The sequence below is a fragment of the Panicum virgatum genome, chromosome 7N (assembly GCF_016808335.1).
Source record: "Panicum virgatum strain AP13 chromosome 7N, P.virgatum_v5, whole genome shotgun sequence".
Taxonomy (NCBI): Eukaryota; Viridiplantae; Streptophyta; class Magnoliopsida; order Poales; family Poaceae; genus Panicum; species Panicum virgatum.
Window position 1 is genome coordinate 9,243,246 of NC_053151.1, and position 72,089 is coordinate 9,315,334.

Here is a 72,089-nt window from a genome sequence, read left to right on the forward strand (position 1 = left end):
GTCGTCGCTGGAGGAGGAGTCGATCTCTTCGGAGGAGTCGGCTCCTTCCCAAGAGAAGACGTCGTCTTCGCTGCTCTCCAGTTCCTCTTGGAACAGGAACTGGAGGTCTTCTTCTCCTTCAGTTTCGGGCTCATCCTCCTCAGAGACGACCCCAAAGTCGAACTCCTCTGCATCCTAGTGCAGAGGAGCCAGAGCTTCATACGCTGCGGTTGGGTCCCACTCCGGCGTCGGCTCCCGACTCTCCGGGATGGAGTCGATGGAGGAGGCGGAAAGGGAAGAAGAAGATGAGGGAGAAGAGGAGGAAGAGGAATCTCCGAAAGAGTTGGAGCCAGAGGAAGAAGAGACATCATGGCTGGCAGAGGAGTGGGGTTTTCTGCGCTATTTGGCTCGGGGAGGAAGAAGGAGTTTGCTGTGAAGAAGAGCCGATTCGGGGTGAGATTAAATAGTGAAAAGATGGAAGACGGATCGGCAGTTTCACGTTCTACGAGGAGACAGTTGCAGAGACGTTGCATCTTCTTTGGTGGTTGCAGTATGTTTAATGAGCATTAACGGGAAGATGAAGCGACGGAGTGGTTTTGGAACTATCATTGCCAAAACCAGGGGGGCATGTGTTATCGCTATAAATTAACAGGATTAATTTATGGGCCGAAAGCAAGATGGACTTGAAGCAGGAGAATAAGAAGGCTTGTAAATCGGCTCCTGCGTGAGCATTTGGGCCACATGGGCCATGTATCTTAGATTTAGTTTAAGATTAGAGTCCGATTGGGACAAGATTAGTTTAGATTGTTTGCCAAGTCTCCGGACTATAAATATGTACCCTATGTTATTCATGAAAGAGAAGAACGTCATCATGTCTCGCAAACAACAATCTCGGCGCATCGCCACCCCTAACCTTAGGGTTTCATCCAAGTAAGCGCCATGCTGCCCTGATCGCTTCTTGCGATCAGGGCAGCGTTGTTCTTGCTTTTACCTTGGTATTACTCGTACTGAAGAGTTTTTGATGGCGAGTAGTACTAGTTATCCTGATATTCGTAGCATGGCTTTTAGTAGATCTGTCGTGCTTTGTTGCTTATTGTCTACGAATATCATGTTGTCTTTACGCGATCATGTTATCATCTTATACTAGCTCTTGTTGCATAGAGTTAGCTGCGTAAAGGCAACATCCTGCTTCTCTTATGTTTAGTAGATCTGATCTGTTACGGTTTGTTCTTATTCTTGAGAGTTGGCGTAATATCTGCTAGGTTAGGCCTTACAAACGGGTTGGACGATCCGGTGGCATGTTAGATGCTCTGCTTTAGTCTTAATAGGGAATTGATCCGGGAATCGGCTCTTGCTAGTTCTTAGGCCTCTATTTTGGTTATGGTTTAGTTATCTGTTACGTTTATTAGGCCCAATCACGTGTAGGATTTTCTGATCTAGCCGTGAAGCCTTTACCGTCGTGGATTAGATCAATTAGATTTAATTGAAGCAGCTTTACAGTTATTCGCTTTAATAATCAATATCCAGATGCAAACAGATCCCATCTGACACCGGGACTCGATCGGCTCTTTAAAGCCGATGCAAGAGTCGTTCCGGGGAGCCGACCACGGCTCGGACTTATGTTTCCACGTGTTTGTGTATGCAGACAAATCATTGCAAGCACGTTCGCACCTTCCGGATCGGGTATAGGTCAGGTGGCACGCCCTGCGTCTTCACAAGCCGCGGCGTGTGCTTGAATTGCGGGCCGTCGACGAGGGAGCAGTGCTTGCCAGCGCCCCGGCAACCTCCCGGCTCTTCGTGTTGCCTGTCGCTGCTCGCCAGTGGGTTTCGACCGACAACACTTCCCTACTGTAGATAAAGCTTTTGTGGAGCTCAAGGTAGGGTAAGAACAGGTCATACTTGCATTCCATATATTGTAAAGTCAAAGAGAGGATTCATGGAGAAACAAGTCATGCAATCTCGATCAAAAGGTGCACATGTGTGGATGGATGGATGAATGGTGGTATGGCTTACTCCTTAAAGCATTGGTTCTCTCTCTTGTATCATCCCTTTTTTCAGATATGACTACCCCTCTCTTTCTTTTCTCTCTCTTTGTTTTTTTTTGGGTCATGCTTCTCTGGCATGCCATGTTTTCTCTTTTTGGGGCAACCATAGTCTAATATCATATCTTATTTTAGGGATGTTCTACGAGAGAGTCTACCAAAATATGGAGCATTTATTGATGGATGACGGTGATGCTAATTCCCGATGTAGGAATGTCGCAAGTGGATGGGGACATGTACGTGCTTATGATCGAGAAATCATGAAAAGATTCTCACTAGGGTCACAAAATTTGACAAAACTCAATAGAATGTCAAGCAGCATATGTATAAGGTTTTCTCTCGGTGTATGACATATGGCTTTGGTAGCACTTGCTTATCACTGAGGAACTTGCCTTTTTGATCTTTTTGAAAACAAAAACTCCAGAATTCAAGCATTACTAGAACAAGGTCGTACGACTTTATTTACCATATCTATACTCGCAACAACCTAGACTTAGATCAAGCATATGCAATCCACAAAACTTTTAGGTTTATGGCAAAGTGTTTACATAGCCAACAGACTTAAACTTAGGAGAACTCTTATAGTCAAAATCTAGACACAACAGACAAGGTAGAACAAAGCAAAACTCATCCTTTCAACTTTCATAAGAAGTTAAAACATTCTTACCGTGCATGATAAATGGAAATAAAGCAGTAAATATTTATTTTGTTTCAAAACTTTATCTAATTTATTCAAAAGCAAATTAAGGGATACAGTTGACTTAGGGGAGGAGGCCGCCCCCAAGTTAACTCTTTGTTTAGGGTCCGAAAAGCAGGACCTTTCTACATACCTGATCAGGTTGAGGTCGTTTCGTTCGTACCTGAACAAGTAGTAGCGGGCGATGACGTCTTCTTCTTCTTGCACCACATCTTCTTGGTCTTCTTTGTTGTCATAGATGGCGCAGGAGTAGGATCCTCGGTCTTCGCAACCTTTGAATTACTCTTCTTCATATATTTTTTTGATCTTGTCTGATCATCCTTTATGAACATCTTCATGAAAGAGATAAGGCTGTCTTTCTGAGAAGGTGTGACTTCGACTTTTTTGATCTTCTGAGGATTTGGCCCAAATTTGATCCGAATCATTAAGCATTGCTCCTTTTTAGGCCGGAAGTCAAATTTCTCCTCTTTACCATTGATATGGAGTCGGATTTCTCCGGACCCAACATCGATGTGTGCATCAGCTGTATTGAGGAATGGCCGTCCTAGAATGAGGGTGGTTTTCCTTCTGATTATCCATATTAAGTACCACAAAGTCAACTGGGACAAAACAGTCCCGCACCCTCACTGGAACATCCTCAGCGATTCCCTCTAGGTGTCTTCAACCAATTGCAACTGCATAGGTGTTGAGTCAACACTGAGTAGTTGAGCTGGTCAAAGACTACCTTAGTCATCACACTGACACTGGCACCCAGATCACATAGGGATTTGTCGAAGCTCTATGCCCCTATTGAACATTTGATAGTGGGGCACCCTAAATCCTTTTTCTTCTTGGGCAATTGTTGAAGTATAGCTGCACTGCATGCCTCAATAAGCTCGATTACTTCAGTAACACAACCATTTGTCCTATTGATTGTGTTGTCATATGATCATCAAAATCACTCGAAATGGAATAAATAGTGCCATGTTTGTTACAGTGGCTTCATCTGAACTAGCCATCTCCTATTTAATTTAGTGGATGGGTGATATTTGTCAAATAAAGCGACACCAATTAACTCACTGAAAGGGAAAATGTTTGAATTGGCATCATCGAGTGTTTGTCATGTCAAATAAAGCGACACCAATTAACTCACTGAAAGGGAAAATGTTTGAATTGGCATCATCGAGTGTCTGTCATAGAGACCTGGTCAACTTGTTAGATTCATCAAGTTTTTGTATCATCACCATTAACATATATATATTATAAAATAACTATTTTCTTGAAGGAGGGAGCTCTTTTTTAACTAATTACTAAAAGAGCTCGTATTGGTATATAAAAAGATACCGTCCCCATCCACTCTGCTCGCGCCTCCAACCAGGCCATCAGTCTGTCGACACTTTGTGCATATCAGTTGAGTACACAGTGCATCCAACAGTAGATAGGTCACAAGGCTGGATGAAATCGATCCTGGACGCTGGGACTGATGGTTCCAGAATTGAATGAGGGAGCAAGGGGAAAGGAAAACCACAGTGACCAGATTTTCTGGATCAAGGGTTTCTACCATTGGAACCGTGCACATTAAATTCTGGCATACTGAAAATAAGCAGTATGCCACAAGTAACTCAAGTAGCAGAGTATATGGAATATATAGATATTTAGCTTCACCAATAGAGCATTACAAATGAGCCAATGACAGCGGGAAAGTGTGGATGCAAAACTATTTATTCTAACAAATATGACTGCTCTGATCGAGGAGCCAATATGGTTTTGTTCATATATATGTCGTCAGACACAAGGAGCTATTGCTTTCATATAGTAAGTTCATGTTGAAGTAGAGCTTCCCAGTATAGTCTCAAGTAGCCTTGGCACTGGGGGCATGCCAAGGTCTACTAGACCCTCAAGAACCTGAACCACATTACCCATTGTTGGACGATCAAATTCATTGTCTTGAATGCACCAACATGCAACTTTGCAAGCTCTTTCAACCTCCTCTGTGTTTATCTCACCAAGTAATTGGTGATCGATTAAGCTACCAAAGTCCTCCTCATGAACCTTCCGTGCAGCTTTTAGAGGAAAATAAACAGCATGATCACCACTAGTTTCACATTCTTCGGATTTGTTCCTCCTTCCTGATACAATTTCTAATAGTAACATTCCATAGCTATAAACGTCAACCTTTTGTGTGATAGGGACCCCACTAATCCATTCTGGTGCGAGATACCCGATAGTTCCTCTCATCGTAGTAAGAACGCGACTGAAGTCTCTCCCTAAAAGTTTTGCCATCCCAAAGTCTGCAATCTTAGGAACAAATGATGTATCAAGAAGTATATTTTCTGGCTTAACATCACAATGTATGATGCATTCACGACAACTCTCGTGTAAGTAGGACAACCCTTTTGCAATCCCTATGGCAATTTGGTACCTTGTGCCCCAATTTAGTATAGTACCGTTGCTTCGAAACAAATGAACATCAAGAGAGCGATTCTGCATATACTCATAAACAATAATCCTTCTATCACCTTCCGAACAGAAACCAATCAATTTTACTAAATTAACATGTTGAATCATTCCAATTGTACTGACCTCAGCTCTGAATTGCTTTTCTCCTTGGCATGCACTAGTAAGAGTTTTTACCGCTATGCCAGTTGAGTCACTTAGAATCCCCTTGAACACATTACCAAAACCACCTCCACCAAGCTTCTCCGAGAAACTTTTGGTTGCACGCTGCAAATCAACATATGTAAAAGCTAAAACACCACCACTACCTTTGATGCCGTTTGAATCATTGCACGACTTGCGCTTCTTCCTCTGAATAACTAGTAACAGCACAACAACAAACAAAACCAGAGCAGAAACACTTGCACCAATGAGAATACCAATGACCATTCGCCTTCTCCCACTATTTCCCCAACTTTGCACCTCTTCAGCAGCAAGGCGTAGGTAAAGGATCTCTCCGTTAGTATCTGTTGTACCATTATGCTGCTTTACATTAAGAAGTTCACCTTTCCATATCGAGCAGCCGCCTGTACTGTATGAATATGCTGTGCAAGAACAATTACTTAGACAAACATTCATACATTCCTGTGCACTTGCAACAGCTTCCATGGCATGAGCATTGTCAGGCAATCTGTTGACACTAGGTATGGTAAAGAATTGGTCAGTCAACTCTTTTGTGGTTTTGTTCCTACTGCATTCTAGTTGAGTATTTCTCATGCAGCCACCCCTCTTGTAATCTAGGTTCCAGTCCTTGGGCGACTTCACAGAGAACCCTGCCATGCAGGTGCACAATAGTGGAAGTGTGTTATCATTGCAGATTGTGAAAGGTCCACATACAGCAAAAACATCACATGAACCCTTGGGTTGGGTGTAGAGTGTTTCCAAATCTTGCAAGGCATTGACCCAAATAAGCATCTTGGTCAGGCCATTGGAGTCAAGTAGGATGAATGCGGTCACTGCCTCATCGAACGTGTTGACAGTCCAATATTCTTCTTCACGGGTGTCGATGAATTTGACAAAGGCAAAAAAATTGGCAGACATTTCAGGGACCGAGGAGAAATACTTTCCATTCCATTCGCCCGTGGAGAAATACACTGTAGATGTGTTGCAAAGCTTATCAACTATTTGCTTGGAACCACCCGGGTCATGCTCCATGCAGTATGAGCCCGAGGCTGGGTCTACTAGGTTCTTCTTTGACACAACCCTATACTTCATACCAGTGACCTTGTTGTGGCCAATCTTCCCGCCTGGGAGGACAACATCTGTTGGGTGGTCAAAGCTCTGCCATAAAACTCTGGTGGCTTCCGAGGCATCTTGTATGACAAGGTTTCCGTTATCGGAGAGCACAGCAGTGATGTTGCTACTGGATTTTGTTCTACTAAAAATCTTGGTGGACCAGATTTCCGACTTTGTTACATGGTTCACGATGACTAGATTGCCATCTGCTGTGAATGTGAGCTTTGACATGTTGAGGGAGGGCTCTGGTATTGGCATATCTCTATTGGCAACCCACACATCTATGAACTTGGGGATCTTGTTGAACCATATGCCTAGGTACCAGTTGGGCAAAGTGGTGTTCCCAGATGACTTACTGGAGCCTGTTTGGAAGAAGCCGAGCGCGAACTTGCCGTTGGTGGAGACCAGCCGCTCGCTACTGTTGAGCGCTCTGCCTGATGCCAGAGTGCTGCCAGTTGCAGCAGCACAAGAATGGTAGCTAATAAGTCCTAGGCACAAGAGCAGCCAAAACAGTATGAGGCAAGGACGAAACATGGCGACTTGTGGGATGGGATCAGAGAGGAGAGTTGCAGACGAGGAATCAACTATGGAAGGATGTATTCTTTGGTGCATCTGTCTAGCACAACAACCTGAACTTGGGGGTACGAGTCCATGGGTAGTGTGTGGCCGTGTGAGTGACGCTAGCTGGACACATGATGCACGGCAGGGTGGATGGGGGTAGCAAGTGAGAACATATGACCACCTTTTTACTAAAGGCAAACAGCAGCGCGGAAATTTTGTGCACTGCAGTTTGACTATTTCGACTTACAGGATACACACGGCCAGTGTAGTCTTGTTGTGCTTTATTAGGTCCATCTGGGCATGCACGATAGGTCTCATTGGAATTCGACCTGCTGGTGGGTGTGAGGCGTGTCAACTTCCACGTTCACGAGCATACGACCGAGTCGAATACTCTAATGACTTTTCTTAATTAGATTAAGTGTGATCTGACTTGCTGACTACTCTTAATGACCCACCGGCTTATGCCTCTGGTTGTAACCCTGCCTATCTGATGTTCAGAAGAGAAAGTGGAAGTTTAGCACTTCAGAGACTTCAAGATGACTGTGGAGGAAGCCGCTGCTGCGGTACTCATCTAGGATATTGGTGAAATAACTAAAGATCTTTTTTTATTTGTCGGAGTGTAATAAAGTTATTTTCTCTATTTTGCTTACGTTTTGGATACTGTCTCTTGATATATTTACTTATAATGTCAATCATATATGTGTATACTTGATTCTAGCGCATATATGAGATTTATCTCATTTCTTAATTAAATGGGGTGTGACACTTGGCATGCACCATAGGTCTCATTGGAATTGGACCTGCTGGTGGGTGGGAGGCGTGTCAACTTCCACGTTCACGAGCATAGACCGAGTCAGAATGACTTTTCTTAATTAGATCAAGTGTGATCTGACTTGCTGACTTCTCTTAATGACCCACCTGCTTATCCCTCTGGTTGTCACCCAGCCGTTACAGATAGATGTATTTCTAGCAGGTTCAGAAACAAATGTCTACATACTCATTACGTATAGGGTACGAGTATTTTGAATATATACATATAGTTATCGTGTTCTTAAATATTTATCATATTTCTGGTGAAATTTGCTATTTTAATGTGGCGACTCAACAACCAGAATGGTGGTTTTAGCCTAAAGTATGACTTGACGACAAACATGAAAACGAAACAAAGAATACAAAAAAAGAGCCTTGTGCTAGCTGTACTAGATTTGTGGGGAAATTGATGGGTTTATAGCTAACTGGAAAGCAACGGAACAGAGGAATGTTGTTGAAACAGGGGAGTGCTACCCCAAAGTTTCTTACTGCTGTGGCATTCGGCAGACGATAGTAAGATAAAAAAAAGAGTTATACAAGTGCACGTAGTTGGTAATATACACTTAAAATATTTAGCTTCTTGCAGCTTTGCATGGCTTGCTGCTCCAAAAATAACTACGCCAACACTAAAGAAGGAATAAATAACTAGCCAAACAAAAATGAACAATTTCGTTGCATGCCTGTAACTTGTGATGATATATGGATAGAAATGAATTAACTCTATGATGGACAAGTTTCAGACACAGAAGATAGAACAAGATTTAATAAACTAAGGCACGACAATAATTAACCCTGACCCCTCTGTTGTGCACGTGCAGCATTATAAGCATTGAGATGAAGGTATTTCTATATGTTAAAGAGGCACGCTTGGCTCACATTCACCTCACCCGTGCGCCACTGTAGCAGTAAATATTTTCACTTCACTTCACTTCTAGAGCTTTCCGGTCGTCCTCCGTGCACCCGCAACCCTCCTCACAGAGGGCACTGAAGGCGGCGGCGGCCATTGCGGCAGCAGCGTGTCGAGGAGACCGGCGCGGCGGCGGTGACGACACGCCGGTGATGGCGGACGTGTGGTTCCTGGGGCTCGCGGCGGCGGCCTTTGCCGCATCCTAGCCTCGCCGCCTCCCGCCGTGCAGCCTGCGCAGGGGCGCGGCCGCGGCTTCTGCTCTCCGCGGCGGCCGGACAACTGGATCCGCGCCCCAGTCTCCTCCTCACATGCCTCCTCTCCGTCTCCGTCCCTGTCCCTGTGCGCCCGTGGCCGCATGCCAGCCCACCTCCTCCTCCACGCGCCTCCGCGACGTCTTGCCATCCCCATCCCCGGCGCGCCCTCTGCTCCGCGCTGCCCAGACAGCCGGATCCACACCCCAGTCTCCTCCTCTAAGCGCCTCCTCGCCGTCCCTGTCCCCGTCGTCCCCCGTGCGCCTGCGGCACATGGCCAGCTACTACAGCTGCCGTCCCGGTGTACAGGCCAACTCCAACCACCACGGCTGCTCCCACATCACCCGCTGCAGTGGCGCTGCTGCTAGGCCGGCCGCCCTCTCCATTCGAGCTTGCTCGTCAGGTGCCCCCACTACCATGCCACCTCCTTCTGTCAACGCCGGCGCTGGACGCCGTCGAGATTCGTCGTCTCCGGTGAGTCTCCTTTTCGATTCATTGCCAACACCTTCCCCTCTTCCTCCTCGGCAGCGCCTTGATCTAGTCAGGGGCCGCCTGACCCCCTAGGCCTGACCTCGACGCCTCTTCCTCCGCCGCCGCCTCCACAACGCGCCCAACGACGCCTAAGCACCGCCTCCAGATAATCAATCGCTGGGCTGCCGCGGCCATGCTCGTCACAACATCCGCCGCACCTGGAGTCACCCCCACAACCTTATCCTTTCTTTCTTTGCTTCTCTTCCTCCCTCCGTGAGAGGCAATGGAGGCCAGCTCACTTGATTTGATCTGAGGATTGCCCAAGCTCAAGTTGGATAAGGACCTTGTCTGTCACCCATGTCGTCACGGGAAGATGGTTTCCCTTCCGCACCCACCTATGAATCAGGTGATGACATCGCACCCAGGCGAGCTTCTTCACATGGACACCGTTGGTCCTGCTCGTGTGCGCTCTGTCGGTGGGAAGTGGTACATTCTTGTGATCGTTGACGACTTCTCTCGGTACTCTTGGGTTTTCTTCTTGGAGACTAAGGATGAGGCCTTTCAGTACTTTCGAGACCTTGCCTTGAGGTTACAGAACGAGCTTCCACATGCCATGAGGGCTATCCGCAGTGATAATGGCTATGAATTTAAGAATGCTCGTTTTGATGACTTCTGTCGTGGCTTTGGTCTTGATCACCAGTACTCCTCTCCTTATGTTCCTCCACAGAATGGCATGGTTGAACGCAAAAATCGGACCCTAGTGGAGATGGCCAGGACGATGCTCGATGAGCATAGGACTCCTAGGCATTTTTGGGCCGAGGCGATCAACACCGCATGCTATGTTACCAACCGCATCTTCCTTCGCTCATTCATGAAGAAGACTTTGTATGAGTTGCGGTTTGGTCGACAGCCCAGAGTGTCCCACCTGCGTGCTTTAGGTTGCAGATGCTTTGTTCTGAAGGAGGGAAATCTTGATAAGTTCGAGTCTAGGAGCTCTGATGGCATTCTTCTTGGCTATGCTATTCAATCTAGAGGCTATCGTGTTCTTATTCTTGAGACTAACCGGATCGTCGAAACTTGTAATGTAACCTTCGACGAGTCCACTCCTTCTTTGTCTGCTTCTATGGAGTGTGCAGGTGACGATGAGGTTGGCCAGGACATCTTCGAGGATGAGGATGAGCCTGAAGCCTTTGAGGGTGATGGTGGTGTCCCTGCGCCGGCTGCAGGCCCACTTCGTGGGGAATCGAGTTCTGACGACGATGGCGGCCCGCTCCCCACTGTTTCGACTACAGCCGATCCACGTCCAACTCAAGGTTCTTCCTCCAGGACCCATGCTGAGGGTGGTGGCGAGGTGACTTCACCTCAGCGAGTACATCACCGAGCCCTGCGGGATCATCCTCCAGAGAGGATACTTGGGGACCTTCACCATGGAGTTCAGACGCGGTCGAAGGTTACCTCTATCGCTTTCTGTGCTCACTCTGCTTTCGTAGCCACTTTTGAGCCCAAAGATGTTGGACACGCTTTATCTGATTCTAACTAGGTCAATGCCATGCATGAGGAGCTAGAAAACTTTGAGCGAAACCAAGTCTGGGTCCTTGTAGAGCCTCCACCAGATTGCCACCCTATAGGTACCAAATGGATTTTCAAGAACAAACAGGGTGAGGATGGGATGCTTGTGAGGAACAAGGCTAGGTTAGTAGCTCAGGGTTACAGCCAGCAGTAGGGGATAGATTACGAGGAGCCCTTTGCTCCTGTAGCTCGTTTAGAGGCCATCCGGATCTTTTTAGCCTATGTAGCTTCGAAAGGGTTCAAGCTGTATCAGATGGATGTGAAGAGTACCTTCTTGAATGGGTTCATAGAGGAGGAGGTCTATGTGAAGCAACCTCCTAGGTTTGAGAGTCCCAAGTTTCCAGACTGAGTCTTCAAGCTTCAGAAGGCTTTGTATGGTCCGAAACAAGCCCCTAGAGCCTGGTATGCAAGGTTGAGAGCCTTTTTGCTTAAGCAGGGGTTTGTCATGGGATCGGTAGATAAGACTTTGTTTCTCCTCAGGCGTGGTGCTGATTTTCTATTGGTACAGATTTACGTGGATGATATTATCTTTGGTGGCTCCTCTCACTCTCTTGTTTCTAGCTTTTCTGATGACATGAGCAGGGAGTTTGAGATGTCTATGATGGGTGAACTTCAGTTCTTCCTCGGGTTGCACATCAAGCAAACTCGGGATGGCACCTTCGTCCACCAGGCCAAGTACACCAAAGACATGCTCAAGAAGTTCGACTTCGGGGACCTCAGTCCCATGCCAACTCCTATGAGCACTTCTATGGCGCTGGATGAGGACACTGAAGGTGTTGCTGTGGACCAGAAGGAGTACAGGAGCATGATCGGCTCGCTCCTGTATTTGATGACCACCAGACCCGACATCCAGTTCGCGGTCTGTCTCTGCGCGAGGTTCCAGGCTTCTCCGCGCACTTCTCACAGGAACGCTGTGAAGAGGATTTTCAGGTACCTTCGATACACTCCTGAGTTTGGCTTATGGTACTCTTCTTCCTCTTCTCTTGCATTGGTTGGCTTTTCTGATGCTGATCATGGTGGGTGTCGGATTGATCGCAAGTCGACTTCAGCCACCTGTCAGTTTCTTGGAACTTCTCTTGTGTCTTGGTCTGCCCGCAAGCAAACTAGTGTAGCTCTTTCCACCACAGAAGCCGAATACATTGCTGCTGCTAGTTGCTGCTCCCAGATCCTTTGGATGAGACACACTCTCAGTGATTATGGCCTAACCTATGGCAGAGTTCCTATTTTCATTGACAGCACATCAGCCATAAGCTTAGCCAAGAACCCCGTCCTACACTCTCGCTCCAAACATATAGACGTGAGGTTCCACTTCCTGAGAGATCATTATGAGAAGAGTGATGTCGAGCTGACCCATGTTTCCACTGATAATCAAGTAGCCGACATCCTGACCAAGCCCCTAGAACAAGCCACCTATGCTCGCTTGTGGGGAGAGCTTGGCGTGTGCTACCCATTTTGAGTTGGGTAGTTGTTTTTGTAGTTTAGGATTGATTTTCCTTTCTTCTTGCCTTTTCTTGCATTTTTGTGTACATACCATTTTGCATAGCATTTGCTCATATGCATTACACTTGCACTAAACTTCTCATGTATGATATCTGCATTTGCTTGTGCCTTGTGCTATGCTGTGAGTTGTATATATGCTTTGACCATGTGTAGCTAGCTTCTTTGAATATGTTGTATGTTGGCTCTGAGCTTAGCTATTTTATTCTTTGAAAATCATAAAACATGGTCACCTTCAGGATCTGCTACTAGCATGTGTAGGCTTGTATGCTTATGCTATCTTGTTTCATGCTTAGTGGCCAGGTCCTTTGCTATCATATGCAACAAGATGCCCTCTTTTGCCTCCTGTTGGTGTGTTTTAATTGGTACTCAATTTCAAAAATCCAACATTTGGTATATCATGCTTTGATCTGAGTGAAAAGATCTAGGTGGGATTGCTTGCACCACTGATCTTGTACCGAGACTGCTCCTCTGGAGAACTTGGACAAGGCTGTGGATGACTGAGAGTGTTGTCTTAAGCTTCTGATGGTCCTTGACCTAGGCTTGGCACATTCGTTAAGTTAAGCACTTGCAAGTTTTCAACCCCTGGCACCACTTCTTGTTGAGAAATTAAGAGTTTTCGGTTGGTTGAGTGGCAGTTGCTGTGATATGCTTTTGGTTAGCTCACCTGTATGTTCTTGCTAGCACTAGCATGCTTACCTTCTAGTATGCTAGGTCCTTTATGGTGATGCTTTTTCTTTTACAAATGACAAATGCTTGCTCATGATCTGTATAGATATATTCTTATGAGCTTCTCCATACATTGTCTTTGTATATGCACCCTCATATGTTATGCTGTTTCGACTCTTGCAAATGCTCTTGTTCTGTACCTGGAAGCTTTTTAGGCATGCATGCATTGCACTTCATGGCATATTTCCAGGGGAGCATCTAGACAGGGGGAGGTACCTTGGTGTGTGCCTTGTCAACAAGGGGGAGCGATTGGTGTTTGGTCTAAGGGTGAGAGTTTGTTGTCTCTGTTACCTTAGGCGGAGAGATTGTGGAGAGTTCCAGTCTTTGAGTGTGCACACATCGGGGGAGAGTTGCATAGTGAGGGGAAGCTGCATTTCAGGGGGAGTATTTGAGCTTTTTCATGCTCTTTGCTGGTTGTGTTGAGCCTTGCCTCTTTCTGGAGGGACCAGCTTTGCACATTCTTGGCTGTGTTGAGCCTTGCCTCTTTCTTGAGGGGACAAGCATGTTTTGGAGTCAGTGCGTCGAGCCGTTGCCTGTCTTGGGGGCTGACTCTTTTGGCTTTGCTATCTTCAAGTGATCTTTTCTGGCTTTCATTCGCTTTTGATCACTTGAGTTAGCTCTCTTTGTTTTCTATTTCTTTTTCGGTTATCCTTTTCTTTCACCAGTGCCCGTGTGGGGTGGGGTGTTGACAATGCACTCATCAAGGGAGAGATTGAGAGGCAGTGGAGGCCTGCTCCTTGGTGTGATGAGTGATTGCCAACACGTGGAGTGGACTAACTGTGTGTAGTCGCGACTCTGTGGAGATTGCGCCAGTTCTTGGTCTGTGGTGTGCAGGTAGACGGATGGCGAGGTGGCAGCGAGATGGTTTGGACAAGAGCGAGGCGCATGCCGATGCACCATGCTGCGGCATTGCGGTGGCAGGGAGCTCGATGACCATGCGGAGGCGGGAGACCTTGCGGTGGCGTTGGAGGCCCGACTGGACGACCGTGCGGTGGAGAAGGGCGGCCCAGATGCTTGGGCCACTGCTGGGCCGCGTTGCGATCCATTCCTGGTGCTAAGGCGGGACGGCGTGGAATTTGTTGGTAGCTCGGGAAAAACCAATGGCTGGGATGCGTCGACGTCGGCCAAGTCGGAGAGGGTCCGGCGGGAGGTCGGACACGTGGCGACATCGGGCTTGGCGGGTGTGCCGGAAACATCGCGCGGGAAGGTTTCGCGGTTCCTCCAAAACCGCCCCCGAACTCGGTTTCGGCAGTTTTCCCAAAACTGCCCCCGTGAAGATTCCAGAAGGACGCGTGGCGACATAAGAGGGATTGCGTCGGGTCGAAGCAAACTACTCCAAGTCATCGCAGCCGTCGGATGGTCTTCAATGTATCTTTTCCGGTTTTGCCCCTAAGGGCCTTCTAGTTTAATTCTAGCACTTAGGGGTAATTTAGTCTTTAGAGAAAGGCTTGGAGGAGAAGCAAAGGGGGAGAGGGAGTGGGTGCGCTGGGCCCGGAGGTCAAAAGGAGGCGCCCTCCTCCCTGGAGCGTGTGCCTGGCATTTGGCGCTGGTGACACAACAGAAACAGAACAGAGCCAGGCGCCCTCCTCCTCTGCTCTCCCTCTCCATGTTCTTCCTCCCTCCCCATGTTCTTCCTCCCTCCTCTCTTCTAGGTAGGATTTTAGCCATGGATTTGTGAAGACCTTGTACTGAATTTTCATGGGAAAGGAGGCCCTTCCCTCCTTGTGCCCTCTGGGAATTTGAGTAAGTTTTCAATCTCATACGCTTCATGCTTTGGTTGTGACGATTTGTGATTTTGTTTGTTTGATCATGAAGTGCGAGTTTGGTGTAGTTCCTTGAGCTCTTTGACGTGATTCTAACCCTTCTTGCCTAGTGCAAAACCTCTGGAAATCACGAGCTCGTTAGGATCATAGTTCTTGAGCTTTTTGCGTTTCTAGAGAAAACCCTGCTTTTGCTCACTAAACCTGCGATTCCTCCCAAACCATGGAGTGATTCGTCAATTCCTTTCATGGACGTGTTCGCAAGCCCTTTGTGATCATGCCTACAAAATTTGGTAAGGTTTGGACTTGATTTGTCCCTTGAACTTTGAGTTTTGGATCAAGCGAGAGGAAAACAGAGTTTCTGGGCTTGAGCTGAATTTCTACCTAACACCGGTTAAACTGACGCTCGAGTTCGAGGTCGTCGGTTCAACCGGTGAGTAGGTTTCTCGCTCGGTAGGGTTTTCTGCGTGTTGTTGGATTGCACCGGTGCTTTCTTTCTATAGAGCATCGGTTCATCCGGTGAGTTCTGTCTTCTTGCTGTTTTGGCTCGTTTAACCGGCGTATTGACTTTTCTTAGCGCCGGTTGAACCGGTGCTCTGTACTCGGCTTTGACAGTTGTTGCACGTCGATTAAACCGACGAAGTGCCCTCAGTGCACGTCGGTTTAACCAGTGTTCACTGCGTGTTTTTGGTGCGTTTTGTTGCCTCTCTGGACAACTGCACCGATGTCAGACTCTAATTTTGTCGGTTAATCCGGCGTCGCTCACCGGTTGAACCGACGCTATTCAAACCAGGGCGTCGGATCAACCGGTGCTTGCTATCTGCTGTTGCCGGCTCTGTATCACCGGATAGACTGACGTATTCAAGCTATATACGTCGGTTCAACCGGTGTTAGTATACCGTGCTGGTCTTGTGCTGCTTCTTCACGTTTTGCTTCCGCGCTTGCTCATGCTTGTTCCTAGGGTTGCTTTGTGTTAGGGTAGCTCTTCTATAGCTGCTCTGCACTTCACCTAGGACTCTAGGGTTGGGTGCTCACTTGGAATCTTAAGCCGAATTTTCGATCGCGATAATTTTTCATCGGCTCCCATTGACCCCCTCTTGTCGCATTTCTCGGTCCTACACTCCGTTCTCTCCCTCTCACTTCCTTTGCTGCTCCTCGCGTCTCTGCCCGGTGAGCTCCTTGCGTCCCTACGACTTGCTTCCACTTCGTCGCACGCTACTTCACGCCCTCCAGCCCGGCGAGCTCCTCCCATCCCTACGGCTTCCCTTGCACGCACGTTGGTCCCCTTCTTCCCTCCGTACAGTACGTTTGCTTCCTTCCCCTTCCCCTTCCCCTTCCCTTCGTATCTATTTGTGCTTCTTCTCTCACAGGCGCTATGAAATTTGCCTGAAATCTTGTTCTGTTTATTGAGTTTTAGGTCTTCCAATGTGGCTTCGGTGATGGCCATCCGTGCCTCCTGCTCCTTCATGTGTTCTGCTCCTCTTTGGGTATGTCTCCTATGCTCAACCGTAGCCACATTATTATTGTTTATTTACAGTAACCTTTGCTGATGCTTCCTACACAAAAGTTCTGTGTTACGCTTTGTCTCATCTTCTTAATCATGTAGATTCCACATCTACTATCTGTATTGCTCACTTAATTATGTTTCACGAATTGCTATCTTGGAGTTTAGGTTAATTTATTTTTAACTAATGAGCAATTAGTTTGACGCTTCAGCCTTCCACGGCTGAAAACTTTCTTGCTTGGATTTTGCAGGCTGCAATTGCTAATTTCAAGGTCACTTCTAGGTGCAAGGTAAAGGATCCGTTGGTTCTGTGTGCTGCTAAGTAGGATCTGAAGTTGTTGCAGCATCATGTTGCAAGTGTATGTTTGGTTCCTCTGCTTCAGAATTTGTGTTTTTTTTCCCGTGTTTTACTTTAATGCATGGTATTTGAGTATTGACTAGAGAACTATTGATAGCAGGTAGCTTCTTTCATTTTCTCATTCTAGCTAGTTGTCCTTTCTTCCAATACATGTTCTAGCTAGCTGCAGGTCTGTGTGTGAATGTGAAATTGCAGGTAACCCACTCCGTATGTATGACTTATGTTAAGAAGACCTGTTAGTTTAGAGATTAGTTTGCTATTTACTCTCAAGGGTTGGAGTCCTGTGTTTGATTGATTCTACTTCACATAAACATGTCACATTATCTTCAGTTAATGACTTCTTTGGTACTATGAAACAGATATAGCTTGCCACTATAAATGCTGCTTGTGCTTCATTCTTCTATAGCTGATGCTGATATAAATGCTCTCCTAGCTTGTGCTTGTGATGTTATCTTTCAGAGTTGATTCTGAAAGCTTCGATTTTTAACAATTATATTGAGAGAACAGGATAAACTTTGAAGCTTTGGAGAAGGGGTCGATTAGTTCTCAACCATATTCCCTGAATTGTTTTATTGGTTTGAATATCTGAATGATTGAATGATAATTTTCATCGACTGAACCACTCTCCAGAACTTAGAATCATGATATGCACCATTATAACTTAATGGCTGATAGTTGCATGTAGAATTATTTATACTAGAAATCTAGGTTAATGTGGCTGGCACCATCTGTATTTTGGATTCTGTCAAATAATCTGTTAAATATATTTAATTCTTTAAATTGTTCATATACTGTCAATTTTCTAACGAAATTTATTTTCAATGCAGCCTGGTCACTTTCAGGGCAATTCTTATGACATAGTAATTGCTTTCCAAGTATATTTACTACCTTTTACCTATTTAGCGACTTAAATTCTTATATATATGTACTTAATCTAACTTTTAATTTAATTTTTATGCATTGCTACGGACAATATGTCAGTGGATCAATCAGTGATGAGCAAAGAAAGAACGTGCTCCGCAATTCATTTCCAGGTGCAGGTGCAGGTGCATGTGGTATGTACACAGCTAACATGATGTCATCGGTTATCAAGGCCATTGGCATGAGCCTTCCATACAGGTGCAATTAATGTCTTAATCTTTAACCTGTTTGTTGTGAAGCAATGAAAAATATTTTATTACGTTAGTCTGCGTCATTTACATAGATTAACTATTCTTAATCAATATTTCTTTGTGCTTTATGTACCAAAGTTCTTCAACTCCTGCTAAAGACCCACTAAAACTTGAGGAATGCCGCCTTTCTGGGAAGTATCTTTTAGAATTGCTAAAGATAGACTTCAAGCCTAGGAACATTATCACCAATAAGTCATTGCGGAATGCAATGGTTATTGTCATGGCTCTTGGTGGGTCAACTAATGAGTTGGTTGTTGCCTAATTGTATCACATCTACTTATTTTATTAGTACACCAAAGCTTATTTGTTACTCATTATGATCTTAAAATTACATTTCAATTGTTTAGATGCATTTGTGCAAATGAAAAAGGCTGATTAACTTGCCACTGATGCTGCAAGGGAAAAAAATAATTTGATTCCATCTACAACATCTCCATCATGGTAAGGTCCTTTTGCTCCTTGCGTTCCCTTGACTATGTTGCACACTAGAGTATTATATGTTCCTGATTGTTTTTTATTTTAGGAAATTTCTATATAGTTCATCCTGCTGTGTGTCAATTCATTTATCTTATCTTCTATTCTGAACATACAATGTCAGGGATTAGTTTTACTCAAATTTAAGCAATACTTATACTGAGGAGTTATATTATTATCTAATTAAATACTTAAAAGTTCTAAAAAAGTCCTATCCTATAGTAATAATGTGGAACAAGAATGAACTTTTTTTTGGCGATCAAGAACAAGAGTGAACTTAATGCCAATCAAAAAAGCATCTCAATTTTGGTTCAGGTTATAAATCTATATAAACATTCCCTCTTCAGCGATTGTAGTATCCTATAAATAAATATTATAATGTCGTGTGAAGTTGCAAGCTTTGGTTGCTTTAATAGGTTAATTTTTTTTGGCACAGAAAACAGAACCGGAGGACTACTTCCTGTGCGAACAAGCAAACTCCATACTTAATCTTGCCTTATTTTTTTGGAATTAACGTCATATTCCTCTATGTATCCATCTTCCAATAAGAAAAGGAAACTTTATGCTCCGTACTTAACAATACAATTACTTCACTATTGGGATAAATTTTATTTCGCTAGCGCTGGGCGCGCAAGGGCGCGCGCAAATCACTCGTTCTGTCATAATCCACAAGATCATAGTCAACTCACCACCATTGCTGAGCTTCTTGGCATGGGACTCCCTGCTGCATCTATTGGCCCCATACACAAGAAAATCCATCCACACATCAAGGAGTAGTTGCAACATGGCCGTCCTTCCTTTCTTCTCCATCCTGTCAAGTAGCTTTTTAGCAACACTATAGGAAAATACAGGCGCTGCACATCAAGGGTGGGTTTTGGTTTCTCCGTGAATAGGAACTTTGCAAGGTTTTCTACGTGCTGCGATCCAGCAGAATTAGGGTCGTCATGCAGGCTGAAGAAAGCCTTGAGTTTTGCGAATACGGCCCCCTTTTGATGTTCCCGACTGTGATCCCACATTTCGGTAAGATTATCGCGGGTTATTTGCCGGTATAACATGCTGTGAGCCTGGTAGCATGTAGGTGCGGTCCACCAGCAGGAAAATGATGTAGTTGGATATTGTCCGGATGTCCTTCACCAGGTCTCCTGCATCCTCGGCGTCGTCATATCCTCTGCTTTTGGCGATGAAAACTTCTGTAATTCTGTTGCGATGTGCCAAATGATGATGCCCTCTTGGAATTCGACTCCAATGTCGTTTTCTTGTTCGATAGATTTGTACAGGCCCATCTCTTGATGAACATAAAAAGCACATTGACCCCGGTCCATTGTGATCACACCCTGCATGTTCAATCCCCTCCTCGCTAGGCACTTTGTGTACTCTAACAGCTGGTACTTCAGGTCTTCTGAAAGTTGGACGCTCCCCGAATAATAGTGCCTGAGTCACCATTCCTGATATCCTAGCATCCTGGCAATTCTGCCCACCAGTGGGTCGTAGGCTCTGTTGCAGTGGCTGGAAACATGAAGCATGTTGTATTGCCCAATCTTGCTGGACCACCTTCGCTCCGATCTGCTGCGGCATACTGGAGCCAATTCCATCGGGTGTTGCACAAGAAGGCATATGTCCAGCTTGACTCTACCACCCTCAATAGCGACCCTGTCTCAAAGAGTAAGGCCCCGGCCAGTAAGGTATACGAAATGGCAACATCAACCGGACTATGACCATCTTTACTACTAAACCAGAAGAGCAGGATTGAGGCTGCGGCGGTGAGGGAGGAGGCGACATGGATGCCATAGCCGGACCAAGTGTGGATCACACCTGCCTTGGTGTACAGGAGGTCGTACGTAAGAGAGAGCTCCATCTCCATCAATGTCCACATGCCCTCGTGGTCTTCCTCTGCTTCTTTTTTAATATCCATATCCACCACCACGTTCTGGTTCCGTAGATCCTTTTTCTCCTCCCAAGAGCTCTGGTTCTCTGCTGGATCCTTGTCGACACTGACCACCAAGAGTCCACAATTGCACACTTGCATATATGGAACATGGAGTGTGCACGGAGGACATAGGATTCATCGTCTTCAACGGCGTTCACCATCGATCCAAAATCCGAAGGATGGAAATGATGGAACAGGCCGACGTGTTCCTTCTTGAGAGAGCTCCGGATGCTATTCAAGTTGCTGCGCTTGAGCGCCCATGTCCTCTCAGCATACTTGACAACGCCGACACTGAACATTAGGATGGCAGCCAGGAAGATGAAAGAGTCGCCGCCATCGACATATTTATAGAGGACATACGCTGCACCTAGGACCTACAGGCAGTGGCGGAGGACGAAAAAAGATTAAGGTATGGCGAAGTCGAATCGTTGAAAAGTGAAGATTTCTAATTAAAAGTAGTACTACGGAGTATAAAGCAACGTCATCTTTCATCAATTCAACAAAGCAAATAAGAAAATAAATGAAAAGTAATTAATCGAATTGCAATGGTGCGAAATTCATTATGTACCTCTAATCTTATCCCCTTAGCCTCGCACCTGCCCCATCCGATGAGTGCCAGTTTTGCTGCCACAATCGCTGGTCGTCCATGCACCGGCGTCCAACCCCCTGCCGTGCTGCTGCCTGCGTCTGCTCGGCACGGCAAACCGTCGCCAGAAGCCCGGACGCTGATACGCTGGTGACTGTCTCATCGAACACCAAGCGCAGTTGTGGTATGGTTCGTCCTTTCCTTTCATCTCCGTCTCTCCAAATGATGGATGGATGGATCCTGTGCGTTCGTATTGGTCACGGAGAGAGGGACAGACTACAGATGCAAACAAGGCAGAGTTGGCCCGTTAAACAACAACAAAGGAGCTAGGCCCACAAGTTGGCCCAATTCGGAAAAAAAAGTTCGGCCTCAGTAATCTAGCCCGATGCGGCTTCTTCCTCCGTGCGTCTATTTTCCTGGCGCTCAGGTCAGGATCGGATCTCTAATGGCGGCTGACAGAAAGTACAGTTCAAGATATAGGGTTCTCGCAGAAAAATCAAGGTATGGCGACCGCCATATCTCGCCATACCGGGTCCTCCGCCCCTGCCTACAGGATTAGGTTCTGCAGATGGCGTAGCCAGAGCTTGCTGTCCTCGAGAGCGTAGGCGGTGATGTTGTCCGAGCCCCCAAGGTGGAGCAGGAGGAATGGTGCCCAAAACGCCACCAGCTAGTGCTTGACCAGAACATTGCTGAGGGATAGGTGTCCAACAGTGTATATGGAGGTGGAGTCAGACAGCTGGTACGCAAGCCATAGGATGAACTTCGGTGTAGGGGAGGCTTCACGGCAGCAAATCCCGGCAAGGAGCAGGGGGACGACCTGCAGCGTGAGACTCAGCAATACAAGGAACTTGGTTGCCCACTCATTCCAAAGGTCCAGTGGCCCTCTATGCTGACACAGAATCACACCAAACACACTCGAAACCGCTAGTATGCGCGAACGATCGTCAAAATGATCAACACCCACAAAATCCTTGGCAGCCCGGTCTGACCAGTGCCGTCGACCGGTCTAACCGGTGCAGGCATGGCCTCGCTGAAGAACTAGAACGGCGAGCTCGGGAGGTACCTCGTTGGAGCTCGTCACGCTAGGGTTGCTCTGAGATCGGCAGGCACTCAGAACATCTTCAAACGCCGTCGAGACGAGAGAAGAAAGCAATTAGGACTTGGAAAAGGCTAGAGTTTGAGAGACAAAAAAGTAATGCGATATTTTGATTGATTTGATTCGGAATAACCTCAATCGGCCTTAGTCTTTATATTTATAGGCCGGGGAAGACGTACCCCTTCACGAGCAAGATTACAAAAGGACTCTTTCCATAAACCTAATTCTACTCGGACAGTACAGACCAGACCAGTCTAACCGATCGGCCCCTGTAAGTGCTAATTTTGGCTGTCAACATATGCCCCCTACTTTTTAGTGAGTTTACAAGCTAAAAAGCAAAGAACATAATTTATGCTATACAATACTGGGGCCTAAAAAATACTACTAAGGGCGATCCTCATAAATCAGCCATCTTATCCTTCATGTGTCTTGCCACATGCTGGGATAATATTTCTTCAAATATCTCCCATTGATAGCTCTTGGTAGACGATCTCCTTGCAGCGTCTCCATCATATAAGAATTTCCGAAAATAACTTTAATAATCTTATATGGACCCTCCCAACTTGGCGACCACTTACCAAATTTATTGCTTTTCATCCCAAGAGGCAATATTGTCTTCCAAACTAGATCTCCAACTTGAAAAGATTTACCTTTTACCTTCTTATTGTAAGCTCTAGCAACCCGAAGCTTGTCTCTCTCAATCTCTTTTAAAGTCTTTATTCGCTTGTCGGTCACCTCATCAATATTATCCATCATTGAATTATAATAATCAACAGCAGAAAGGTCATTTTGTTTGGCTAATCTATAAGCGTCCAGATTCACCTCAACGGGTAAAATGGCCTCTTGACCATACACAAGCTCAAAAGGAATAACTTTAGTAGCACCATGACGAGATATATGATGAGCCCACAATGCTTCGGATAATACCTCATGCCACCTCTTAGGATTTTCTTCTATTTTCTTCTTGATAAGCTTGATCAAAATCTTATTGCTTGACTCGGCCTGTCCATTGGCCTGAGCATAATATGGAGATGAATTGAGCAACTTAATCTTGTAAGATTCGATGAACATATGCACCTCTTTTGATATAAATGAAGAACCTTGATCCATAGTCAAAGTTTGAGGAATATCGAATCTATGAATAATATGCTCAGTTATAAACTCAATTACCTCTCTATGTGTCATGTTCTTCAAAGGAACCGCTTCGGTCCATTTAGTGAAATAATCCGTAGCAACCAACATGAAACGATGCCCCTTTGAAGATGGAGGATTAATTTGACCAATGAAATCCAACCGCCAACCTCGGAATGGCCATAGTTTAATGAAGGATGCATTAACGTAGCTGGTACCAACTGTAAATTTCCAAACCATTGCCATTATTAACATCCTTTACAATATCTAAAGCAATCTGAAATCATTGAAGGCCAATAAAAATCGGCTCTCCTAAGTAGCCACTTCATTTTAGGAGCTGATTGATGAGTATCAGAAATGCCTTCATGAACTTCACCCATAGCAACTTTGTCCTGATCCGAGTCTAAACACTTGAGTAATAAATCTTCGGCAGTTCGACAATAAAGCTCATCATTAACTAAAACATATTTGAATTCTGTATGCCAAATATTCCTCTCTGCACCCCGACTAGGATGTCTAAGATAGGAGATTATAGGAGCTCTCCAATCCCGATCTTCGGCCTTCTTCGTAGCCGAATCAGTGCTCTCTGCCGTCTGAGCGGTTAGACCGGTCTCTGGACCAGTCAGACCGGTCTGGGCGGTCAGACCGGTCGATGCAACCGGTCGGACCGGTTCGTCCAGAACCTGCAGCTCGGCTTCAACTCGTATCGGTTTTCTAATGCTGAAATTTTTCTTTACAGCACTATAACCGGAGAGCATTAGCCTGTCCATTTTCTTCTCTTGGCAAATGTTTTAAAACAAATTCATCAAATGAAGAAATAATGTCGAGGCATTTATCAAGATACGCATTTAATGAACTGTTATAGCATTGGCATACCTTAGATACTTGCTGCGTAACGAGAAGCGAATCACCAAAAGCTTCAATATGCTTCACGTCCATGGATTTCAAAATCTCCAAGCCAAATAGAAGCGCCTCATATTTAACTTGGTTATATGTACAATGTTCCTCCAATCAGTTTGAAAACTCAAAAGTTGCACCACTTGGAGACACAAGAATAGCACCAATTCCTCTCCCATTATCACAAACCCATCCGTCAAAGTATAGCTTTCATGGTGTGCATATAATATAGCCGACTTTCAAATCATGCTCATCATTAATCAGATGTTCAACAATAAAATCCACAACAATTTGGCCTTTCATAGGTTTCAAAGGTTCAGAAACCAAATCGTATTCTACCAAAGCATATGCCCACTTGCTGATTCTACCACTCGAAATCGGCTTTTGTAACATATGTCTTATCACATCGGTTTGACATGCTACTATGCAAGAACTAGACAGTAGATAATGTCGCAATTTGGTACAAGCATGATATAGAGATAAAAGTATACCTTGTTTCCGCATCAATAAGTCGTCGGTTTATATAAGTAAGAATATACTCCTTGCCTTCGGTTTCTTGAGTCAAAACAACTCCAATGACTTTATCTTCGGCCGCTATATAAAGTTCAAAAGGAACACCCCTCCTAGGTGCCTTAAGGACCAGCGGCAAAGACAAGTAATATTAATTTTCTCAAACGCTTCTTGCTGTTTTGCCCCCCAAGTAAATTTAGTTTCGTTCTTTAACTGAAGAATAGGAGTAAAAGCATCAATATTTCCAGACAAGTTAGAAATAAATCTTCTTAAATAATTTACCTTGCCTAGAAACTTTTGCAAATCCTTCTTGCAAGTAGGAGCCTCAACCTTCTTCATGGCTTCAATTCTTTTAGGATCAATCTCTATGCCCTTCTCATGAATAATGAAACCAAGAAACTTTCCAGCCGATACTCCAAAAGCACATTTGAGTGGATTCATCTTCAAACCATACAGACGCATCATTTCAAGAGCAAGTCTCAAATCGGCTAAATGATTATCTAAACAGGCCGATTTAATAACAAAAGTAATGTCCATCACCAGTCCCTAAACTTGTGTCGCTGTGTCATCGGTCCCTAAACTCACAAATCGACCGTTCAGGTCCTCAAACTTGTCCATCTGTGGCATCTCGGTCCATAAACTTGTTCCACTATGTCATCCCAGTCCCTAAACTAGAAAATCAAATATTTACATCCTCAAATTTGTTCCATCATGTCATTCTGGTCCGTAAACTTGATTTTGAGTCTCATATGGGTCAAACAAGACAATCTAAAATCTATATATCAAAAAGTACTTCATAACTTTTTCACATGAACTTGAATGAAGATAGACTATATATCAAAATGGTAGCCCTCGGCTTAATCTACAATTTTGTAGTTGAAATATTTTTGAATTAAAACTGTTTAGGGTCTTAAAATATTGTTGTAAGTTTATAGATTTTAAAATTTAAAAGTTAAAATTAAATTTTGGGACTCTAAACAATTTTAATTCAAAAAAATTTCAACTGCAAAGTTATAGATCGCGTCGAGAGATACAATTTTAATACAAAGTTTGTCTTCATTCGAGTTCATATGAAAAAGTTATAAATTATTTTTTATATAGAGGTTTTAGATCACCCGGTTTGGACTTAGATGAGACTCAAAACCAAATTTAGGGACTGGGATGACATGACTGGACAAGTTTGAGGATCTAAACAGATGGTTTATAAGTCTAGGGCCTAGAATGACACAATCAAACAAGTACGAGTTTAGGGACCGGGATGACACAGTCGAACAAGTTTAGGGACCGGTGACGCACTTTACTCTAATAACAATATCATCAATATATACTTCCAATATGACACCAAGTAAATCATGGAAGATCAAATTCATAGCTCTTTGATAAGTTGCACCAGCATTTTTCAAACCAAAAGTCATAACTAGCCACTCAAACAAACCAACAAATCCCAGACATACATAAGCCGTTTTAGACGTATCTTCTTCGGCCATAAATATTTAATTGTAACCCGCGTTACCATCAAGAAAACTAATAACACGATGTCCGGAAGCTTCATTAATCAACATATCGGCTATAGGTTTAGGATATTCATCCTTGGGAGTAGATTTGTTGAGATCTCTAAAATCAATGCAAACACGAATCTTGCCCGAATCTTTCTTTACAATGGGCACAATATTAGAGATCCAATCCGCATAATGACAAGACCAAATAAAACCAGCATCTTGCAATCGCTTAATCTCTTCTTTAATTCGGTCATAAATACTAGGGTTGAAACGCCTAGCTGGTTGTTTATAAGGTCTAAAACCGGCTTTGATTGGTAAACGATATTCAACAAGATCACGACTTAACTCCGACATTTCAGAATACTCTCCCAAGCAAAACAATCGATGTATTCTTTTAATAACTTTATTAAATCGGCTTTATATTCAGCCGATAAATTTTTGTTTACAAACGTCGGCCTAGGAATAGTACCATCACCTAGATCTACCTTTTCTAAAGGATCAGCCGATGTAAAACCTTGGCCTAGCTTGTCCATGTCTTCTGACTCTTTAATAGTCTCACACATATCGTTCGTGCACGCCCGATAGTGTTCAATGCGCTGCTGGAGCCATTCCACATTAGACCGGTCTGACCCACCGGTCTGACCGGTCGGCTCTGTTGATCGATCTGAAGAGGACTGGTTTGACCAGTCGTGAGACCCGGTTTGACCGGTTGCACCTGAGTCGCCTGTTTGACTCATTTTTATAGCATCAAATGATTCAGCCGATTTTCCATCGGCTTTAAAGTAGCAGGAACGAAACCTTCCTTGGTGCAACTGATAAGCTCATAATCGGACAGATCCAAGCTCGATAAGCACTTGATGTTGTCATTGGCACCAATGGAGTTGGAATCGGTGGTAGCAATGAAAGAAGAAGTGCCACCATGCACTATCTCAACTTCATCACCGATCCACTGAATGAGAAACTGATGCAAGGTAGATTGAACACATTGATTGGCATGAATCCAATCACGCCCAAGTATTTTACTAAAATTACCTTGCACCTCCGAGACGAAGAAGGCTGTGGAGAGCGTCTTGCTTCCAACGGTCAACTCCATAGATCCAACCCCTTCGGCACCAATGGGATCACCTCCACCCAAGCCGCTGACCGTCATGTTTGTCTTGATCAGCTCCTCATCCTCCCCGCCAAACTTCTTGTACAAAGAGTAAGGCATAATGTTTACAATGGCCCCACCATCCACAAGCATACGAGAAATCAGTTTTCCATTAACATGCCCCCTCATGTAGAGAGCTTTCAAATGATTATCCGATTCTTTTGGCTTCTGCAGCACAGCATCGCGAGGCCCAAATTAAAGATGAGACACCTCCTCAGGAACTATGAAGTAATCCGAAGACATGCACACCATTGATTTCCAAATTGCTGCGCTCTGGAGATGCTTCATAATCCACCAACTCTTCATCTTCCTTTGCTGGAGGAGCTGGTTGTACTGCATTAACACGAGAAGCCGAAACGGATGCTGTTGCTTCGGCTATGTTCTCTGCACTGGGCTCGACCGGTCTGACCGGTTGCTCAGAGCGGTCGGACTGGTCGGGCGTACGGGTCTGACCAGTCGTTTGGGTCGGCTCGACCGGTCGCGCTGTTGGCTGGTCAACTGACTTGACCTGCCATGTTTTGCCTTGAGGGATCATAGGTCTGCATTTGTTGAAGTATTCGTCCCTCATCTTCTCTGCTTCCTGCTCCCTCGTCTCCTTATTGCGAAGGCGCTGCAACTTTCTCTTTTGAGTGTGTGTCAACCCCTCTGGACACCAACGGGGTTGATGGTACTTGTCTGCCACCTTGCTACTGCCAATCACATGGTCATTGGCTGTGAAAGGCTTCTAAGTAGGAGAAGTAGCCGATTTGCCAAACACCATCGGCTCTTTACCTTTGTCTTGTACAACCACCTTGATTTCGTCGATCTGAACAATAGCATCGACTTTAGCCTTTTCTGAAGTAGCATTTGGTTGCACCTCTTGTTTCTTCTCCTTCACACGGTATTCCATCCGCGGAGGAGCAAACTGTGCCAGACTCTGCTGAGACTAGTCATAGGGACCAGTATGATAGGTGGGACCTGCTGTGCTGGACCAGATTGGTGAGGCACCAATCGGTCATGTACAGGCGTCCTGGATCTTTGCTCCGTTTGATATGGTGGTGGATATGGCATTGGAAAGCACTGGAGCCAAATTCCCTCATGCTCCCACACCGGATTAACAGCATTTGACGCTGGTGGAGCCCATGGCATAGTATATACCTGTTGTGGAGGGAACTATGGAAAATCACCCCGGAGCCTATTGAATTCCCTCCTTGGAGGTGAAGCATTGCCTTGACGCGGTGGTGAACGTGGTCTCTTTTTTAATGGCCGATCTTGTTGAACGGCCTTTGTGTACTTGTTTAGTAGCTGCCCAAAGGTAGGTCCCTGATTTGTACACCTTCCCTGCAGCTTTGGTACATTCGTCTTCCAAGTACCCTCTTCCAGACGCTTCAGTTTGAAAGTCCGGGGTTGAACTCTGGACCGGTCTTACCGGTTGATGGATCCGGTCTGACCGGTTGATGGATCCGGTCTGACCGGTCGGTGACCCCGGTCCGATCGGTCGCACCTGGACAGCAGGCTGACTGGCAGAATCTCCTTGCCCCCCGGGCTTAGGGGCGTTAACAATGATCCTCAAAGTCGGCTTCCCATCAGGAGTCTTCTCAGCTACGACTTCCCTGGCTAGAACCTTGTCATTTGCATTCATCGGCCTTGGGTCACCAATAATCACAACATTCTTCCCTTTAGCCCCTTTGGCTTGATCCAACCAAAGGAGGACTTTTGGATTGTTCAGTTCCAAGGTATGAACAGGGAAAGGAGTCTTGTCCACTTTCATCTCAGAAAGTACCAATCGTCTGTCATCTATAGCCAATTGATCTGTTGACGGAAAACATTACAATCATTAGTTGCATGCGAAAAAGAATTATGCCACTTACAATATGCATGCCTTTTTAATTCCTTCGGCGATGGTATAGCATGAGATAAACGAATGTTTCCATGCTTAAGTAAGTCATCAAAAATCCTATTGCATTTAGAAACATCGAAAGTAAATTTCATCTCAATTTGCCGATTCTTTTGAATCGGCTTAAGCGAAGGACATGTGGAGAGTTTGTCCTTTGATGGCCAAACAAACTCAGTGGCATATACTCCCTTTTCCTCATCATTCGAACAATCCGAATCATTTTCAACATGTGTTTTCGACCGATGAGGCTTGAAAGAATCTTTTGAATTCTTATATTTAAATTCGACACCAATGGCTCGCATTTGCAAATAATTAACTGTAATAAAATCAAAGCCCTAAAGTTTTTCTTTTAAGTAAGTACGCAAACCATTGTATGCCAAATCTGCCAAGTCTTTTTCAGAAAGAGATAAATTAAAGCATCAGTTTTTCAAAGCTTTAAATCTATGGAAATAATCTAAAACCAATTCATCTCGATTCTACCTAACCGATGTCAAGGCCAACAATCTAACTTCGGTTTCCCCGCTAAACAAGTGATCATGAAATTTATGCTCCAATTGATTCCAATTTAGAATTGAGCCCGGAGCAAGCAAAGAAAACCAAGAGAAAGCGGTCCCAGTCAACGATAAAGAGAACAAGCGAACGCGTAAAGCAACATTAAGACCCGCTTCTCCCAATTGCAAGATATATTGGCTAACATGTTCCCAAGTTGTACGAGAATCATCACCATTAAATTTAACGAACTCAGGAATACGCCAACCTGCAGGATATGAAACAAAATCAAACCCAGGAGGATATGGCTTTTGGTATAAACGCGAACTACCCATATCAATCCCAAGTTTTGTTTTAAGTACCCCAGCCAGATCTTCCTTGAATCTGGAGAAATCGGCTTGGTAATTACCACTGGTCGAAGCATGTCAAGAAGGTGGAACGCGTTGCATACTAGGACCAGTGTAAGCCATGATAGAATTAGGAATCGGTCCCCAGTGGGGTCCAGATCCATGCTATGATGCGGCATTGGGCCCTGTATATAGCACCATATCACCAGTTCTGCTAGGGGCGGCCGAACTAGGGATAGAAGCATACGGTGTAGGGGATGATGAGTTCTGCCCCGCCACACCGGTCTGACCGATCGTGTGGCCAGTCTGACCGCCTGCACCGGTCTAACCACTCCCCTGGATGGGTCTGGCCGATGGCGCATGGATCGATGGTGGCAGCGGTGACTGCCCTGGAAACGAGTTCGGCTGCATCCCATAGAATTGTTCTGGAATAGCAGATGTACCTGCCGAATTCAGCTCTGAAAAATAAGTGTTATCCTCAACACTCTTACCCATTTTTAAAGCCGCAATCTCATCATTAAGCCGCGCAAGAGTCTCTCCCACAGCTACTTGCGCATCGGATATTTTTTTATCGACCATGAGAGACATTTGCTTAACTAATTCAGAGGGATCGTTAGGAAGTACCTCAACCTTGTCATAGTTCAGTTTGAAGGTGTAGGGAAATGGGCACCGAAAATCAAAATTTTCTACCCATACCCAAGAACTACTGTTGTTATAGATCACGGGATTACCACTAGACGCGCGGGTGCGAAACTTTTGTAGCGTGTCAGTGTAGTGCAGATGGAAGCCGGCAGTGCAGTTGCGAGATCCTCCTCACGTGCGGCTCATCCTTGTGCAGTAGATGCAGCACCTCCAAGGTATCCACATGTACGGGAAGAAGAGTCGCGCTCCGGACTGCTAGATCCGCGAGGGCGACCTAGGGCTTCGGCGCGCAGGAGGAGCGGCAAGCAAGAGGGGGCGGCGACCAAGGAGAGGGGCTAGGGTTAGACCCCTTGGGCACCCCCTTGCTTTTATAGCCCCTAGGGGTGCCCCCTAGGTGGGCTCCCCTTGGGTCCCACCTTAGGCACCCCTTTTGGGCCTGACGAGGCCTATTAGTGCACCCAGTCTGACGAGCCGTCACAATATCATATACATGTTGTTCCTTTTGCCTCACGATATTTGGTCTTGCTCTAAGCTGGCATGTCTTTCTTGATGCCGTGATTCAGATCCTTAGTTAACTCTTAACCTTCGCATGGCCATGCACTTCTTGATCTGAATCACTTGAGGGGCCCAGAGATATCTCTCTCAGGTAGAGAGGGGCAAATCCCATCTTGACTGTCCATGTCTCACAGCATGCTTCTTGGCAAACCCAAAAACCACCTTTATAACTACCCAGTTACGGAGTAGTGTTTGATGGCTCCTAAGTAAGTCAATTCACATCTTGAGTACATGCGACAATCTCAAGTCTAAGGACACAACGTACATATTGTGTAATGAGAAATCACCATCTCTTGTGTTGGGTTAGTTCAGACTCATGTCCTACATGAGTTCACACTATTAGTTTGACATCTTCATATCCATGACCTGTGAAACATAGTCATCAACTAATACTTGTGCTAGTCTAATATTCATGTGTGTTCATGCATGAACTCCGACTAGGAACATCTTAGAATATCCATACAAGTAAAGAGTTTCACAAACAATTCACATAATCGTTAATCAATACAAGTTGTCTTTTATGGATATTCAATGAACATTTTATTAATCATGAATACAAGAAAATATGATCATCTCTATGATTGCCTTTAGGGCATATTTCCTACAGTCTCCCACTTGCACTAGTGTCAATCTAGAATGTATCTAATACCCATAGCTCTTGTGTGCGCCTCATGCTTAGGCTGCGGGAGTGGTTTTCTCAACGGATCTGAAACATTCAGATCTGTGTGTATTTTGCATATCTTGATCTCACCCCGTTCGATGAACTCTCGAATAAGATGGAATCGCCGCATAACGTGTTTGCTCTTATGGTGATTCCGTGGCTCCTTTGCTTGCACAATAGCCCCACTGTTGTCACAGTAGATCCAGTGGACTGGATGCATTTGGAAACACACCAAGCCGAATAAGGAACTTTCTTATCCAAACACCTTCCTTCGCAGCTTCTGAAGCTGCGTTGTATTCGGCTTCTGTCGTAGAATCGACCACCCTCTCCTGCTTGGAACTCTTCCAGCTAACAGCACCACCATTTATTGTGAACACGTAACCTGATTGGGACTTTGAATCATCTTTGTCAGTTTGGAAGCTAGAGTCAGTGTAACCCGTTACAACGAGCTCTTCCTCACCTCCATAGACCAAAAATACATTCTTAGTTCTTCTTAAGTACTTAAGAATGTTCTTCACAGCTGTCCAGTGACTCTCACCCGGATCAGACTGGTATCTGCTTGTAATGCTTAGAGCATGAGAAACATCTAGACGGGTACTTATCATTGCATACATAATAGATCCAATTGCCGAAGCATATGGAACTTTGCTCATGCGATCCCGCTCATCAGTTGTCGTAGGACACTGACTTTTGCTAAGATGTATGCCATGTGACATAGGCAAGGACCCTTTCTTCGCCTCTTCCATGTTGAGTTGTTTCAACACTTTGTCAATATAAGTATCCTGGCTCAATCCTATAAGCCTTCTTGATCTATCTCTATAGATCTTGATGCCCAGAATGCATGCTGCCTCCCCTAAATCTTTCATTGAAAAACTATTTTTCAGTGAAGTCTTTACGGACTCAAGCATAGGAATATCATTTCCAATCAGCAATATGTCATCCACATACAAGATTAGAAATGCAACAGAGCTCCCACTTTCCTTCTTGTAAACACAAGCCTCTTCTTCATTTTCAATGAAGTCAAACCCTTTGACTACTTCATCAAAACAAATGTTCCAACTCCGAGATGCTTGCTTCAATCCATAAATGTATTTACGAAGATTGCATATCTTTCTAGTATTGCTTGGATCGACAAAACTCTTGGGCTACATCATATCACGTCCTCGGTTAGATTTCCATTAAGGAAAGCTGTTTTGACATCCATCTGTCATATCTCGTAATCGAAATATGTAGCAATAGCTAGAATAATCCGAACAGATTTAAGCATCACTACGGGCGAGAACGTCTCGTCGTAGTCAACTCATTGAACTTGTCGAAAATCTTTTGCAACAAGTCGAGCTTTGTGGATGTGAACATTTTCATCCATATCTTTCTTATTTTTATAGATCCACTTGCACTCTATGGTTTTGACACCATCAGGTGGGTCAATCAAGTTCCAAACTTGATTTTCCCTCATGGATTCTATTTTGGATTCCATGGCTTCTTGCCACTTCACCGAGTCAGGGTCTACCATTGCTTCTGCATATGTCGCAGGCTCATCATTGTCTAACAATAATAATTCCCGCGCTTGGCGGAGCCTTGCCGACCTTCGTGGTTGTGGCGGTGCATCCCTTGCCATAGACGCCTCAACTTGTTCAGCTACATTAGCGTCACTTGTAGAGGCTGAACCTATTGGCTCATCTCAAACTTCTTCGAGTTGCACCGTTCTTCCACTTTTCTCTCCTTTGAGAAACTCTTTCTCTAGGAAAACACCATTTCGAGCGACAAACACTTTGCCTTCAGATCGGTTGTAGAAGTAGTACCCTAAAGTTTCCTTTGGGTATCCCATGAAAATGCACTTATCCGATTTGGGTGCAAGCTTGTCAGACTGCAGACGTTTGACAAATGCTTCACAGTCCCAAATTTTTAGAAAAGACAAACTCGGACTCTTCCCAGTCCACATCTCATATGGTGCCTTAACTATGGATTTAGACGATACCCTGTTTAATGTGAAAGCTACTGTTTCTAGAGCGTAACCCCAAAACAATAACGGTAGGTCCGACTGGCTCATCATTGATCGAACCATGTATAACAGAGTTCGATTACGTCGCTCAAACACACCGTTTCTCTGATGTGTTCCAGGCGGTGTAAGTTATGGAAAAATTCTGCAACTCTTTAGATGACTGCTAAACTCGTGGCTCAAATATTCGCCTCCACGATCAGATCGTAAAGCTTTAACTTTCTTGCCACACTGATTTTCAACTTCACTCTGAAATTCTTTGAACTTTTCATAGGTTTCAGACTTATGATTCATCAAGTAGACATAGCCATATCTACTCAAGTCATCAGTGAAAGTTATGAAGTAATGGAATCCACCTCTAGCAGTCGAGCTCATTGGTCCACACACATCAGTATGTATGAGTTCCAGTAACTCTGATGCTCTCTCTGGAAAACCTGTGAATGGAGTCTTGGTCATCTTGCCTAGCAAACAAGCTTCGCATGTCTCGTATGACTCAAAATCAAACGAAGTTAGAAGTCCATCTAGATGGAGCTTTTTCATGCGCTTCTCGCTTATATGTCCGAGACGACTGTTGGGGGCACCACCTTCGGTCCGGTCGCCAAAGATGCGCGGAGACAAGACGTCAGGAACACAAGTCAACAAAATGAGTGAGCGCTGAAGATAACGGTCTTCGCCGGTCTTCGGGACGGAAGACGAAGACTGTCGTGGACCTGGCGATGCTAGTCTCGTGGCGGAGTGAGCAGCGGACCCCATGATCTTCGTCGGTCAGGATGAAGGGGACTGCCTGAGGTTGCAGGCCCGCTGCTGAGCTATAGCGCACTCACACTGTAACAAGCAAATTACATGTGCGTCTAGGAATATTCCGAGAATATGACCGTTGTAAGGGTGTAAAAGAGTAATTGCACACTGAAGGCATAACGCCACCTATAAATATACCCTGTAACGTTCATTGGGGGGCACATTGAATAGAGAGAGAACATTCCCTTCTTGGCTTTGTGTGCTCATTCATTACTGTTGTAGTGTTCGCCCGTTCTGGAGACACTCTCCACCAATAGTTTGGCGCCCACCCGTCGGTTCGATACACCACATGGCGGCGACGAAGAAGAGAGGAGCCACCGGAGTCTCTTCGGCGGACACGACAACGACGACGACGACGACAACACCTTCGCAAGACGAAGTGGCAGCAGTGCAGGCAAATGTGACTAGCAGCGATGGAGGCTCTGTCGATACAATCGCAGATGGCCAGCTTGAAGTCAACCTTCTGGACATCGGCGTCTTAGCCGAAGATATCGCGGCGATGCATCGCATCGACGCCCGCATCGAAGAGGCACGGAAAGCTCAGCAGCAGGCTTTGGAAGCAGAGCCTTCGGAGCGACAGATGATAACAAGAGCGAAGGGGAAGGAGACCATGCTCACCGAAGCAGAGCGTCAAGAGCAATACGACAAGTTGAAGGAGGAGGAGCTTCGCTGCAAGGCACTGCAGGAGAGGCTCCGCGCGCAGCGGCTGCAGCTTGAGAAATTGCAGGTACCAACACCACCACCACCACAGAAGGAGATGATTGTGGTCAACCCATTGCAGCACGAACCACCAAGATTCCGCCCAAGGTTCGTACCGATCGAAGAGATCTCTGACCGTTCCGAGTCAGACGACGAAGAGCACTACCGAAGAAGGCATCAATGAATATCACCATTATTCGAAGAACTAGAGGAGGTACAGTGGCCTCATCGCCTCAACCCAGCAATATTGCCACAGTTCGATGGGGAGTCAGATCCCGAAGAGTTCCTCATCAAATATGAAGCCACCATAGAAGCATCAGGAGGAGGCACCGCGTGTAAGGTGAAGGCATTTGTCCTCGCATTGAAGGGCTTGGCACAGCGTTGGTATGCAAACATTCCACCAGGAACCATTCTGTCTTGGAAGTAGCTTCGCTTCGAACTAAGTGCAAGTTTTCGCGCCGTGAGGCCCGACGAAGTCACATCTTGTGATTTTCACGATCTGAGGCAAGGAAGCATGACCTTGCAAGAATATCTTCAGAGTGTCATGAAGCTTCGCGCAAGAGCACCAAATGTTGCCAACCAGAGCATCATCGATTCGGTGGTGAAGGGGATCAACCTAGGACCATGCGGAGAATACATATCCCGGCGCAAGCCGAAGACAGTGATGAAGCTGTTCGAGATAATGCAAGAGTATTGCATATCAGACCGTAGAGGAGAAGGCTCGAGGAGAAGAACGAGTAGAAGAAGTCACGAAGCATTGAGAGGTCCCATTCAAAACCGTGGCACGCTGACGAGCCGAAGCAAAAAAGAACAGTGAACGTCTCCGAAGAAGAACCCCGAGATTCCAAACACCGTCATTGGGAGAAAGGCGAGAGGGACCACCATGAAGAAAGGCCCAACCGCGATGATCGTCACCATCGTGAAGAACGACACATCAAAGGCCGAAGAGACAGTGGCGGTCGAAGAGAGAAAATTCCATTCTATTTTTTCCACGGCAAGGACAAGGACAACAAGGAAAAGAAGAGTTTGATCGACTGAATTCCCAGCCAGCGAAGCCAGTCAATCATACCTCGCAGTTGCCACCACAGTCTTCGGCAACGGCAACCACTTGGTCTCCCACGCCAAATTGGCCGGTGTCATACCCGGTTTTCAATTACAATCCGCTACCGTATGCACCACCTCCGCAACAGCCAGAACCAATGCTACCACCTCCGCAGTACAGTCAGACATGATCGAGGAGTTCCACACCACTGTCCTACGAAACAACGAATCTACCTCCACCCCCCGAAACTTGAGCCGGGGCAGATTCCAGAGCGATCAATCGATGCACCTTCGAATAGAAGGGTCAACGTCATAAACGCCATCTCTGAAGGATCCAACGAACCAGTACTTGAGACGAAGAGGCAACAAAAAGAGTACTTTCGAGCTGTCTCTCATGTGAGCAAAGTAAGATGTTTCCGCACAACTTGGTCACACGTCCCGATATCATTCACACAGGCAGACCTTCGGCTCCAACACTACCCACATAATGACCCCCTCGTCATAGGGGCAAACATCGGTAAGAACTCCGTCCATTTCGCAGGAAACGATGTAGGAAGAATATTGGTGGACAATGGGAGCTCTGTAGACATTCTCGTATGGCAGTGTTTCATGAAAATGGGCTTCACCGAAAAAGCTTTGCAGAAGTCACAATACCCGTTCATTGGCTTCGGGGGCAAAAGAATCGAAGCTTTGGGCAAGATAGAGCTCAATGTCACATTTGGCGAGGATGCAGCACAGAGAACCGAAGCAATCACCTTCGATGTGGTCGACATCAACTACCCCTACAATGCCATCTTCGGCCGCAACACCTTGGTCAAATTCGTAGCAATAATTCAACAGTCGTATTTGTGCACGAAGCTACCTTCAGCCGGAGGGATTATCATAGTCTTCGGCAACCAAGAAGAAGCAAGAAGATGCGAAGACAATGCGTCGACCGCAAACAAGAATGTCCATGTTATTGAGACGCCAGAAGAGGACAAGGAGGCTGCAATTAGCGAAAAGTAAGAGGAATCAGGAGGAGTATCCCCAGCGGAACATACGAAGAAGTTGCCATTATGCGAAGATGTACCTGACCGAATGGTAACCATCTGGAAAGGGCTCGAAGGATCCAAAGAGGCCAGACTCATACAGTTCCTCCACAATAATCAAGAAGTCTTCGCTTGGTCCTCTTCGGATCTATGAGGAGTCAGTCGAGAAGTCATCGAGCATGAACTCAGGGTGAACCCAAAGGCGAAGCCAGTAAAGCAGGGCCAAAGTACAATGTCAGAAGAAAGGCAGAAAGCTGCTCAGGTCGAAGTGCACAAGCTACTGGATGCGGGCGTCATCCGCGAGGTCCAATACCCAGAATGGTTGGCAAATGTTGTCATGGTGCCGAAGAAGAACGGGAAGTGGCGAATGTGCACCGACTTCACAATCCTGAACAAGGCGTACCCAAAAGACGAATACCCGTTACCACAAATTGACACCTTGGTCGATGCGGCTGCTTGCTCGGAGATGCTCAGTATGTTGGATTGCTTCTCTGGCTATCACCAGATCTTCATGAACAAGGCAGACGAGGAGAAAACAAGTTTCACCACTCCCTTCGGGACGTACTGCTACGTAAGAATGCCAGAGGGCATTCGCAATGCCGGATGCACTTTCAACAGGATGATCAAGAAGGTATTGGGAGATCAACAGGGGCGGAACATCTCCGCATATGTCGACGAAGTGGTTGTCCGAAGCAGGAAGAGGGAGGATCATATCCAAGACCTTCGCGAAACATTTGCAAACCTTCACCGTCATGGACTGAAGCTGAACCCACAAAAGTGCATCTTCGACGTTCGCAGGGGCAAGTTGTTGGGATGTATGATCACCGAAAGGGGAATTGAGGCAAACCCAGAGAAGATTGAAGCCATCACGCGGATGAAGCCGCCCACCACAAGAAAAGGGGTGCAGAAATTAACAGGCTGATTGGCTTCGCTGAACCGGTTCATATCGAAGTCAGCAGAGAAGTGCCTTCCGTTCTTTAAGGCGCTGAAAGGCTCAGGCAGCATGGAATGGGGCGAAGAGCAGGCGAAAGCTTTGGAAGACCTCAAGCAGTACATCGAGAAGTTGGCAGTCATGTCCAGCCCTTCGGAGAAGGCGGAACTTTTATTGTACATCTCCACATCGGGTGCAGCTGTTAGCGCCGCTCTTGTCGAAGAGCGCACGGTCGAAGGGCATTGACACAGGTGCCCATATACTTCGTTTCCGAAGCCCTAAATGGATCAAAATTGTTGTATTCAGAAATAGAGAAGATGGCGTATGTGGTGGTCATGGCAGCACGGAAACTTCGTTACTATTTCCAGAGCCACAAAATCAAGGTCCCAACCTCTTTCCCACTTCGGGACATATTTGAAAACAGAGAAGCCTCCGGCTGAATAGGCAAATGGGCTATGCAGTTAGCCAAACACACTATTGACTTTGTCTCCAGATCAGCAATCAAGTCACAGGTCTTGGCAGACTTCATCGCAGGCTGGACTCCGACTACACCTTCGCAAGAACAGCCAAAGATAGAAACAATATAGCAACTCAAGTGTGATGGGGCTTATCAGAGAGACGGAGCAGGAGCTTCGGCAGTATTGACAGCACCTTCGGGCACACAACTGAAGTATGCAGTCAGATTCGATTTCAAGGGGTGCACCAACAATGTTGCAGAGTACGAAGGCCTTCTTTTGGGTCTTCGCAAAGCAAGAGCGTTGGGCACGCGGAGATTGTTAATCAGGTCCGATTTCGAGTTGATCACAGGCCAAATAAACAAGTCAAACAGGGCTCTCAAGCCATAATTGACGAAGTACTTGGCGGCGGTGCGGAGCATGGAGAAATATTTCCTCGGGTTCAGTATCCGCAGTTTCTCCAGAACGAGGAACAAGCAGGCCGATCAGCTGGCAAAGGCAGTAGCACAGTTCGATCCTTTACCGCCAGATGTGTTCTTCGAAATTTTAAAGCAGGCCTCCGTAAATTGTGCCGAAGAACCTGCAAAATTTGTCAACGCCATAACCAGTGAAGACTGGAGGGCCGCTATCATGGCCATAACCAGAGAAGCGAATGGCGCTTCACGCCAGAAATTACAGAATCATAGGCGAAGAGTTATACCAAGGTGGGGTCTGCGCACCACTCCTAAAGTGCATTTCACGTGAAGAAGGCAAACAGCTGCTCAAAGAGATACATGCAGGGATGTGTTCTTCACACATAATGAAAAGGGTCCTAGTAGGCAAAGCTTTCCGCGAAGGATTCTATTGGCCTTCGGCTGTGGCGAACGCGCATGATGTGGTTCGCACTTGTCCAAATTGCCAGAAGCATGCCCCGTATAGCAAATTCCACCCACCCCCCAACGAGGTGCAGCTACTGCCTCCGGTATGGCCCCTCGTACGATGGGGCATCGACATCGTTGGGCCGCTACCTACAGCTCCAGGAAACTACAAGTACGCCACTGTGGCTGTTGAGTACTTCTCCAAATGGGTCGAAGCCATGGCACTCAGGGATATCACGGCCGGAGCCCTACAAAAATTCTTCTGGCGGAACATCGTCTGCCGCTTCGGAGTCCCGAAGGAGGTCATTGTGGACAATGGCAAGCAATTTGACTGCACAACTTTTAGGGAGTTCACCACTCAACTGGGCACCAACTTATGCTTCGCTTCGGTCTACCACCCACAGTCAAATGGTGCGGTGGAAAGGGCCAACGGTGTCATCTTCGCAGGCATCAAGAAAAATGTCACTGAACTGCCGAAGGGGAAATGGGCGGATGAATTGCCGAGGGTCATATGGTCTCATAACACAATAGAGTCCAGGACCACGAAGTTTACCCCGTTCAAGCTTTTGTATGGCGAAGAAGCCGTAACACCCGAGGAAATCAAGCTGAAGTCGTGGAGAACAGCCGAAGGGGCAGACAACATTGAAGAAGACATGAAGCATTCGATCGACACGATCGAAGCAGGCAAGATACAAGCAGCGATCAACTTGGGCAAGTGTCAAGAAGAAACGCGAAGGTGGAAGAACAAGAAAGTGAGGCCCAGAGATACCAAAGAGGGAGATCTGGTGCTTCGGAGAATACCGAAGGCCAAGCAGAAAGGCAAGATACACAGCAAGTGGGAAGGCCCATTCATCGTCGCATCCATGGCAAGACCGGAGGCCTGCAGGCTCCGCACGCTGGGGGCATCGAAGACCCAAATTCATGGAACAAGGACATGCTACAGAAGTACTATGTTTAGGAAATGTTTAAGTGCCACCGGAGGAAAATAACCAAAGGGGCTCGTAGAGTAGATTTTCATTTCATGTATTTTCCTTTCACTTTTGCGAAGATTCGCACGTTGTACCGAAGTGCCCGTACTCTTTTCTTCACAGGGGAAGCTTTCGCGCATCCAAACTAGCGCCGAAGGTGTGAGGTTTTTAACGAGGCGGAACCCTATGTAACCCCTTGTGAAATATAAATAAGGCCCCCATAAAAAGAATCTTGAACGAACAGGTACACTGGAAAGGCGCTGAAGCGTCTATCCCTCCTCGTCAAAGCGAAGAGGGGAGTCATCGGCGCAAATTGCAAGCCATAACGCTTGAAAGAAGTAAGCACGGGGCGCAATCCCGAGTAGGGGCTTCGCTCTCCTTAGCTTGAAAGAAGGCTAGGCGTGACCCTCTCCAGCTAAAGAGCCGAAGGACCCCTAACAAAGTCCTTATGTGCAAAAGCCTAAGGCGGAAAGTCCTGTCACGCGAAAGCCAAAGGCTAGGCGCGACCCTCTCCGGCTAAAGAGCCGAATTTCCCCTAACAAAATCCTTACGTGCGAAAGCCTAAGGTGGACAGTCCTGTCGCGCGAAAGCCGAAGGCTAGGCGCGGCCCTCTCCGGCTAAAGAGCCGAAGGTCCCCTAACAATGTCCTTACGTGTGAAAGCCTAAGGCGGAAAGTCCTGTCGCGCAAAAGCCGAAGGCTAGGCGCGACTCTCTCCGGCTAAAGAGCCGAAGGTCCCCTAACAAAGTCCTTAGGTGCGAAAAGCCCAAGGTGGAAAATTTTCATCGTGCAAAAGCCGAAGCCCAGGCACGCATGATCAAAACAAGAGGCCGAAGGGGATCATAAACGCCGCACAAGCTCATCATCCCCGCCAGTCGAGCGAAAGGGAGGGTGGCGCTTCGCAAAACAAATTCACGTGCGACGGCGTTGCCGATGAGTAAAACAAAACATGTTTGTCCCCTTGCCCGCGCAAAAGGTGGGGTGGCGCTTCGCAACATGCAATTTTGCATAATCGAAGGACAAACAGGAAAGAAGCATACATCCATTACAAATCATGCACGAAATACAAGTCCTCTTTCTGTTACAGCAGAGATACACTTCGCGCGAAGACACAAATTACATAGTTACATCCGAGGCCTCATCCTAGAAAACAAGGCGGTCCACCTCAGATATGACCTCCCGGACCGCCACATCTATTATTTCTTCGGCTGTATGTCAAAGAAACGCTTCGAAGTCGCCCCCTGAAATCGAGGGCAATGCAACATTAACCAGAGCTCTCGTCGAAGATGCCTTTGCGATGATACATAAATTCGTGCGGAGATAGCGGCTCTTCGTCCACTGGCTCCGGTTTGGGTTCGAGGAGACCAGCGGGAGCACTATACGGCCTATCGGTGTCAAGAATTCGCTTTATTTCGCGACAAAGAGCACGGTCAGCAAGAATCTTCGCGTGCTTCTCCGGATCGCGCTGGAACTCAGTAAAAAAGCGCTTCATATCGACATTGCGGTACTCGTAAATATGTTTCCTATTTGCCCAAAAATCTTCAAATGAGAGCCAGGGTTGATGGGCATGGAACCTCGCCCAAGACGCACCAGCGACATAAAAGTCTCCTCATTTCGGAACTCGAGGAAGAATCCCTTCGGTCAACTGCGCAGGTGCCAACGCAGGGTCCTGTGCAGATACCGAAGGTGTTAGCTACAAAAGCACTAATTATAACTAGAAGACCTCTACACAATTGCCAACAACGACCCTCACACCTCGCTAGCCGAAGGACGAGTAGAGCACGCCCTTGCCGGGTCTTCGGGCACCGGGGCTCCATCGGCAGCTCCGCAACCATCTTCGCCCGAAGGTGGCATGGCGGTGCCGCCAAGCTGACCACCCCCGCCCACAGGTCCTTCCTCGGCAGTCGGCTTCGGCGCAACTTCCTTGAGGATCGGCTCTGTGATAGCATCGGCCTTGGCCTGAAGTAGAACAACGACCAGAAACAGTGAGCATATCACAAGATGAAAAAGTGACGCAATAAAGGAGAAACGAACAGTCACCTGGGGCTTCATGTGCTCGACCTCACGCCACACAATAGCATGGCCTTCTCCCTTGAAGAAATGATCCATGAAGTTCTTGGCAATATTCTTGGCCAAGGCGGGCAGCGTCTCCGGACGGACCGCCTCCTCGCCCGGGCAACGGAAGTTTGCGTCGTGGAGGGAGCGGAGCTGGGCCTTCGTCACTCCACCTGTGGCTCCGGCCTCGGCGGGAAAGAGCCCATATACTGCGGCGCTCAAGGTGCGAACAGCGACAACCGCGCTGATGTCTTCGTGGAAGTGCGCCCCCAGCATCGACCATGGCAACGCAGGCGCAAAGCCACTGGAAAAACGAATCCAGGACAACAGTATCGGTGCCCTCCAAAAAGATGTCCGGAGCCACAAGCCCATACTTGGCAAGGAGGTCCGGAAGCTCCTTCTGCAGCTTCTCTGACCCGATCTTTATCGCCTCTTTGAAAGCACGAAGCCGAGTACGCATCACCTCACGAGAGGATTACGCGTCCTCGGCCAGCTTCTTCACAGCCTTCGCCTCATCTTCGGCTTTAACAGCCCGCTCGGCCATCGCCAGGAGCTCCGAGGTGAGGGTGTCCCTCTCCGCGGCGGATTTCTCTAGACGTTGTAGTAGCGCAGCTTTTTCCTGCTCGAGGGCGGCCACCTTCGCCTCGAGGTCCGTGACAGCGGACTTCGAGCTGCCTTCGGCCGCCAGCTGCCGAGCCGCGCATCGCGCGGCCACGAAGGCCTTGAGGGACAAGTCTTGGACGTTCTCCAGAATGCTTTTCACCCAAGTTGCCATCAGATCTTTTTCCATCGACGGAAAACAGAAAGACCCCCTTCTTCGGCCAGTAGAGTGCATTCGCAGTCCCGGCTTTCAAATCGAAGAGGCTTCACGACTTTGCCGCCAAGACGCACGGCTGTGGGCTTCGTACCCAGCTCATTCGCCACGATCTCTGGGTCAGCATCACGGACGAAGTAGCTACTGCTATCCAAGGAGCTGCTACTACCTTCGCCGCTGCTCCCTTCGTCGTCCGACGACGGTGCCTTGGTGTCCCTGCCAGAAGCAGATGCTTCGCGCGCAGCTGGCGAGCGATGGGGGGATTTAGCATCAATGTTCACTTCTTCGTCGCCCCCCTCGTCGTCACTTTCCAAGGCGGTGCTGAACTCAAGATCCAGGCTTAGGGGGAAAGCCTTCAGCGGTGACATCTTCTCCGTAGTGAAAGGGGGCGCTTCGGCGGGGGGATGATTACTATCTCTGCTCATACCATCTTCGGAGTCACCCTTGCTGCGCAGTGGAGACTGCTACAAGATATCATCTAGAATCCGACCTTTCTTCTTCGGCGCCGCCGTCGAAGATGCCCGCTTCCTCTTCGCCTTCTCCAAGGCACTCGTGGGGGCAGCGATCTGGCCTTCGGGGAGCATCGCCTCGGCCGCCCGCTGAGGAGCAGAGAGGCCCAAAGTGTGGAACACCCAGTTCCGTCGAACTCCGCTGAGGTGACTCACCAAAGCTTTATACTCGTCCTTCGAGACCGGTCCGACCATTTCGTCGGCCCGGCTCTCGATCACAACAGAGTCAACTCCTGCAAGGTCAAAGAAGCACAAGACGTAAGCACCAAAGAGGGGCTCTAGCTTCGGCAGAAAAGGAAGTGAGGAACGAAAACTCTCGGTCTGCCCGAAGGTTGAAGATGGACACAAAATCAGGTAGTGGAATACCCTCTATCCATCGATCTTCGGTCAGCTAGCTGGAGATCGTCCAGGCAGCCCTGACAAGGAAGCAGCTGCACGTGACGAACTCCTCGATGAGATCTCGGGTGCTGAAGGTCTTCGACAGCTTCCGGAGCAGTGCGAACAGCGTCTCATCTTCGGCTCGGGCATGGGAAGCGATCTTCGGCACATCGCCAAGAGCGGGGATGTGGTCGATGACGAGGGGATGGGTCTTCGTCTCTGCATCCAATGCCACATGGCAGGTTCTTGTGGAAGGCGAAGGTATAGCAACCATACTGAGGAATGGCCGATATCTCTGCACCTCCAGTCGATTCTACAGAAATCTTCTTCGGTTGATAATGCACTCTGAATGCACGAGCAAAGCCTTTGGCGCTCAGAGAAAGGCGGCAGGTCTTCGCCAGCCACATGTACAGGTTGAGCCGCATGATCAAAGTGGGAGTCATTTGATGCAAATACACTTTGAACAGCCGAAAGATGTCCACCACCACGGGGTCGAGGGGCATCCGAAGGCCGGTGGTGAACAAATCCCGGAAAACGATCACTTCGTCGGTGCGGGGATGAGCGACGGTCTCACCAGTTGGAGGCGCACGGACGTCGTTCGCAGAGACGAAGCCTCGACGAGCCAAGTCGTCGAGGAGGGACGGCGTCATCTTCGACAAGCCGAGTACAGTGGTCGTCGGCCCTTTCGATTGATCCTTCTTAGGAGCCATCTCCAAAGATGCAGACTGTTCCGAGGTCGCCACACTTGAAGTGTAGCACCAAAGGAGTCCGAAGAAGAACGAGCTCTGAAAGAACTTTCGCGAGATGAGAAGCGAGGAGGCTGCGAAGCAAAGGCGACAAGAAGTGACGCGCAATCGCGGCGCCGCTATTTAAAGGGGGAGGCGAGGGCGAGAGACCTAACACGCGCGGCACCGCGAAGTGGAAAGACACCAGCACCCCGCGCTACACGTCTAACATCGGGAGACCAAGGGGTACCTTTGTCTTTTCAAGTCTACGAGCCAATGCAAAACTATCGCCAAAATTTCTATTAGGCAGTTTGGGCGCGAATTAATGGTTTAAGACTGAAAATTTTGTTTCCTCAACGAGAGCGCAACATTTTGCAAGTCAACACGGACTGTGCTTCGCCAGCTACCGTCGCGGCACCCAGCCCGAAGGGTGGCGCTTTGGGACACCGAGGGCGCCCACGGCGTCCCAAAGCGCCACCCTTTGGGCTGGGCGCCGCGACGGTAACCGGCGAAGCACAGTCCGTGTTGACCTGCAAAATGTTGCACTCCACGGAGTCGAAGCCACACCCCTCTTGAAGATAGGACCGAGGCTCCGAGGGGCTACTATTGGGGGCACCACCTTCGGTCTGGTCGCCGAAGATGCGCGAAGACAAGACGTCGGGAACACAAGTCAACAAAAGGAGCGAGCGCTAAAGATAACAGTCTTCGCCGGTCTTCGGGTCGGAAGACGAAGACGGTCGTGGACCTGGCGATGCTAGTCTCGTGGCGGAGTGAGTAGCGGACCCCATGACCTTCGTCGGTCAGGACGAAGGGGACTGCCTGAGGTTGCGGGCCCGCTACTGAGCTATAGCGCACTCACACTGTAACAAGCAAATTACGTGTGCGTCTAGGAATATTCCGAGAATATGACCGTTGTAAGGATGTAAAAGAGTAATTGCACACGGAAGGCATAACACCACCTATAAATACCCCCTGTAACATTCATTGGGGGGCACATTGAATAGAGAGAGAACATTCCCTTCTTGGCTTTGTGTGCTCATTCATTACTATTGTAGTGTTCGCCCGTTCCGGAGACACTCTCCACCAACAACGACAATGCCACATATAGGTAGGATTCAAATCAGCAGGCCGATGCCTTTTAGCATTAATATTACAGACAGGTGAATCATCAAGATTTAAAACAAATAGCCCATGTACAATGGATTCAAAAGCCACAAGCATATTATTCTTAGAGATAGCACAACCATTGTTTTCACTCGCAAAAAGAATATCCATCCTTCATCAAACATGAAGGAGATAGAATGTTTCGACTCAAACTAGGAACAAAATAATAATTACTAAGCTCCAAGACAAATCCTGACGGTAGGTGAAGTTGCATTGTCCCGACAGCCACAACAGTAACTCTTGCATTATTGCCGAAGTGGAAGTTAACTTCTCCTCTTCCAACGCTTCTACTCTTTGTTAGTCCCTGCATCGAATTGCATATGTGAGCAACCAATCCGGTATCAAATACCCAAGAATTAACATAAGAATCAGCGAGAAATATTTCTGTAATATGAATAACAAACATACCTGGGGTGGAAGAACGATTCTTCAACGAGGCAAGGTACAGTTTGCAATTCCTCTTCCAGTGTCCCTTCTCGTGACAATGAAAGCACTCATTTTCTGCAGCTGGTCCAGGTTTAGCCTTGGGTGCAGAGTTTGGCTTAGGGTTCATAACCTTAGCCTTGCCCTTCTTCTTCCAAGAAGAACCTTTCTTCTTGAAAACAGGCTTGTTCTGGACAGCCATCAGATGACCACCGCTTGTGCTCTTCTTGATGTCACTCTATGTTGTCTTGAGCATGCCACACAGTTCAGTCAGGCCCTTTTCAGCCCCATGCATATGGTAGTTCGAGATGAAGTTCCCATAGCTTGGCGGTAAAGAGGCGGGAATGAAATCAGTGGCCAACTCTTGGTCAAGTGGGAAGCCCAGCTTCTCCTACCTCTGTGTGAAACCAACCATCTTGATTGCATGCGGACCCACTGCAGCACCTTGTGCTAGCTTGCTCTCGACAAAAGCCTCGGACACATTGAACCTTTCAGTCCTGCCTGAGTTTGAAACATGTCCTGAAGTGCCACGATCATATCGTGTGCCTCATGGTTTGTCTCGAACTGCATCTGTATGTCAGGTTCCATGCAAGCGAGCATAAGGCAGCTTACTTCAAGGTTGTTGTCACAAGCCTTTCTGTAAGCAGTCTTTTCCTCAGCAGGTGCATCATCAGCAGGCTCTTTTGGTAATGGGGTATCCAGAACATCTTTCTTTTTCTCTGCCATGAGAACAATTCTCAGGTTGCGGATCCAATCCGCATAGTTAGTCCCATTCAGTTTGTCGTTCTCAAGGACCGAACGCAATGAAAAGGATTGGGTGTTATTGTGGACCATGATCTACAACAAAATAATAATGCAAAATACTAAGACAAACGTATTCATGATGGAGTAAACGACATTAAGCAATTAACAGAATTTATTCCCACTAAAATCAATATCCCTCTATTGATTCTTAGCGATTTAAGACCCACAACTATTAAGTCGACTAGTGAGCTTTAGCATCACCGCTAGAAAACTAGATAGATCGGTAAGCAACTCTTTGCTAATCATATCACATATGACTCTTGTTGTTGGATGATGTCTCTATGTCTCGGCTCCCAACCTTTATGCCCAAGGTTCTTAACCGTTAAGATAACCTTGTCAAGCTAACCAACCGTTATGCGTGTAAATATCCGATACAAACATGTCTACCCAAGGAAAACTGGTGGCGCCTTAATTTCATAGACCCACCACCAATCGTACATGACATGGGACAATGCAAAGTTTAGTTGGTAGGGCATAAAAACTTAAAATTTGTGAGGGATCAATCATTCTACTTCTACCATATGCATAAAACTCTTTATCGCATATTGAAGTAAAATGATAAGAACGGCAAGCACATGGTTGTGAATCAGTATAGCCCATTTTCTTTTGGTGATATCCATCTCCATAGAGCCTATTCACCATGTTGATCTCCATCTCCATGACTTATGTGCAATATCCTCCATGTGATGAAGCCTCCAACTATAACTACCTTAATCTAGTTACATTGTCGGTACGGATCATCACAAGTTGGCACGCATGCCATTACATCAAATGTAACAATTCATATGGCTCCTGCCAAATTGTCATACTCACGACACGCAGGTCATGAAACAATTACACACATGCATCTCATACACATAGGGGCCATACCGATCACAAAATCCTGCAAAACAGAGTTAATCGCTTCCGACGTCCAAATTTAAATCGCCGAAAACTCGATCTTCCTGGCCAAATTTCGCAAATCTAAATTCAGTGAAACTGCCACTAGAAGTCTGTATCGTGTGCAAAATTTTCTGTAGATGAATTTTTATATAAAAATAGCCTCAATCCGAGTTCATATGCAAAAGTTATGGCTTTTTTCCAGAATAGCATGTTTTTGCCTCTCTATCACAACTCGGTGAGCAGATCCAATCTTCCTTGTGCATCTCATGCATATGGAGAACCATCCAAAGTTTCGATATGATCAATCTCATTGATCTCCTCATGTTGTGACTGGGTTTATGTGTGTCACTTAACTTAGATGGCAGATACCTGACCAGTATGAGTAATTCGTCACACGACCATCGTAGCGAGGACATGAAAGAAGGATTAGTGTTCCATCTACGCCATGCATATCTCCATATTCATGCACCACGAACCTATAACCAGCAGCACCAGCTCTGGTACTACTGTAGGGAAACAGGCACCGAAAAACAAAATTTTCTACCCATACCCAGGAACTACTGCTGTTATAGATCACGGGATTACCACTAGACGCGCAGGTGCGGAACTTCTGTAGCGCGTAGGTGTAGTGCAGATGGAAGCCGGTAGTGCAGTTGCGAGATCCTCCTCACGTGCGGCTCATCCTTGTGCAGCAGATGTAGCACCTCCAAGGTATCCACACGTACGGGAAGAAGCGTCGCGCTCCGGACTGCTAGGTCCGCGAGGGCGACCTAAGGCTTAGGCGCGTAGGAGGGGCGGCATGCAAGAGGGGGCGGCGACCAAGGAGAGGGGCTAGGGTTAGATCCCTTGGGCACCCCCCCGGTTGCTTTTATAGCCCCTGGGGGTGCCCCCTAGGTGGGCTCCCCTTGGGCCTGAAAGGACATTAATCGCGTGATGTCGCCTAGAGAGGGGGTGAATAGGCGTTTAAAACTAATCCTGCAGATTAAAAAACTTAAACCAAATGTCAGCCACCGACCGGTCAGACTGGTCGAACAGACCGGTCAGACCGGCCCTAGACTTAGTAACAGGAAATCAATGCTCCAACCGGCCGGTCAGACCGGTTGGGCAGACCGGTCAAACCGGTCCAATGCAGAACCTGCACAAACAAAGTTAATTCTCCCATTTTCTAGCTCTAGCACAAATGCAACTTGATGTGGTGCTTCTATAAGTGCCTTCAATAATATTTCTTAACCCTGCACACATAGAAACAACGAAACCAAGTAGATCGAAGCGGAAGCCCAAATAGAGCTAGGGCACAAAAGTGTGAGGCTAACCAAATGAAGATGATGCAAAGGAGACACAGAGATTTGTTTCACCGAAGTTCGGATTCACCACGTTCACCACGTGTGAATTCTACTCTCCGTTGAGGAAGCTTATGGCGACCACAAGGTCAAGCTATCTCCTCCTTTCCACTATATGACCATGTGCCCTCGTGACACATGATCACTGCTGCAACAAACTTCCCGCTGCTCACCACAAGCTTGGGAGCTAGCCGGCGATGCCTACCCATCTAGGAGGCTTCATCTCCAAGAGTAACAAATGCTTCAACAAGTTGGCGACTCAACTGCAAGTGCTCAAGCTAGGGCTTATGCTCTCACTGCTCAAATTGCTCTCTTAGCAAAGGTTTCACTCAACCCAACTCAAGGATCTAGTCTTGATTCACTCAAATCTCACAAAGAGAGGTTGGGGAGGACTTCTCAAGTGCTCTCACGGCTCAGAGATGGCTCTGGAATGTAATGGCATCAGCCCCCACGAATGGGTGAGGGTGTGGGGTATAAATACCCCTCTTTCAAAACTAGTCGTTACTCTGTCAGTGTTAGACCGGTCCCCGAGACCGGTCAGACTGGTCGATTCAAATAAACTAGCCGTTGGACCTGACCGGTCAGACCGGTCGGCAAGACCGGTCAGACCGGTCACAGTAGGTTTTCTGCTCCCAAGTGTTTCTCTCTGATTTTTCTCACATGGGATAGCTATGAGCACTTTTGGTAATGTCAAACCACTGATGTTGCATCCCCCTTTATAGTACGGCATCCTATACTCAAGTTCACATAAAATGACACATCACAACACTTGAGTTTCGTGTCTTGATCAAGCCGAACTTTTTCAATCAATATCTTGAGGTTGTCAACATCCTTAATTTCAGTGAGCATGCTTGCTTGAGCTAGTGACTTTGAATCTTCCTTCATATAAGAATGAAATCCACCTTTGATTCACAAGTCACTTCCATTTTCCAAATAATGACATTCTTCAACATAGAGCTCTCTATGACTCTAGGATCTCCGGTATTTTGACCCGTATCAGTTTTCTTGCTCCCCCCCCAAGCCGATGCTTGCGTAGCCTCTTGAAACACGCCTCTCGTTCCTCTCTACCTTCATCCTAGCCGTCCATTTTGAACTTCACATTGATTTGTGTCATGCATGAAATCTTCTTTACTAATATAAATTCACCATTTAATTTCATATGCAAGCTTTCCAATTTGAGACAACATATGCACATCAATTCATGTCTCATTCACTTTTCTCTTGCTTGCTTCCCTTGACAACAATATTCATCTCATATGACAAGTCTTTCCAATTTGAGACTATGCAACAACATATCATGTCTCATTCTCATAACCTTTGATTGTCATATGAATCCCATCACAAGTTGAACAAGCCTTCAATAGATATCGGAGCACTTATATCAACCTTGAATACCTTGCTCTCAATTTTCTTTTACAACTTTGCTTGCCACTTTAAGTCCCACATAAACTAACAAGTTTCAACAATTTAGAGCTTTCATATCAATCATAAATATCTTGCTCTTCCATTTTTCTTTCTCATTCTAGCTTGTCACATATAATGATTGCCAATGGGATATTCACATTTGCTTGCAATACATGAGCTATATTATTTCATAAATTAAATACCTACTCATAATCTCATGCAAATAAGTTAGTTCTTTAATCGTATTGTCAATCAATACACCAAAACCCACTAGGGGCCTAGATGCTCTTTCAATCTCCCCCTTTTTAGTGATTGATGACAAACCGATTAAAGCTTACAAAAGATATTCAATAACACTTTTGAATTCTCAGATTTAATTTGAGCTCCCCCTTAATTTGTGCAAATGAATGAAATTCAACATATTTGTCCTCACATGCCAAAATTGCACAAATCAAAGAAAAAAGGAACTCCCCCCTAAATCTCAACATCCGTGGGGTGCAAAAGTGTATGTGTGCCTACACAAAATTCTACACGTGATGCATATGACAATATAAATTAATTCAGCATAATGAAAAGAAAGTGGCTCTGTCTGGTGCCTATCGGTCAGACCGGTCGCACAGACCGGTCAGACCGGTCTGCCCCAGACAGCCATCCCAAAAATCGCATTACATCAAACAATTGTACCACACTATCAAAATATCACTTAAATGGCATAAATAGGTCTATTACACACATTAGCATAAATACAAATGTCCTCAAGTCCACATATGACAGATATGAAATTATTACAGTTTCAGAGTTACAGAGTACAAACCGGTCAGACCGGTCCATCAGACCGGTCAGATCGGTCTGTCAGAAAAAGATGCACCACTCTTAACTGAAACTCTCTCTTTGTCTCCTGCTCCAATATTCTCTTCCTCTTCAAGCTTTAATCCTGTTCTTCTCCCCCTTTATCATCCATCACCATAAAAGGGGCTGGGAGAAGTAACAAGGTTGCCCATCACTGTCCATTTCCTCCATTTCCACCCAAAGGGGAATGATCATCCCAGTGGTGGCCAAACACAACATCGGATATGCGAGCAGCGAATTGATCAGCTGCAGAAGGGCGAGATGTCTCATGTGAAGGTCCTGCTCCTCCATAGAAATACTCTGGGTACGTGCCAAACACTCCTTCTCCAGGAGGTGGTGGAGCTGCATGAGAAGGACCACTGACATCCGGTTAGAAGATATGACCGTACTGCTCAAAATATCCGGAGTCCATATGTCCCTGAACTATAGTCTCTACTGATGGGATCTCTTCCTCAGGAGGTGAAGGAGAAACATGTGAGCGAGGCGGCTGCAGATTCATTGCATTGTGCATCATCTTCATAAAATCTCTTTCTTTCTTGCTTGCCCTCCACTGCCTCTGCTATTCAACCTCAATGTCTCTCTGGCTCTTGCACACCCCGACAAATAGGTTAATCAATTTCTTGATAGGAGAGGAGGAGTCGTGCCTGTGTCTATGCTGCTCAGGCCGAGACCGGTCAGACCGGTCCCAGTCTGCACAGCACGGGATGGCTGCTACTGCAGAGTGTGCTGCTCTCCCTCTTCTTCTTCTATATCCATGTCATCTTCAGCTTCTGAGTATCTGTGAGGTGATGGCTCCCTCCTATGCTTAGGCATCTTAGGGCGTAAAGACACATGTTCTACATCCGTTTGATATTTGGTCTTTGTTGCCTTTTCAATCAATTCCATCAAATATGGTGCATAGGCACAGATCTTCAGTGGGTTTTCTGAGATGTACTTGATTTCCTCCCGTATATGATCAGCCACACTGAATTCTTCTCCATTTGGCCCAAATCATGCCAGCAAGTTCTTTGCATGAAGTGATATATCTGATGGGTTGCCACCTCTCTGAGATATTGTATTTCTGAGCAACCGATTTATGTTGGAGTAATAGCTGTAGAGCTCGGTCGCTTTTCCTGCATTTCCTGTCTCACTCCTAGGATACATGAATTTCATTTCATCCTTTGGGAGAACAGGTTGATTATGAATCTTGGGCATGTTTGCATCATGCCTGTCAAGCCCAAGCACACGAACGAACTGAGCAAATGTAACTCTATAGTAGTTTCCCTCAGTCATCCAGAACATGGCCCTATCACCTTTCAGATATCCAAAATGCACAGTGGCATAGGATTGGGCAATGAGCTCCTTGTTCTAATCCTTCTGAAATCCCATGAGATCCTTGACATGTTTGCTCTCACATGCATCTATAATTTGCTGGAACAGAGGATCATTAGTCTTTTCCACGCTCCTCCAATCAACACACTGTACCTCAATAGCAATCTTCCTGTCCCTCAAAATCACAGACTCATAAAAGTCCTGCTGGTACAAGGTGTGAAATCTGGGATCAGTTGAGGTCTTTGGCTTAGGATAGGGATCAATGCTTCTCCACCTTTTTACTTCCCTTGTCATCCCTTTTCCAGAATAATCAACATATTTTCTTGAGCCAAGTCTTACAAGCCTCTGTATAACTAGATAAGTGAGATTTTCTTCCCTTTCCTCACTTTCCACTTCTTCCTCATCATCTTTAGCAGCTTCTTCTTCTTCCTCACTGCTGTTCTCATCTGCTGGAGCCTTCCCACTCCTTTGCTCAACCCTATAAGGGGAGTCCTCCACATCATCCTCATCACTAGAGGACGACTAGAACCACTATGTTAGCTGCTGCTGCCCTCTTTCTCTCCCTGGGTCTTAGCTCCCTGCCACTGATCACATCAGGACGACTAGAACCACTCTCATCTTGATTTGCTCAACCACTGTCAAATCTGCGCTTTGTCCTCCTCTCATGTCCCCCAGTCATTTTGCTGCAGATCCTGGGTCCAAGAGATGGATTAAAATGATATGAGACCACAGGAATAGATTGGCATTGGATTGTGGAAAGATTTGGAACCAAATTGCAGCAATTGGGTCTGTTCTGGTCAGACCGGTCTGGGCAACTGGTCAGACCGGTCTCACCCAGAACAGAGCCAATGGCTCCAAGGCCAGTCCTTAAGCAAGAATTTGATCATGAGTAATTTTACTGGAGATCTAGATCAATCCTAGCATAGATGTGTTGAACACATTGTCTAAAATGACGACCTAGGGTTTCACTGGTCAGACCGGTTAGACCGGTCGGGCCAGTCCAACCCTAGGTTGTGAAATCTTCCAAAATAACGAAAATGAAAGATCTTCTAGGGGCAGGTTCTAGGATGTAGCAGGAGTTGTTCTACCAAAGGGATTTCAAATCTACAGCCTAGATAAGTAGATCGATGAAGAACAAGGTGTAGAGTACCTTTAGACCAAGATTTTGATGGAGAAAACGAAGGACCGGTTTGGTAAAGCGGTCAGGCTGGTGATGTGCACCAAATCCCCCAAAGGAACACCTTCATCCTTGGTTGAATCTTGAAATTGCCAATGGGGTGCCTTGTGCGCGGAGGAGAGAAGGGCACAGTGAAGGATGTCGGTGGAGAGTGAAAAGAGAAAGTTTTACTGTGTTACCCGTGAGGGGGAGGGGTAAAAAGGTAACTGCCAGGCCAGACCGGTCAGACCCGTTGGGCCGACCGGCCAGACCGGTCTCCTCCTGGCAGCTAGGAATTGAGTTCAAAGGCTGAGGTTTCTCTTAGAAGACTTTGATATGAGATATAGGCTGGGAAACTAGATAGATATTGATTATAGTTTCATTGTTCCAAGCTTTTCTTGATACTTCTAAGAGAATTAGAGAGATAGATTTTGGAATTTATGGACTTGAGAAAATTTTACCGTTTGTGACTAGCCAACAATCGATCAAAGGTAACAATAGTCACAAATAGAACCATTGGGTCACAATGACCAAAAACAAATTCTATCCTCACATTTCCTATCATGCTAGTTGAATGTTAACCTATGTCACATAAGACATGAAAATGCACACACTAGCAAAATAAAGTGGCCTAGATGCTCAAAGGTAGTATAAAGTGTTCTAGAAAACATACCTTTGCCTCTAAGCCATCAACCTTATGCATATAACGAATTAAGCTCAAACACTATTTCTTAAAGAAGAGAAGTAGTGCTCAACATTTGCAAAGCACTAATGATTATGCTAGCATGAATATTATGATCCAAGAGTCAAATAAATTTGATGAGACCACATTGGATCCAAAAAAGCATAATCAAATACATGAGACTACAAAATTTACTCAAAGAAATTGTTAGTCCCATATTGACGCAAGTTTGAGAATAAGCTCCCCCTAAAGCAGTGCTTAAGATTTTGAATGTCTTAAATGCGAAGCACTTTATCTAATTAAAGACATGGGAGGCTTAATCACAAACTTGGTAAAGACACAAGTGATATAGCAAAAATTGAAATTTAGCTTATGATCCTTACTGTCACTTTGAATATACTCAAATTGTGGTCCTTGAGTGAAAAACTATTTTATATAAATTTGATTTAGATCCAGTTCCTCATCTTCCAAGCTTTTGTTGCACTGCTCTAGGTTAGACCGGTCGGACCGGTCTGTCCAGAGACAGTTTCCCGAGAACCCCTTGTCGGAAGAAACTTGAAACTTCCGATACTCATCGGAAGTTCCGACATTTGTGTCGGAAGTTCCAACTTGTATAGCTCCAGGTCTTCATCATCTTCAGACTATTTGACTTGACTCGATCTTATGATGATTCAGATAAATTCTCAGATTAATATGGAGCATCATTCACAATATATGAGACTACAAGTTCACTCAAAAGGATGTTAGTCTTAAAGACACAAATTGTAAAGTGATCTCTCCTTTTAATTAAGTGCATAAGAGTTTTAAATTTCTTTCAATGCACTGGATCCATGTTAAGGAACTGAAAGAGGTCACTTCAAAATTTTTGTCACAAAGCACATGAACAAGATATGAAATGAAATTGTGCTAGAATTTCTTACTGCCTGTAGTACATTACCCCATGAGATAGTACTAGAAACATTCACTCTTGAAAAAAGAATTTGTAAGAATCTTTACACACTTGGTTTTACACACTTGGCTTTACTGTTGCAGCTTGCTGGTTCACACCGGTCAGACCAGTGTGGTGGACCGGTCAGACCGGTCACACCAGTCAAACTGCAGAATGCTTCAATTCTTTCATGTCTTGCCTCAATTTAGAGATTCTTCATGTGTGTGTTTATACCTGTAAGTAAAACAAGACATTGCTCTACAGAAGAACCATTAAACATATCTCACAGCAAATGAGGAGTAACTCAAAATAGTATGCCTTAGTAACTATTTAGAGTGTCACAAGTGATACCCTTGTTCTCATCTAGAGCCAAGTGACTAAGATACACAGAATTGAAAACGAGTTACCGAGATGACATTGGATGAAGTTATGTAATAATTCTATAGACTTGGTCATTATCTTGAATTTGCAATATCCGTATATGCACCAAGCTCTGCAATGCATCTCCATGTTCCTGAAAGCTTTTTCAAGCATTCTTTGGTGTCCAACTCTTGTTTGACCCTACCACATTAGTCACAATTGACTTGGGAACCCAAATAGCTCTTATGCTAGCATTCGGTGATTGAATCACCTTAGTAGCATAAGTACTCATTTTGTCCCTCCCAAGTTTAGCAAAGTCATATTTAACAAGTTTTGAGTTAAGTACTTTACCATTTGGGCAATCCTTGCTCATATGACCTTTTGCCCGACATATATAGCAAATTTGATGTTTGAGCTTGACAAAGGTGCTCTTGACTTGCATTTTGGGCTTCTAGGCATCAACAGACTTTTGGGTGCAAGTGTGCTTCTTGTGGGCTTCTTGAGAGGTCCAGCAGTTGCACTGGCCTGGACCGGTCTGACCGGTCGGGTATGACCGGTCTGACCGGTCTGGTCAGACATGTACTGCTGTGGACTGCAGTGAACCATATACCCCAATTTCTTGCATCCATGGCATATTCTATTTTCTGGAAGCTTCTTTTGATTTCTTGAGAGTTGAGCTTCCACATCTGATTTCATTTGACAAAATCTTGCATAGTGCCCCTTCTCTAGACACTTGAAGCACTTAATGTGTTCTAGAGTTTTCTTTCTAGGAATCTTGTGCTTGATGCTCTTTTGACCTTGTTGTGGAGCTGAGCTAGTGAAGTTTGAACCCATTTCAGGCTTCTTCACCACGGGATCGCGGTTATCTTGAGATGGTCTCACTTGCCCCTTGCCCTTCAACTTGGTTACTTCTTCTTTGAGCCTTTTTCCTTCACACATAAGATCTTCATTTTCTTGTGCTATGAAGTCATCACAAGATTCTACAAACACTTGCTCAATACTAGATTGGCTTGCTTGAGAACAACATGGTTTAGTGCAAGTCAAATCAATTTGAACATGTGAGCATGTGCAAGTGTGTGTGAGAGGTTCATAGGATTTTACCGTGTTAACCATAACCTCATGAGCCATTTCAATCATCACATGTGATTCCACAGGCTTCTCATAGGACTTTTCAAGTTCCATATGAGTTCCTTGCAGGATCACATGCTCACTTGAGAGCTTCTCCAATTTAGCCTTGAGCACTTGATTCTCCTTCTGCAATGAATCTATACGATGTCAAGAATTTGCAGAAGAGGTTTCCGATTTGCTTACCAAGAGGTCATAGTTGAGCTTGAGACATTCAAGCTCCTTTCTTATAGCTTTTATTTTCTCGACTTCTTGGACATGTTCTTTGTTGCCTTTGGCCATCAAGCATTGGTGATCAACATCATTTGAGGATGCTGACCCAGCTGAAATTTGTCTTGATCGCCTACGAGAGCATTTCTTGCTTTCTTTGCGCTGCCCTCTGGTATGACCGGTCTGGCCGACTAGTCTGACCGGTTCCAACGGGAACCAGCAGACATATTTGATCTTGCTCCTTGATCATCGGAAGAAGTCACAAGTGGATGTGTATTTATTGTTGCAGTAGAATACTCCTCTAGTGACTCTTCTTCTTTTTCTTCTTGATCTTCATCATCTCTTTCATCTTCATATATCTTTTCCAAAAACTTCCAAAGATGATAAGCATTACTACATGTCTTTTGCAATAATCTCTCCTCTTGTATAGATTATGAGAGTTCTCTGTCCATATACTCTAACAAGAAGTCAATAACATGACGGTTGCAAGACAAACATTCCCTTTCCTCGATTGATAATTTGGACAAATCATCAACGTCCTTGGGAAGGACATTTGTCTTGACAACATGCTCAACGAAAGGGCCCATGGTCCTTAGAACATTAAGCATATGAGCAGACCAAGAAGGATAGTTTGAGCCATTGCAATGAAGTGGCTCAAATGGTACCTCACGTGGCGTCGACATCGCGATTCTCCAAGTGGTTAAGCTTCAATCCGGAGACCGTAGCTCTGATACCAATTAAAAGTATTTTAATCGCGTGATGTCGCCTAGAGGGGGGTGAATAGGCGTTTAAAACTAATCCTGCAAATTAAAACACTTAAACCAAATGTCAGCCACCGACCGGTCAGACCGGTCCTAGACTTAGTAACAGGAAACCAACGCTCCAATCGGTCAGACCGGTTGGGCAGACTGGTCACACCGGTCCAACGCAGAACCTGCACAAACAAAGTTAATTCTCCCCTTTTCTAGCTCTAGCACAAATGAAACTTGATGTGGTGCTACTGTAAGTGCCTTCAATAATATTTCTTAACCCTGCACACACAGAAACAACGAAACCAAGTAGATCGAAGCGGAAGCACAAATAGAGCTAGAGCACAAAAGTGTGAGGCTAACTAAATGAAGATGATGCAAAGGAGACACAGAGATTTGTTTCACCGAAGTTCGGATTCACCACATTCACCACATGTGAATCCTACTCTCCATTGAGGAAGCTTATGGCGACCACAAGGTCAAGCTATCTCCTCCTTTCCACTATATGACCATGTGCCCTCGTGACACATGATCGCTGCTGCAACAAACTTGCTGCTGCTCACCACAAGTTTGGGAGCTAGCCGGCGACGCCTAGCCGGCGACGCCTAGCCGTCTAGGAGGCTTCACCTCCAAGGGTATCAAATGCTTCAACAAGTTGGCGATGCAACCGCAAGTGGTCAAGCTTGGGCTTATGCTCTCACTGCACAAATTGCTCTCTTAGCAAAGGTTTCACTGAACCCAACTCAAGGATCTAGTCTTGATTCACTCAAATCTCACAAAGAGAGGTTGGGGAGGACTTCTCAAGTGCTTTCACGGCTCAGAGATGGCTCTGGAATGTAATGGCATCAGCCCCACGAATGGATGAGGGTGTGGGGTATAAATACCCCTCTCTCAAAAACTAGCCGTTCCTCTGTCAGTGTTAGACCGGTCAGACCGGTCGATTCAAATAAACTAGCTGTTGGACCCGACCGGTCAGACCGGTCGGCTGGACCGGTCATACCGGTCACAGTAGGTTTTCTGCTCCCAAGTGTTTCTCTCTAATTTTCTTCACAAGGAATAGTGTTGGTACTCCTTAAGTACCCATTTTATCCCTTGTTTATACTTGATAATGGCATGAATTTAATATCAAAATCACTAACCGTCCTAACCCCGGCCTAATTATTGGTCATTTTCACATTTGCACATATATTTTGGAGGAACTTCATTTTTGCAGGTTTTTGGCCTATTTTGGAGCATGAAATGACGAGGCCCGTGATCGAGCGCTAACACAGAGAAAGACGAAGGCCAAAGCCCAAAGGAAGGACCAAAGCCCATGTTGATTCGAAGCCCATTCATGCACATCCATCCTCCAAGAGAGCCCAAAGGACCAAGCCCACAAAGATGAGATCAAGATACTTCGGGATTAAGCAAAGCAAATGAAGATTTAAGGAAGGATTCCTGAAAGGATCTTAAGATGCCTAGAGGGGGGTGAATAGGCAATCTGCAATTTAAAACACTTAACAAAAATGTCAGACACAAACTATCCCGGATACTCCGGGTATATGCCCGGATACTCCGAGTTTGGTGGTCCGGAGTATCCGGAGCTATATCCGGGTTTGAACGACCTGAAATGAAACTGCAAGAAACTCTGTAAGAAAAGTAGATCAAGCTAGAGAATGAGTACCAGGGGTTCCTTAAGGTTGATATCCAACAAACAAAGTTCACTAGAAACTCGAGAGTGAGTAGATCGAGCTCAAACCCTAGAAATGAAGTCTCACAAGCAAAGGGCAATGAAATCAAGTAAACTAACACGAAGGAGACAAGGATTTGTTTCCCAAAGTTCACACCCGAAGGTGCTACGTCTCCGTTGAGGAAGGATTCGAGAGACGGTGCTCAAGAACCCCTATGCTCCTCTTCCAAGGGCGAGATCACCTCTCAAGCCCAAGGTTACTTACTATGGATTCCTCGGCGAGGAATGGAGATTACAAACTTCTTGTGCAGCTCACAATCATGGTTGAGCAATCACAAGCACGCCTAGCCGTCTAGGAGCACAAGGCTCCAAGAGTAACAAACTTGAATCCGCGGGTTTGACCAAAACCAAGTGCTCAAGAGATGGAAATGAGGCTCACTAGCACTAATTCTTTCTCTTGCTTGCTTCTCACTCAAATCCCTCAAGGGAATCACTCAAGAATGGAGAAGGGAGAGTGAGAGAGCTCTTTTTGGCTTAGGTTTGTGATCAGCTCGTCAAAGTGGCAAGAGTAAGAGGCTGAAGGGATAGGAGGGGGTATAAATACTCTTCAGCCTCAAAAGAGCCGTTGGGCGAAGGGGTACCCGAAGACTCCGGGTATATGCCCGGAGACTCCGGGCAACCCTAGGTTTTCAGACTTTGAACAGAGCCCGGAAACTCCGGGCAACGGGGTCCGGATATCCGGCCCTATACCCGGAGTATCCGGGTATGGCAGGGGAAAAACTCCGGTTTTTGCTCCTTTGAGTTGTTTTGTGGCTCACAAGTGTTTGTCTAGGTTCTCTTGAGCACTAGTTTCAAATCAAAGCCCTTGAATCAAGTCCCTCTTGATAGTATGGCGTTCCTATACTCAAAATTCAAATATAAAATCTAATTCCATGAGTATTCTTTGAACTCCGCTTTTTCATTTCCTTTTTGAGGGGTCGTACATCGTTACTTGATTCACCTATACAAACTCACCACCTGCACACACGCTCAATTACACAATTAAATGCACATGTGTTTTGTCATTAACACCAAAACCCACTTAGGGGCCTAGATCATTTTCAATCTCCCCCTTTTTGGTGATTGATGACAACCCACATGTAACTCATTTGATAATCATAAAGCGATAAACATCTAGCATATAAGAGCTCCCCCTTAATGTATGCCATGAACTTTGAATTTTAAATTTGACTTGTCATGTCAACAATCTTGGCATATATATCAAGAGAACTACAAAAGCTCTTATATGTTTTACAGTGGGGTGAACAAGTGAGTGTAAAGACAAGTGTGATGCATATGACATGTTATCCACTCAATAAAATGTGTATCTGTCAGCTGGACCCGGAGACTCTGGGTATAGGTCCGGAGATTCCGGATAAGGAATCCGGAGAATCCGGCCTGTAGCCCGGAGTATCCGGCCCTTCTGAGCCAGAACACAGAAAAACAGAAAAACAGCAGTCAGTGAGCTCAAACAAGACACATACTAGCAGAAATTTCTTAGAATAAACCCAAGTTCGATAGCTAAACACAGAGTAGCACACATTACAAGGTTCTCACACCACATAGTCCTTACAAAGGATCAAGGAAGTTCAAAACGTAAATAAAACGACATGAGTTCGAAACAAAGGGATACAAGGGCGACACATGCCCAAATGAGTACATAAATGGCCTTTCACTCCCCCTTTGTCATCAAGTGCCAAAAAGGGAATGAAAAGAAGCATGAAGTTCATCTACTCATCATCTTCATCTTGAGCGGCATCCTCGGAGGTATCCTCATCTTCATCGGAGTCGGGGTGCTCACGATAGCCTATGGGCTCATCTTCTTCGGTCTCCTCTTCCTCATCAAAGATCTCTTGGTCACTTGGAGGAGCACGGCGGGAGGAAGAAGAAGCACGGCGACGAGGAGAACGGGGCTGACGATGAGCACGTGGAAGTGGAGCATGAGTAGCGGCAATAGAAGCCTCATCGGCGGCATCCCACTCAGCAAATGGATCATCAAAGTCCGGGAGCTCGCGGTGAGGATCCAAAGGAAGTCCCAAATGACCCCAAATCTCATTGATGGACCTTGTGTTCTCATGCACATCATTTGCAATATTCCTACACATCCCAAATAAGCTGCGGAGGGCCCTCTTCACAAAGGAGTCATGATGATGGTGACGAGACGATGAAGAGGCACCCACAGAAGATGGAGCAGGATCATGTCTTGGGTTCCTTGTTGCACCGGCATGAGCTGGAGGAGGAGGTGGTGCATCACCTGAGCGGGCACGCAAGTGAAGAGGCTCATGCTTAACTGTCTTTAGAAATGTGACCTTGGTCACCCTCTCTATCATATACATGATGTATGGTGCAGCAGGAAGGGACTTCTTGGCCTCAATCATAGTCCTTCTTAGCTCATTCCAAATGAAGTCCATAATGCAGAAAGGTCTACCACTTGGCAAAGTCCGGGCTAGAAGATTCACTGCATAGTATCTAAGTGCCACGGGATCACCATCCTTTGCATCAATGGTTGCTCTAAAGAATTGATTCATTGCATAGTAAACCGGCAAGAGATGGTTTGCCTTTCCTTCTTGAGCACAAATAGGATTGTAGAACAAGGTGGGTACTTGATATGTCTTGAGTTGTTCCTCAACATGAATGGGATCTCTCTTCTCATCCTTAGTGCCAAGTCCAAGTAACCTAGAGAAGGTCATGTAATCCACTCCATATTTTGCTCCTTCGGTGGTCCAATTAAATGCAATCTCATTTTCATCATAATATAAAGAAGAATGAAATTGAGCAAGGATCTCCTCATTCCAATCATAGCGAAAACCCATAATATCATAGAGACCCATCTCCTTGCACTTTTCCATAGCCTCATTAAAGAATGGATCCTTCATATTCTCATAATATTTCCAATCAACATACTTGCAATGAACAATGGGAGCACGAGACTTACGCATCACAACTGAAGAATAGAAGTCTTCATGAAGCTTGCACCAAAAGCGCCGCTCAAGACCTTCACTCTTGTCATATCTGTAAACTTTCTCTTTGCGTGCCTCCCTAAGTGCCACATCTTGCTTGTAATAGTTTCTTTCCATCTCTACTGTGAAGCCAGGCACTATCCCAGGTCGATGAAGCCTTGGAATGTTAGGATAAGTGCGCTGCCCAGGAGAGTACTCAACTACCAAGCGAGGAGGGGTCTTAGGACATATGTCATGAGCAATACCCTTGCTTGTCAGAGTTGGACGGGATGGAGGAGCCGCGGCTCGGCTTTGCAAAATGTATGGAGCTTTCCTTGGCTCCTTTCTTGAACTACTACCAGCGGGTTCCTTGCCCGCACGATGACGTGGGCGCAGCTCTCTTGGAGGATTTCGAGGAGCATCTTCTCTTTGAGTGTGAGGATCATGACGGCGCTTTTGCCTTCTTTGTTCTGCATCCTCCAAGGACTCACCAGCGCGTGGCCTCACCATGCCTAAGGATAGATAACAAAGATCAAGACCAAGCTGGATAGAATTGGGAAGAAAAAGATGTGCTGGTGGTGATCAAGTCCGGAGACTCCGGGTATATCCCCGGAGGCTCCGGCCCAGAGGGTCCGGAGTATCCGGGTGTATATCCGGAGTATCCGGACAGGAGCACCTGAAACCCTAAGTTTCAAAAATCTAAGGATTTGACCATGGGATTTGAATGAAACTTGAGCCAAAGGTTCCTACACATGCTAGGAAGATATGCCCTAAAGATTTTTCAAAGAAACCTACGACATTGGGAGATTGGGCGATCCGAAGTTCAAAATACCTTTGAGACCGTTGAGAGCACGGGAACTTCAAATCCAAGGCCTCCCCGGAGTTTCCGGAGGGGAGAAGAGCCTTCCTTCAAAGATTGACGAGTTCGTGATGCTTGGAAGGTAGAAATCGCCCCTAGGACATGACTGGGAGAGTAGAGAGAAGGGGGGCGGCGACTGTGGTAAAAAGACTGAAGGGAACCGTTTACCCCGACCCTCCCCGCGGTATATATAGTAAATTCCAAATATCCGGAGTATCCGGCCTCAGGGCCGGAGTATCCGGATAGTCCGGAGTTTCCGGGCCCTGGGCCGGAGACTCCGGCTCCCCTTGAGACTGAGCAGAAAAGAACTCCAAGGAACTTGATCTAGATGGATTTGATATAGATAGATTTTGAGGATCTAATGGTGTGAGAGAAATTACTCAACTTGAGATCAGCCAACATTCAATCAAGGAGAACAATGATCTCAAGTGAGCAAAGTGAATAACCAAATTTTTTTTATAAAACAAAGGTCACACAATTTGAAAGTTTTCAAGAACTTTTTGTTTTGAGAACCACTTAATCTATGATCACTCAAGTGTATGCAGTAATTCAAGCTAGGTTACGAGAATCCAAGATGTTTAATTCACTTCTCAAAGCACAAAACCTTGACTCATCTAGAGGCTTAGTGAAGATATCAGCAAGTTGCCCGTCGGTGCTTACATGTTGTAAAGCAATATCTCCCTTAGCCTCATGATCCCTTAAGAAATGATGACAAATATCTATGTGCTTTGTTCAGGAGTGTTGTACGGGTTTGTTTGCTAACTTGATTGCACTCTCATTATCACAAAATAGAGGAATTGCATCAAAATGACAACCAAAGTCACTCAACGTTTGTCTCATCCACAAAAGTTGTGCACAACATGCACCGGCGGCGACATATTCGGCCTCCGTCGTGGACAAGGCAACCGAGTTTTGCTTTTTAGAGCTCCAAGCTACTAAGGACCGGCCAAGGAATTGACAAGTCCCCGTAGTGCTCTTTCGATCCACTTTGCAACCGGCATAATCCGAATCGGAATAGCCAAGTAAATCAAAAGATGAGCCCTTGGGATACCATAAACCAAGGTTAGGAGTGAAAACTAAATATCTTAGGATTCTCTTAACCGCCATCAAATGATATTCTTTCGGATTAGCTTGAAATCTTGCACACATGCACACACTAAGCATAATATCGGGCCTAGATGCACAAAGGTAAAGAAGGGATCCAATCATGGAGCGATATACCTTTTGATCCACGGCCTTGCCATCTTCATTTATATCAAGATGCCCATTGGTTGGCATGGGAGTTTTGATGGGCTTGGCATTTTCCATGTCAAACTTCTTGAGCATATCCTTGGTGTACTTGGTTTGACTAATGAAAGTGCCATCCTTGAGTTGATTGATTTGAAATCTGAGGAAGAAGGTCAACTCACCCATCATAGACATCTCAAATCTCTTTGTCATAATCCTACTAAAATCATCGCACCAAGTTTTGTTAGTAGAGCCAAATATAATGTCATCGACATATATTTGGCACACAAAGATATCTTTATCAACTTTGAGAGTGAAAAGAGTAGGATCGGCTTTGCCTATTTCAAAGCCTTTTCTTAAGAGAAAGTCCGTAAGGCATTCATACCATGCTCTAGGGGCTTGCTTGAGCCCATAGAGCGCCTTATGGAGCAAGTAGACATGGTTTAGGAATTTTGGATCTTCAAAATCCGGTGGTTGCTCAACATATACCAATTCGGAGATTGGTCCATTAAGGAAAGCACTCTTCACGTCCATTTGATATAGCTTGAAATCATGGTGAGTAGCAAAGGCAAGCAAGATACGAATTGACTCAAGCCTAGCTACGGGAGCATAAGTCTCACCAAAATCCAAACCTTCGATTTGTGTGTAGCCTTGAGCAACCAATCTTGCTTTGTTTCTTGTTACCACGCCATGTTCATCTTGTTTGTTTCGAAAGACCCATTTGGTTCCAATGATATTTTGCATGGGTCTTTCTACTAAGGACCAGACTTCATTCCGAGTGAAGTTGTTCAATTCCTCTTGCATAGCCATCACCCAATCCGGATCATCCAATGCTTCTTCCACCTTAAGAGGTTCCAAGGAAGAAACAAACGAGTAATGTTCACAAAAAGTAGCCAAACGAGATCGAGTGGTTACCCCTTTACTTATACTTCCAAGGATATTATCCACGGGATGATCTTTTTGAATTATGTGATGAACTCTTGGATGTGGAATGGAGGATTGATGTTGGATTGGTTCAGCATCTCTACCATCTTGAGACTGATCTTGATGTTGGGTTGATGCCTCAGCTTGAGTAGCCCGGATACTCCGGTCTGGAGTCCGGATACTCCGGTCAAGATGTCCGGAGTCTCCGGCTTCATATCTGGAGTTTTCGGGTTTTGCAGCGGATGTAGAGGTAGATGGCCCTTGAAACATCAACACATCATCATCGTCATTGTCCACTTGTTCTTGAGGCTTTATTTCACCAATCGCCAACTTCTTGATAGCTTGACTTGATGATTCTTCCATTCCTACAACATTATCAACTTGCTCCCCTTGAGAGCCATTAGATTCATCAAATGTCACGTCACACGCTATTTCAACACAACCGGAGGTTTTGTTGAAAACACGATACCTATGAGCATTTGAGGCATAACCAAGAAGAAAACCTTCATCAACTTTAGGTGCAAACTTAGAGTTCTTAGGCTTCTTGTTAAGAATGAAGCACTTACTTCCAAAAACTCTAAAGTAAGACACATTAGGCTTTTTACCAAGTAGGAGCTCGTATGCCGTCTTGTTCAAGATATTGTGAAGATATAGGCGGTTGATTGCATGACATGCCGTGTTGATTGCTTCCGCCCAAAATTGATCCGAGATCTTGTACTCATCAAGCATTGTTCTTGCGGCCTCGATGAGAGTTCTATTTTTCCTCTCAACAATTCCATTTTGTTGAGGAGTGTATGGAACCGAGAACTCATGACCAATGCCCTCTTCATCTAGAAACTCTTCTACATTAGTGTTCTTGAATTTGGTGCCATTGTCACTTCTCACTTTCTTGATCTTAGTCTCAAATTCATTTTGAGCTCTTTTTGCAAACTTCTTGAAAGTCTCTTGCACTACACTTTTGTCATACAAAAAGAATACCCAAGTGAAACGAGAATAATCATCAACAATAACAAGACCATATTTGTTACCACCAATGCTAATGTACGCCACCGGGCCAAAGAGATCCATATGTAGAAGTTCAAATGGCTTGACGGTGGTGACGATGCTCTTTGATGGATGTGGAACACCAACTTGCTTTCCGGCTTGGCATGCACTACATACACGATCTTTCTCAAAAGAAACATTTGTTAGTCCTAGGATGTGATCCCCCTTTAGAAGCTTGTTGAGATTTCTCATCCCAACATGAGCTAGTCGGCGATGCCATAACCAACCCAAGCTAGACTTTGCTATCAAGCAAGCATCAAGTTGAGCCCTCTCTTGAGAAAAATCCACAAGACAGAGCTTTCCCTTGAGCACCCCCTTGAAAGCAACGGAGTCATCGCTTCTTCTTATGATGGTTACACCCTCGTTAGTGAACAAACAATTGAAGCCCGAATCACAAAGTTGTGAGATGGACAACAAATTGTAACCAAGTGACTCAACTAAAAGAACTTTTGAGAGAGTGAACTTTGAGTTTAGATTAATGTTACCGGTACCAAGCACTCTTCCCTTTTGATTTCCCACAAAAGTAATGAAATGATCTCCACTTGATGCGGTTATTGTTTCAAACATACTCCTTTCTCCGGTCATATGATTTGTGCATCCACTATCAATCACCCAAGTTGATCCACCGGAGGAGTATCCCTACAAAACAAAGTTACTCTTTTCTTTTAGGTACCCAACAATACTTGGGTCCTTTAATGTTAGTCACAAGAACTTTGGGCACCCATACATGCTTTTTCACTTTTGTGTTCCATGTACGGTGTCCTACAAACTTGGCAACCACTTTACCACGGTGGTTCCTTGTCAATACATAAACGGCATAAAAGGATACATGAGATGATTCTTGTGCCTTGATCTTAGTTGGGTTAGAGGCCATGAACTTATCTTCTTTGAATGAGGATGCAACAATCTTAGCACCCTCATCACATGTTATACCTCTCTTGATGAAGTTGACATGACCACTTTCTTGAATCACATCATTTGTCTTGTGAATGGGAGTGGTCATGTTCACTAGACCTCCTTGAGCACCCAAGGCGGTCTTGTTCTTGTTCTTGGTAAATGGAATGGCATGTGGGGTACCTTGCCCATTCCTACCAAGTCCCTTACCCACTTCAAACCCAAACTTGCTCATGTATCTTGACCCAAATCCCTTAGTGTGTTTCTCAAACTCACCTACCCTTGTAAAGGGAATTTTCTTTGGGACTTGAGTATGTGATGGAGCCTCTTCTTGCAACAAATGAGTGAGTCTAGAGATTTCTTTCTTCATTGCATTCATCTAAACATGATTAGTAGCACAAGTTTGAATATCGATGTTATAGCACCGTGCACAACCATTACTAGTAGAGGGACTAGATGAATTAGATGTTTCTCTAGTCTTAGGAGCACTTTCCCAAAGAGTATTAAATTGAACTTCAAGTGCCGTGTGATTAGCTTGTAAGCTTGTTAGGCTCTCTTGAAGTTTCTCATTATCTTTCCTTAGAAAAGTGTTAGTGTCATTGACAAAAGAAAATTTTCTAGTCAAATCATTCACTTGTTCTTTTTCACTAGAGAGTGACTCTTCCAACTCAAGAAGAGTGGCATCCTTGACTTTGATTGAGTTCACAAGCATCTTGTTTTCCTCCCTTTCATAGGCGAGGTCCTTTTCAAGAGCCTTGAATTTTTCTCTCTCAAGTCTAAGCAATTCTTCTTGTGTCTCAAGAGTCTCATCCGCTTCATCTAGTTTCATAACTAATTTCATCATTTTAGTTGCGGCCCCTTTACCATATTTCTTAACTAGTTTAGCAATTTCTACTTCATTATCCATTTCATCGTCCAATGAGATTGGAGATGTTACCTTGGAGTTTTTAGCCATGAGGCACATGATGGGATCTTCATCCTCATCGTCGATGAGATCTTCAAACAAGCTTGGAGGATGTGGAGATGATGCCTTGAAAGCCATGGTTGCAACATCTTCTTTCTCGGACTCACTTTCTTGTTGTGAATCCCATTCTTGACCAAGATGAGCTTCTCCGGCTTGCTTCTTGTATCTTGATCTATCTCTCTTGGATGTGCTTTCTTTGGTGTCTTTGTTCTTCTTCTTCTCTTCTGGGCAATCGGCAATGAAATGCCCAACTTTGTTACACCCAAAATACGGCCTATTAGATCTTCTTCTTGGCTCATACTTCTTGTTCTTCCCAAAGTTTCTAAAGTTGCCTTTCTTCAATACTCTTGTGAAGTTCTTGATAAAGAAAGCCATTTGCTCATCATTAAGCTCTTCATCATCATCACTACTAGTGCCATCAATTTTTGAGGATTGGTTTGCCTTTTCTTTGCCTTTTGACTTAGCTTGAAGTGCCAACCCACTATTCTTAGCCGCTTGTTCTTGAAGCTCGGCTAGATCTTGGTTGATCTTGACTCTCTTCAATTGATCATGGTGAGCTTCAATTCTTCCAAGGACATTCTCGGCGGTGAAGTGTTTGAATCCTCTTTCGGCTCTAATCAAGCTAGGTAGAGTAACATCCCTAGCCATATACACGGTCAAGAGCTTGTCCACAATCTCACGGTCACCCCACTTGTCACCACCAAGAGATTTGATTTGGTTTGTGATCTTCTTCATGCGGTTATATATTTCTTTCACACCTTCATCCTTCTTCATGGAGAATAAGCTCAATTCATCTTCCAAAGTTTTGATTCTTGATTCACGTACTTTCCTTGACCCTTGATGGTTCACTAGAAGAGTGTCCCAAGCATCTTTGGCGGTTGGTGCATCTTCTATCTTGTCAAACTCTTCGGGACTCACGGATGTGTGTAGGATGTTCAATGCTTGGAAATTCCTTTGTAGCACATATGCTTGAATCGGTGTTGGAGTTTCATCTTCATCCGGAATTTCACACCCAACTTCCACAACTTTCCAAAGATCCTTGTGGATTGCATTCATATAACCGAACATCTTAGTCTTCCATTGATTATATCCGGTACAATCAAAGAAGGGTGGCTTGCCCATATGAATTGATGCATTGTGCTCACTAGGTAGAGAAAAAGTGTAATCATGAGCAACTCTTCGATAATCACCTTTGCCTTTTGACTTTGATGAGCTGCCCTTGTTTGAAGAGCGTGAGACTCTTCTCTTGGAATCGGTGTCGGAGTCATCACTAGAGTCAATGATAACTCGGGAGGTAGTCTTTTTCTTCCTTTGCTCCTTCTTCTTTTTCCTCCATGCCTTCCACTCCTCATAAGACATCTCATCATCGGATGTCTCTTCTTCACTTTCATCTCCACCATTCTTTTTCTTATCTTTCTTCTTGTTGTTGGATGGCTCTGCCTTCTTATCTCTTTTATCACCGGTATCGCCTTTTTCACCTTCATCAACCGGATTCACCGGGTTCTTTTCATCATCCGACATCTTGACCTCTCCGGACGGTTAAGCCCTTTGAATGGAGAGCCAAGCTTTGATACCAATTGAAAGGATCTTAAGATGCCTAGAGGGGGGGTGAATAGGCAATCTGCAATTTAAAACACTTAACAAAAATGTCAGACGCAGACTATCCCGGATACTCCGGGTATATGCCCGGATACTCCGGGTTTGGTGGTCCGGAGTATCCGGAGCTATATCCGGGTTTGAACGACCTGAAACGAAACTGCAAGAAACTCTGTAAGAAAAGTAGATCGAGCTAGAGAATGAGTACCAGGGGTTCCTTAAGGTTGATATCCAACAAACAAAGTTCACTAGAAACTCGTGAGTGAGTAGATCGAGCTCAAACCCTAGAAATGAAGTCTCACAAGCAAAGGGCAATGAAATCAAGTAAACTAACACGAAGGAGACAAGGATTTGTTTCCCGAAGTTCACACCCGAAGGTGCTACATCTCCGTTGAGGAAGGATTCGAGAGACGGTGCTCAAGAACCCCTATGCTCCTCTTCCAAGGGCGAGATCACCTCTCAAGCCCAAGGTTACTTACTATGGATTCCTCGGCGAGGAATGGAGATTACAAACTTCTTGTGCAGCTCACAATCTTGGTTGAGCAATCACAAGCACGCCTAGCCATCTAGGAGCACAAGACTCCGAGAGTAACAAATTTGAATCCACGGGATTGACCAAAACCAAGTGCTCAAGAGATGGAAATGAGGCTCACTAGCACTAATTCTATCTCTTGCTTGCTTCTCACTCAAATCCCTCAAGGGAATCACTCAAGAATGGAGAAGGGAGAGTGAGAGAGCTCTTTTTGGCTTAGGTTTGAGTTCAGCTCGTCAAAGTGGCAAGAGTAAGAGGCTGAAGGGATAGGAGGGGGTATAAATACTCTTCAGCCTCAAAAGAGCCGTTGGGCGAAGGGGTTCCCGGAGACTCCGGGTATATGCCCGGAGACTCCGGGCAACCCTAGGTTTTCAGACTTTGAACAGAGCCCGGAAACTCCAAGCAATGGGGTCCGGAGTATCCGGCCCTATAACCGGAGTATCCGGGTATGGTAGGGGAAAAACTCCGGTTTTTGCTCCTTTGAGTTGTTTTGTGGCTCACAAGTGTTTGTCTAGGTTCTCTTGAGCACTAGTTTCAAATCAAAGCCCTTGAATCAAGTCCCTCTTGATAGTACGGCGTTCCTATACTCAAAATTCAAATATAAAATCTAATTCCATGAGTATTCTTTGAACTCCGCTTTTTCATTTCCTTTTTGAGGGGTCGTACATCGTCACTTGATTCACCTATACAAACTCACCACCTGCACACACACTCAATTACACAATTAAATGCACATGTGTTTTGTCATTAACACCAAAACCCACTTAGGGGCCTAGATCACTTTCAATTCCCTATCCTATCCTTTCCTCGATGATATCTCCAAGATAACGACGTCCAAAGGGGTGCAATCGTGAAGGACATAAACTCTAGAAGATGCGAGGAGTCTACACGCGAAAGATGAG

The 72,089-nt window shown here is 45.6% G+C and overlaps 2 protein-coding genes and 1 pseudogene across 8 annotated transcripts; 1 reads left to right on the forward strand and 2 right to left on the reverse strand.

Annotated features, from left to right (window-relative positions):
- Positions 1–4,311: 4,311 nt before the first annotated feature.
- Positions 4,312–7,238, reverse strand: LOC120683875 (G-type lectin S-receptor-like serine/threonine-protein kinase At2g19130). Its single transcript, XM_039965975.1, has one exon. It carries the CDS (start codon positions 7,039–7,041, stop codon positions 4,519–4,521), a length of 2,523 nt encoding a protein of 840 aa, XP_039821909.1. The 5' UTR covers positions 7,042–7,238; the 3' UTR covers positions 4,312–4,518.
- Positions 7,239–16,105: 8,867 nt separating this feature from the next.
- LOC120683595 (dihydroxy-acid dehydratase, chloroplastic-like) lies at positions 16,106–19,120 on the forward strand. Of its 7 annotated transcripts, XR_005678840.1 has the most exons (8): positions 16,106–16,286; positions 16,402–16,471; positions 16,740–16,847; positions 17,674–17,721; positions 17,828–17,965; positions 18,097–18,248; positions 18,366–18,459; positions 18,929–19,120. XR_005678840.1 is itself a non-coding variant. In XM_039965684.1 (6 exons), the coding sequence occupies exons 3-6, from the start codon at positions 16,837–16,839 to the stop codon at positions 18,395–18,397; spliced, it is 333 nt and encodes a 110-aa protein (XP_039821618.1). In that variant the 5' UTR covers positions 16,106–16,286; positions 16,402–16,471; positions 16,740–16,836; the 3' UTR covers positions 18,398–18,730. The 7 variants fall into 7 exon arrangements, 1 of the variants encoding a protein (XP_039821618.1); XR_005678839.1 differs by having other exon boundaries at positions 18,097–18,459; XR_005678837.1 differs by lacking the exon at positions 18,097–18,248.
- A 38-nt stretch (positions 19,121–19,158) lies between these two features.
- On the reverse strand, positions 19,159–30,179 carry LOC120680908 (annotated as a pseudogene).
- Positions 30,180–72,089: the final 41,910 nt, after the last annotated feature.

What these genes read in the sequence shown, in the direction of transcription:
- LOC120683875 (XM_039965975.1), bottom strand. Translation starts at nt 7,041, where the DNA reads ATGCACCAAAGAATACATCCTTCCATAGTTGATTCCTCGTCTGCAACT.
- LOC120683595 (XM_039965684.1), top strand. An exon ending in GGCATGAGCCTTCCATACAG is followed by an intron (nt 17,966 to 18,096) that starts GTGCAATTAATG and finishes TATGTACCAAAG; the next exon opens with TTCTTCAACTCCTGCTAAAG. An exon ending in GGTTATTGTCATGGCTCTTG is followed by an intron (nt 18,249 to 18,365) that starts GTGGGTCAACTA and finishes TCAATTGTTTAG; the next exon opens with ATGCATTTGTGCAAATGAAA.